General features: G+C 35.8%; 4 protein-coding genes across 7 annotated transcripts in view; 2 read left to right on the top strand and 2 right to left on the bottom strand.

Moving 5' to 3' along the window:
* Positions 1-3,249, top strand: part of LOC129274482 (uncharacterized) — a 7,035-nt gene extending 3,786 nt beyond the window's left edge. The window contains exons 2-6 of the mRNA XM_054911288.2: positions 1-13; positions 244-544; positions 1,124-1,260; positions 1,734-1,826; positions 2,930-3,249. The exon at positions 1-13 is cut by the window's left edge and continues 189 nt beyond it. Coding sequence (XP_054767263.2) covers positions 1-13; positions 244-544; positions 1,124-1,260; positions 1,734-1,826; positions 2,930-3,199 — 814 coding nt within the window. The 3' untranslated portion in view covers positions 3,200-3,249. The remainder of the gene's footprint in view (positions 14-243; positions 545-1,123; positions 1,261-1,733; positions 1,827-2,929) is intronic.
* Positions 3,250-12,704: 9,455 nt separating this feature from the next.
* LOC129254648 (P2X purinoceptor 4-like) lies at positions 12,705-27,865 on the top strand. Of its 2 annotated transcripts, none has more exons than XM_054893150.2 (12): positions 12,705-13,053; positions 14,308-14,485; positions 15,083-15,154; positions 17,000-17,075; positions 17,639-17,744; positions 18,901-18,987; positions 19,281-19,422; positions 21,292-21,422; positions 22,129-22,285; positions 23,985-24,083; positions 24,470-24,523; positions 24,952-27,865. In XM_054893150.2, the coding sequence occupies exons 1-11, from the start codon at positions 12,869-12,871 to the stop codon at positions 24,503-24,505; spliced, it is 1,269 nt and encodes a 422-aa protein (XP_054749125.2). In that variant the 5' UTR covers positions 12,705-12,868; the 3' UTR covers positions 24,506-24,523; positions 24,952-27,865. The 2 variants fall into 2 exon arrangements, with proteins under 2 accessions (XP_054749125.2, XP_054749126.2); XM_054893151.2 differs by having other exon boundaries at positions 12,735-13,053; positions 24,470-24,519; positions 24,952-27,743.
* A 775-nt stretch (positions 27,866-28,640) lies between these two features.
* Positions 28,641-38,565, bottom strand: LOC129254650 (SWI/SNF-related matrix-associated actin-dependent regulator of chromatin subfamily B member 1-like). 3 transcript variants are annotated; one of them, XM_054893152.2, is made up of 8 exons: positions 38,401-38,564; positions 35,220-35,331; positions 34,543-34,807; positions 33,316-33,443; positions 32,522-32,688; positions 31,378-31,568; positions 30,532-30,663; positions 28,641-30,068 (listed from the first exon to the last, which is right to left on the bottom strand). In XM_054893152.2, the coding sequence occupies exons 1-8, from the start codon at positions 38,485-38,487 to the stop codon at positions 30,029-30,031; spliced, it is 1,122 nt and encodes a 373-aa protein (XP_054749127.1). In that variant the 5' UTR covers positions 38,488-38,564; the 3' UTR covers positions 28,641-30,028. The 3 variants fall into 3 exon arrangements, with proteins under 3 accessions (XP_054749127.1, XP_063967913.1, XP_054749128.2); XM_064111843.1 differs by lacking the exons at positions 28,641-30,068; positions 30,532-30,663 and adding an exon at positions 30,755-30,890 and having other exon boundaries at positions 38,401-38,565; XM_054893153.2 differs by lacking the exons at positions 28,641-30,068; positions 30,532-30,663 and adding an exon at positions 30,966-31,116 and having other exon boundaries at positions 38,401-38,565.
* Positions 38,566-43,991: 5,426 nt separating this feature from the next.
* LOC129254651 (zinc finger protein 729-like) lies at positions 43,992-62,532 on the bottom strand. Its single transcript, XM_054893154.2, has 7 exons — positions 62,439-62,532; positions 62,027-62,221; positions 61,464-61,655; positions 57,617-57,724; positions 57,121-57,231; positions 52,567-52,773; positions 43,992-52,056 (listed from the first exon to the last, which is right to left on the bottom strand). Exons 1-7 carry the CDS (start codon positions 62,512-62,514, stop codon positions 47,042-47,044), a joined length of 5,904 nt encoding a protein of 1,967 aa, XP_054749129.2. The 5' UTR covers positions 62,515-62,532; the 3' UTR covers positions 43,992-47,041.
* Positions 62,533-72,089: the final 9,557 nt, after the last annotated feature.

Here is a 72,089-nt window from a genome sequence, read left to right as displayed (position 1 = left end):
AGACAAGCTTCGGGTATGTAATCAACTTTATGCATAGATTAATTTTCTCATTCATTTTGAACAACCCCCTTTCTTGAGTCTTGATGGAAAATCTAAGTCAGTAGTGAAACACTTATTTAGTAATGGCCAGCTTGAGAGCTGATCCTACCTGAATAAGAGGATCGAGCAAAGTGAGAGACAGAAAAATACAGTGTATCCATTCCTCTGTATTTATTTTTATTTACTTTGAACATTGTCACTCAGAAAGCAAAGTGTCCCATTTACCTTGGTGCTGCTCAACCACTGGCTGGTTTCCCCATTCATCGTTTTAATGTGCATGGAGAGGATGGCTTAGGTAACACCAAGCGAATGGATGACCCACAACATGAATTCCTCAAAGATGAAGCCGCCTGTTTGGCACTTGTGAAGCTAGTCAACCAATATCCTGGCCAGATAAGCATCGCTGCCATTGGACCACTAACCAACCTCGCACTGGCCACGAGGATAGATCCCAACTTTTCATCCAAGATAAAAAAACTTATCATCATGGGTGGAGACTCAGAAGGTAAAACTTGATTCTTTGCAATAAGCCTGCTTTCGTGAAACGATACTCAATATACTTTTTTGTTATAAGCTAATAAAATCCTGGCATTCAATTGGCTCAGAGCAATTTGGCAGTAAAAATTACTGACAAGAAGCGGCATTCAGGATTTACTTTATGTAGGATATAATCTTAATATTATCATAACATATAATTCTGTAACTTATCTGTGAATGTAATCATTGACACAGTGTCTTCAATTATGTTTCGTACACAGATTGTCATCACTTTCTGTTCAAGACACCTAATGAAAAGTATGCTAAATACATCTGTCACTTTGGCAGGGCGATGTGCACACACATATTTGGAAATATCAACATGTCTAAAAGATCTGTAGTACATGTATTTATGGGGGTCATTTAGATGACAACTATTTCATTTATAAGCCCAGACAAAGGAAAAAGAAAGTAGTCTTTGTGGGCATTTGGTTTCTAAGGATGTGACTGTCCATTTAGACACTTAAGGCACAAACCACAGTGTAAGACATGCTTTCATGTTAGGTGAAAAGTATACCAGTCCTATGTATTTACTTTACTGTTACAGGACGAGGGAACATTACTCCATGTGCCGAGTTCAACTTTTGTGCCGACCCTGAAGCAGCTAAAGTGGTGCTACATGAGTTCACCTGCCGAAAGATACTTGTATCTTGGGAACTCACAATGAAATATGCCTGGAATATTGTAAGTCTTCTCATTTCCATTACATCAATGCATTTCAGTACCTTCCACACAAATGCTGAGTCAGTTTCCCACGAGACATAGTGGGAAAAGTTGATGAAAAATATCAGATGTGATATTCTAATATACCATACAAGGAGCTGAAATAAGAGCACAGGTATGAGGGCAGTGTAGTCCACATACATTACCATACTTTTACACAATACGGTAATGATACAGTCACATAAACAAAAGGACTCCAGTTCGACCGAGGGTGTATAATTGGTAATAACGTAATAGCTTTTTTTGAACTGGAGTCAATTTTCCAGTGTGGATGTAGCATGAAAAATTACACTAGAACAGAAAACGCTCAATTTTCCCCTAGTCTGATGACTATTATAAAATGAAACTAGATTTCAAATAATTCAATATTTAAATGCATTAATGCTTTTATTCTATCATGACTTTAAGGGGGAAGTATCTATTTTGTTTTCAAGGATTGGATGCACAAACAACTGTTTTTAGAGGACTGTAGAGTTGGCCGATTTCTCCGAGATACCCATGAGCATATTCTAGAAGTTTGCAAAAATGTAAGTTTTATTATAAATGTTGCTTTAATAAGTGCTTTTAGTTATGCACTTTCAATAAATTAGATATCCGTTTTAATTCATGTCCTTATGTAATGATGCGCTGATACATATTATTCCATAATTTGTGCAATCTCTGATGCATTTCATAATGTGAAGATCCATGATGTGAATTTACTATATGTCAAGAGGGACACAGGAATGATTGTATGGTCAAGGGTATTCAATCTCCTTCAATGATTTTTCTAGTTTTTATAAATTGGTTGGTCGGTTGCATTAAAAAAAAATCTAGTTACTTTACCTAATTTTTTTGCCGAGTTCTCCGGAGACCTAGCACACACAAAGAGAGACCTATTGGTCTTGAAGTGAATGCATTCAAGACACAAACATTTATCAAATATGTCAGGTACAGTGATGCCATGTTAGCAACATAAAGCCATCATGAACGTACGGCAAGGGTATTCAATCTCCTTCAATTATATTTCTAGTTTTTATGAGTATTGTCATCATTACTATCAATATTCTTATCATTTATTATTATTATTATTATTATTATTATATATATATATTTTTTAATCATTATGATTATCTTTTGTTTTTCTCTTTATAAAATCTTTTGTTTTTCTCTTTGTAAATATCGTATTAATAATATCTGTTTATAATGTATGTAAGTCAATGCCCGATTTGTATTTGACTTCGTTTTCTTTTTTTGTTTATTTCGCTATTACGTTTGAGGCCGCTACCCTAGTCAAGCACTGCTTATGGTAGCGGTCTCCAGCATTTTTTTTGTCTACTCAACAAAGTACAACTTATAAAATTGCAAACTAATAATATCTATATACATTTTATGCCAATGAATTACTATTTGTATTTATTTTTGTAAAAAGAAATGTATCACTATTTTTTTTATGTTGTACACTATTTTTGTTAATAATTTCTGTTGGAAAAATGCTGAAATAAAATAAAATCAAATCAACATTGTGGCTATATGGATTGTGTAATGCAGGTGTCACTGCCAGATGCTGTCCACTTGTTATTATTATTCATTATCACTCTTTTTATCACCATTACCAGATTATTAATTATTTTGTTATCATACCATGTAGGATCCTGCCATGTGTACTGGAGGATTGGTGGATAAGTTTCCAGCCTGTGATCAGCTAGCCGTAGCACTGACCATTAACCCGGAATTGATCACCAAGTTTGACCACTTCCGCTGTTCAGTAGAGACATCGGGTGTGTCTAGCAGAGGTCACTTGGTCATAGATAGAGGCTCTATTGACAAATCATTGAACGGAGTCACACCCACAGACATTGTAACTGAAGTTGACTTTGAGAAATTCAAAGAGGTCAGTCTGCTTTCACTTGAAGCATAATGTTTTAGGTATGTATTGTATGGAGACATATGGCTGTATTTCATTCAAAACTTGGATTAAAGGTAAGGGAATATAGTTGTAGCAAACACATATTTCATGGAACGTCTGTAAAATCAAGGTTAATTGTAATCATATCATGGTGGATCTAGATCTGGTATACTGTATGCAAACCTAACTCTGTGAAATCATGAAATCTAAGCTGAAAAAAAGTTACCACACTGAAGATCACCAACACAGAAAAGCACATGTGGGGCAGTGTATTATTATTGCTTGGAAAAATATTTTGTTGATTTCTCAACACTGACACATTTTAAGCTTCACCATAATCATTTGGCAAATAGATTTTCTGTAAATATGAACACTGTGGTGGTAATTTTATTTGATTCTGTTCAAACTCAGTGTAGATATAGTTTACCAAGTATTTTGCTCGGCTAAGAGATTCACCTATTTCAGTTCAATAGTGAGCATTTTACTGAGGTAATCCAAAATATACATGAGCCAACTTTCTTATGGAGAAGCATTATGAGGTCAAAAAGTTGTTGCCAACTTGCTTGCTTGTTGTACCAATGTTCTACTAATATGAATACACAAAACTTGACCTGCCATCAAGATTACTTAAAGGTCAAGTCTACCCAAGAAAAATGTTGATTGAATAAATAACTTATTTATATGCACAACTCAGTGACATGCAAATGAGAGTACAGTCTATGATGTCAATCACTCACCATTTCTTTTGTTTTTTTATTGTTTGAATTATACAATATTTCATTTTTTACAGATTTGAAAATAAGGGCCAACTTGACTGAATCATAGAGTATGAAATTAATGCTAATTCCACATGTTCAGAGAGGAATTAAATTTTATTTTGAAAATTTGAATATTTCATATAATAAAATACAAAATGAATAGTGAGTGGATGATGTCATCAGTCTCCTCATTTGCATACTGACCAGGATATGCATATAACTGTTTTGTGAAATTAAGCAAAACTTTAAAATGTCATAACTTTCTTATGTTACATCCGATTTAGATGAAATTTTCAGTTTTATGCTCGTTAGATTTTTCTCTTTTTATTCAAATCAACTTTTTGTTATGGACTTGTCTTTCAATTATGTAGCTTCAGGGAAAATTACTTGGCCAAAGTCATGAATTGAGTACCAAAATTGGCTAAGTATTTTATCTAGGCAAAAGTCTAAATAAAATACTGATTTTCTGACTCGAGTATTGAATTGAATATTAGCCCCAATTACCCCTATAGGTGATGGGAAACTGCAATGCTGCTATATTCTGTAGCGTATATGACTGGGGGCAGTGGCGGACCGTGACCCGGAGGAGACAAAGCATTGGGGGGGGGGGCACAGCATTGTTCACAAACAATACAGTGCCCCTCCAATGCTTTGTCTCCTCCGGGTCACGGTCCGCTACTGACTGGGGGTTAGGGAAAATTATACTGATGTGCATCAGTGATATTGTGGTATTGGTGTATATTACGCCAAAATCATAACAAAATAAGTATTATTTTAGCATCTGATTCCAATGTACATTTTATCACCTTAGGAATCAAATTTGGGTCATTTATGGAGTTTTCAATTTCATTTCAGGAGAGTTTGTGACACTCATCTTAGAATTCCAAGAAAATGCAAATTATTGCACCGCATTTTGTGATGGTACACTGACCATTACCTCTTTGCTTGCCTTGTACACACTTCCACATGTGCCACATTCATTTTAGGCTGCCACATAATGAAGGGGCTCTGCATGCCATCTAATTATCCACCTCACGGTAACTTTTGATGGTTTAACAAACTAGAAAAAAACTTTGTGTAACAATGTATTGCAATCAATAACCTTGCCAATAATATAAATTTTTGAGATGTATAAAATCATTGATCCTGAGAATTTAAACTATACAACTGCTAAGTTTCTTCTAGCAGAGGGTTTTTCCTGTAGCTCATCTGTATTTAAATTTTTCTCAAAAATTTCAATTTAAAGAGTTATGGCTAAAAAAGCTGTTCCATGGATACTGGATGTGTATATAATGATATAATGCAATGCAAATGTTGCTATTTTATGTGTGTGCATAAAATAGATTTAAATACATTCCATGTGCATTATGTGTCAAATGAGATTCAGTCCAAGTTGACAGCCTGATCTGATGTATGTTATGCCAATCAAACAAAGTAGTCAAAGACAACAGGTAGCAACGCTGACAGGTAGTCCTACTGCAATGGCACAAACAGGGTTAGGATAGTTAGACAAAAATTAATTACATTTATGGAACTTGTTTTGTGTCAAATCCTACCGCACATCTGTGACAAAGACCTAGTAGGATTGGGTGGGAATTTGAAATTTCTGACCAAACTTTACCATGAATAAAATTATGAAGGAAGAATACATCCCTGCATCAATTACTTTTTTTAGTATAATGTCAGTTGAATTGAAAATACATGTATATCAATAAATCAAAATCTGTCAAATCTACCTCTGGAGAAATTACCTCTTTGCGAATGTAATTTAAGGACGTTCCACAGTTATGTTTGTGCGCATCATGATCTGCGCATATTTTACACTCTGCGCGCTGACGTCACAATGGATGAACTTGTGATTTAATCAGCTGTAGGTAATGTGAGCTGATTTTTCTCCTTATCTACATTAACTGCAGATCTGATGTGTTATTTAATGAAGCTAATAAACTAGAATTATTCCATGGACCATTTTTTTTATTCCTCTACAATTTCGAAATAGTTTCTCTGTAGTGCTGCAAAGTATGATGAATATGACCCCGAGTATGAATAAATGGAAAAGTGGTTCGGAATTTTTCCTTACATAGATACTGCTTTTGGCGTGTTTTCGGGTGTTTTAAAAAGCAAATTTGCTCTAATAAGAGTGTTGATAGTTTGAAAACAAGCACATGAACCCATATTTTTTAATGTTTGCACCTCTTGGGTATACCTTCCTCTACAAGTTTGGTGAAAATGACATGGGTTTTGAATAAAGTGCAGCATTTCTTTTACTTCTCAAGTTTGTTATTGAAAATGTGAAATTTTGGAGGTGTATTTTTCAAGAACTAAGAGTGCTGTTAGACTTAAATGAGCAAACAGTTGACAGCAATATAGATAGATTATCCATCTTACGGATACAATTATTAATCATATTGCAAAATTTGATGAAATTTCATGGATTTTGACTGTATAATATAGGGATTTAAACTTAATGTTGTGATCTCGTGAAGTCTAAAAATGCCAAATTCTTTTGGATGCGCAATTCTTAAGAACATCATCCATTTTGGGTTAACTTTTAAGCTCTATAGCAAAAAGTCATAGACCCATGTTAATTTTTTGCATATTTGGAATATTCAGGTGCTCATGTATATATGTGCAAAGTATGATGAAAACGACATGGATTTTCAATGTTTGGCATGTTTGGGAGCAAGACTACGGAACTACTCGCATTTTAGACGGTATTAACAGACTTTTGCTTGTTTTCGGCGCATTTTGGGCTGTTTCAAGCCAACTCAATACTTTGGACACTGATAATTTGAAAACGAGCACATGGACCTCATAGTTAAAATGTCTTAACTTCTTCAGAATATATTCCTCTACAAATCTAGAGAGTATGATACATGGATTTTGAATGTTTGGGAGCAGGGCTATTCGTATTTTAGACATTTTGGAAGGTATTAGACTTGACCGTTTTAGGCGCATTATAGACTGTTTCAAGCCAACTCGCAACACTTTGGATACTGATAGTTTAAAAACGAGCAAATGGACCCCATATTTTAAATTTAATGTCTTCAGAATATATTCTTCTACAAATTTGGGGAGCATGATGAAAAGGACATGGATTTTGAATGTTTGGGGGCAAAACTACGAAATTATAAATTTGCATTTTAGACGGCATTATTAGACTTTTGCACATTTTGGGTGATTTTCATGCCAACTCGTATCACTTTGGATACTCATAGTGAAAAAACAAGCACATGGACCCCATATTTTTAACTTCCCTACACCTTCGATATATGCATTCCTCTACAATTTAGCCGAATTTGATGAAAATGACATGGATTTTGAAAAAAGTGCAGCTTACAAAATACTTTTTTTATTTTTGAGTAGATTCACGTCTTTGATGATTTGGTTTTTTTTCGAGTTTTTGCACCATTCTTGCCAAATGAGGGCTCTGCTGACTCCAAATAGATATAGTTATACCAATTACAAGACTTTCTCTTACTTTGATATACACTTTGTTATATATCTTGAAAATTTGATGAAGTTTGATGCGGTATCCACAGGGTAAAGATGATTTAAACTCATTTGGTGAATTCGTGAGGTCTAAGGCATAATTCTCTTGATTGCGCAAGATTGCATATCATTCAAATACGGCGACTCTGAAGACCCGTAGAAAAAAATAAGCACATGAACCTATATGTTATTTTTTGCATTTTCGTAATGCATAGATACCAAAATAACTCTGCAAAATTTGGTGAAAATGACATGGACTTCATTTTAACTGTGGAACGTCCTTAAACTCTATTATGTTGTATGCATTATAAACACTGGTGCTGCTGGATTATTTTCAAGTGTGATGTGACCAGATCATCATAATCAGATGAAAATGACTGTTAAAGAGGTCAATGTTTAAAAAAACAGTAAGCAAAGGAGAGCTATGTGTGTGAAAGGAGATTTACTGTCACAATTCTACCTTCTCTTTAAGGCAATGTTTTCTTTATTTATGCCATTAAATTATGTTGTATCATTTTAAAGGCATTCCCAAATTGCATTCATTTGATATTTTATGTAATACATACATGTATTTACCGAATAAAATTGAATTGAATTATTAATAGCAATAAATCGAGGGCAGTATTGCATAAATTTATTTTACAGGCGTTAAAGAAAATTACAATGTTTCAACTTACCCCGCGTTCCAACTAACCCCGATCTCCCCTAGTGTAATCTAATATTCCAATCTTCCACAAGTCAAGTGACAATTATAAATAGTTTTATTAAAATTGTTCCATGTGAAAATTTGTATTTTACATTTAATATAGCAATCATTCTTAGTTTGGTTATGTTTATATGATTTTTAAAGGGTCCCTTGAATACATATTCTATAAATTTAGTGATTGTCTGTGATTATTATTATCATTATTATTATTATTATCATCATCATCATCATTATTATTATTAGTATTATTATTATTATTATTATTGTTGTTGTTGTTGTTGTTGTTGTTGTTGTTATTATTATTATTATTATTTTATTATTAGAAAATAAGTAGGCCTACTGCTGCTACTCCATGTTCTCACCTGTATTTTTGTTTTCCACATCATCCCCATTCTTTATATTTCTCACATAGGCCTAACTCTTAAGTTTTCCCTGGTCAATGATTTAGTGTTTCCCCAGCTCCAAGAAATTATGATTCAATATTTTTAGGAACATGTAGACTCAACAAGACCTGCGTTATATGAATCCTTTGTAATTCGTCTATGTTATTTAATGTCTTTCTTGAAATTGCCTATTCATTATGACTCATTTTCCTCCTGTTTAATTGAGTAATATTCTTATCTTAAGCGAATTGTAAAATATGTAAATATCAAATCAATTAAAATGTAGAATTGTGTAATACTGTGGAAACCACTGAAGCTTTATACATGTACATGTCTGTATGATATCATTTTTAATACAATAAAATTGTATTTTTTAAAAGAAATATTCTGTTCCCTGTGTTGGTGGTATTTACAATGTAGTTAGTAGTGCTAAGTGAAGCAGTTAGTGAAGTACTTAAAGTTGTTATAATGTTCCCAAGTGTTGCTTATTTGTTTTGAACTTTTTCGGGTCTGACTGGAACAGTTGAAATTACATTTTTTTTTAAATCGATATCTGCTTCATAATAAAGTTGACCTCATAATGCAATTGCCGAGTTCTTTTTAGAATGTATCTTGGTCACCCTATTCTTGCCTTTGATTTATTTCTGTTGGCTCCTGAAATCAGTGATTTATATATATATTGTTCATAATTGGTTTTTAAAAAATTCTTTCTTTTGAGTGCATTTATGTGGCCTTTTTTTTTTTTGGGGGGGGGGGCTCTTTATTTTTGTATCATTAGAAAGAATATGAAGAAACAATAGTGTTTGTTAATTAAGTATAGATTGCATCATGTACATTTATTATTTTCTGCATTTGTTTTTATATTATGAAGTAGCTTGCCATTTTAAAGGGATGGTCCGGGCTGAAAGTATGTATAGCTTAATGAATAGAGTAGAATTCACTGAGCAAAATGCCGAAAATTTCATCAAAATCGGATTACAAATAACAAAGTTATTGAATTTTAAAGTTTAGCAATATTTTGTGAAAACAGTCGTCATGAATATTCATTAGGTGGGCTGATGATGTCACATCTCCACTTGTTCTTTTGTATTTTATTATGTGAAATTAAGTTTATTCACTTTTTTTCCTCCAAGAACTAGAAAATTGGATTGACGAATGATTGAGTGCATTATATATTTATTGCTGCAACTTATATCATTATAAGGGAGACAAATTATTCACACAAGTATGAAATAATGAAAAAAATATGATTTTATGTAATAACATAAGAAAACGGAAAGTGGAGATGTGACATCATCAGCCCACCTGATGAATATTCATGACGACTGTTTTCACAATATACTGCTAAATTTTAAACTTTAATAACTTTATTATTTGTTATCCGATTTTGATGAAATTTTTGGCATTTTGCTCAGTGAATTCTACTCTATGTATTAAACTATAAATATTTTCAGCCCGGACCATCCCTTTAATATGTGGCATTTTATTTCTGTTGTTCAGTTAGACACTTAGTATTCAATATTGTAGAGTGCATATGTCCCGCAAAACTAAGTTAATTATTCTTGTGCCTCTTTGCCCCTCGATTCACGCCGTCCCTGTAATAAACAATGTTGCCACCATCTACATGCTTTGAAATTTGGTTCTATGAAGAAATGAAGTCAGACAAATGTGATGCATTATTATTTATTTGAAAAATATTATCATTATTATTATTATTATTATTGTTATTATTGTTATTATTGTCATTATTATTAGTAGTAGTAGAAGTAGTAAGATCATTTTATGAATTATTATTATTCATGAAACAAGCTGATAGAGACGCTTTGTAACTAAAATTCATTTCTTTTTGCTTGTCGAATTTCTCGGGATCAATATGACCTTCATTTTTTAGTAAAACTTTATTCTTTTTTTGCTTGTCAAATTCAAATTTACAACAGCACCTCCAGTAAATTAAAAAAAAATCGTTCTCAGGGCCTTGTGGTAGAAGTATATATTTGAGGAGCTTATCATTTCTGACCGTGAAGATATGGAAAATATTATCTTTAGAAATATGAGTATTTCAGAAAATGGAAAATGTCTCATTGAACGCCGCCAGGAATTTTTTGTATAATTGTGTATGACATTAAACATGTGTGTGAAAACAACAAAAATCAAGAGAGCTGCTCTTGCATAGGTTAATCAGAGGTGGTATAGGCCAATGGAACATAGATTTGTTCATAACAAAAATATAAGTTATTGTGCAGGCCTTTGAAAAGAAAACAAAAATTGTATTTTAAATCTGGTTATAAGGCTGGTCTATATAGAAAGGGGAATTTCGTCCACATTCAACATGTTTTCCAAAAAGATCAAATTCTAGATGAAGACGAAATTATTCATAGAATGTAACACATACCCTGTTTTCAGATTGGGCCTATACTATAGGGTCAAAATCATAATGAGAGTTTGCACTATTTGTTATTTATTACGAAGAAATAATGGTGACATTTAAGTGGATTATGATGAAGTAAAAAAAAAAAGGTCGATGTGGATATGGATGCGGGAGGTAATAATACCCCGCCCCTGTCTCCGTTTTTCTTAATATCAAAATGAAGATGATATCAGCATGATAAGGCATTGAATAGGAGCGATTAGAGACTTCCTGACCGAAGTGCAATATCCAATTATGATAACTATAAGTGTATTAATTAGATTACAAAATATAATCTTAACGGCATGAATGGCGGCTGAATTGTCATGTATACAATAGTTGAGACTCTATCATAGACAGTGCTAAGTTTGTATTTCATATGTCCATGGAAAATAACAGGTAAGCTTTTTCAATGACTGATTTATAATACTTAAAAATGGTTTTATTAGAATACTAGTATATAGTATAATGTCAGTATGTATTTGATTGACTATAGTATAATAAGGTCTATGATATAATTAAGGCCTATATCAGCAGGACCGCCTATCAAATACAAGGTATTTCCCTGAACATGCTTCAGGCCTTGGTGCACAAGGCCGCGAGGACTACATCATAAATGCATGTCTCTTCTTCTCTTTCTCCTTATTCACCCTCCTCTTCCTTCCTCCTTTTTCTTCTCCTCCTCCATCATTCCTCCTCCTTCTTCCCACTCCTCAATTCCTACTCCTCCTTCCTCCTACTTCTCCCTACTCCGGCTCCTTCTTCTTCCTCCGAGTCCTTCCTCCTCATCTTCCTCCGAGTCCTCCTTCCTACTCCTCGTTCCTCCTCCTCAGTCATATTATTATTATTCCTCCTCCTTTTTCTTCTCTTTCATCATTCCTCCTCCTTCTTCAGCCCACTCCTTCCTCCTCCTCCTTCTTCTTCTCCTTCTCCGGCTCCTTTTCCTTCTTCTTGTTGTTGTTGTTGTTGTTCTTCTTCCTCCTCCTTCCTCTTCATCTTCCTCTCCCTCCTTCTTACTCCTCGTTCCTCCTCCTCAGGCATATATTCTTATTATTATTCATCTTTCTCCCTCCTCCTCCTTCATCATCCCTCCTCTTCCTCCTCCTTCACCCTTCCTCCTCCCTCCTCATCTTCCTTTCCCTCCTTCCTACTCCTCGTTCCTCCTCCTCAGTCTTATTATTATTCATCTTTCTCCTTCTCCTCCTTCATCATCCCTCCTTCTTCATCCTAGCTCTTCTTCACCCTTCCTCCTTTTTTCTCCTTCTAATTCATCCTCCTCCTTCCTTTTCCTTCTTCTCCTTCTTCTTCTCCTCCTCCTCCTTCTTCTTCTTCTCTTTCTCCATTAAACTCTATCGACCCCCGATCGGGAGTATGAGAGTCTCAGTCCGATAGAACATTTCCAATAATGAATTCGCGTGTCAAAATGAACATATTTTATTCCCAATAATAAAAATGTACATATTTGCAATAATGAATAATTATGTGTATAAAAATGATTTACAATGATGAATACAAATGTTAACATTGTAAAAGATAATGTTCCAAAGGGCTAATACAACAACAACAACAACAAAACCCATAGATCTTCAGGGAAAATATTGGACCCGATAATGACTATAAAATCCACTAAAAATTGCCTGATCCGGGGAGCGTTTCATCAACATTTTTTTGATTGGCTGAGAAGTACCCATGGAAAATGCATTGCATTTATGTCGGATCATAACGTCTGCAAGTCCTTTCATGAAACGCACCCCCCCCCCCCCCGATCTTTGGTTCAACGGATTGTACATGATCACCTGACACTGTAGTAAATCACGTGAACGAAAGCAGGCGTGTCGCCGGTGCAGCTCATACTCATAGCTCGCTATCGATATCTCGCGTAGTATTTTTGAACGTGCAAATAATTTGTCTAATTCATCTCCCTGCAGATTTGACATGACAGAAGTGGTCGACATACAACACAAATCAACCACGACGAAGATGTCTGTTGGTTCGTTTATTTCGTCTACTGTAGCTAGTTTTTTCGAGTATGACACGCCTAAGATAGTGCACATCAAAAGCAAGAAGGTTGGACTTATTAACCGACTTCTACAGCTTGCAATTATTGGATATATCATTGGGTAGGTTTACTACTTATATTGGGGAAATCTATACTATCAGCACGACTTTATCTCCCACTCTCTCCTCCTCCTCCTCTTTCTCCTACTCTTCATATGTCATACAACTTTTTAAACATTTCTCCACTAGGCGGCCTAGGCCTATCTCATCTCAAGTTGTTCTTCCCCCCAATATTCCAGGATCAGTGCCAGTGGTTATCCGCAGGTTGGTTGACTTGGAAGTTGGACCCCCGAGTTCCTTTAGTCTAGACATACCGGTATATGGTGCATTTAAAAAATATATCTAAATTCTGAGGCAGTGAGTGGGTCGTTACGTCAGCATCAAGAGTAGTACTAGTAGACCGATAAGTAGGTTTATTTCTGTCAGTGTCAGGGATATGCTCCACTGAGACTGGCTCTGCAGCAGGCCATTGGGCTCATATTAATGGTGGAGCAAGCAACCGCCGCTTAACTACAGCGTCTATGGAGAAAGGGTGTGCTTTTGCACCCTCCTTGATTACTCCTAAATTTTGCTTTTTGACGGGGTAAAAACTAAAAGGGAAGAAATGATAAAGATAAATATATATTAAATACATTCAGCTTACCACCTTTCCGAAAAAAAACAAATTTTGATGAGAAACAGTTCAGGATCAGCCAGGTTCTTCTTTGATCGCTTGATTGCCGTCAGTGCAGCTACAGCTGAGCGTACGAACGTGCCAGCCAATCCGCTGGCGCGTCCGGATGCTCAGCTGTAGCTGACGGCGATTGAAGAAGAACTTGGTCTTGGCTGATCCCGATCTGTCAGTCATCAAAATTCGCCATTTTCCAGCATATTTTTCAGAAAGGTGGTGAGCTGATTGTATTTGATATAAATTTATCTTTATTATTTTGTCCTTTTTCCCCCGTCAAAAAGCAAAATGTAGGAGTAATTGACGAGGGAGCAAAAGATATTCTGAAGTTTGCATGTCAGGGATATCACATTTTTTAAAAATGCAGTTTTTAGATTACGCATTGGCTGAGTATTAAAAGCACATTCATTGTTGGTATTCAAGTTTCTTGCTGTACATATAGATGTTCATGTTAGAATAAAAGAAAAATGAAAGTATGTGTGTGTACATAGAAAGATTACTAAATACTAGAAAGAATAATGAAACAGTAAATTATACGAACTGGAAAAACTTTCAATGTTGAATAAATTATTCCTGATTTATATTAACATAATTTCTTACGTAGTTAAGAGGAATTATTCATAATTTTACCCTAACTCTTCTGATGTAGATGGGTACTCGTGTACAAGAAAGGTTACCAGTCGACAGATGATGTTATGAGTGCCGTAACAACCAAAATGAAAGGCGTGGCATATACAAACATAACCGATGAACCCAATCTTAATGTGAAAGATACAACACCATACAACAGAATTTGGGATGTATCGGACTACGTCATTCCGCCACAGGTAATTGAAGTTTCCATTCTTACCAAACTTTGTTCCAACATAATATAAAGAAAGATAGTGCTCAGAAAGTGGAGCTTGAATGGAAGGCATGTCAAGGACAATTCTACAGTACAAACTCATTATTGTTGTCAGAATAAGGAATCAAAAGTAGGGGAATATATTTTATTAAAGAAAATTGATTATTATTGTGCTTAAAAAAAAAAAAATATGTATGTATTCTTTTTAAAGGTACAATACCAGGTATCAGTTGATTCAAATCAATGTACAGTATGTTTTTCAACAGAAACACTTGGCATTGCTAATTGTGAGTGACCCTGGGGCGTGAAGTTATTTTAAAAAGTCAGCAAAACTGAGCACAGAATTACAGCAGCAATTGCTTGTTTAAACAGGCAGTTAAAAAAAAAATCTGAATGTTTTTTCTCTTTTTATCTTATTTACTAGGTGCAAGCATAAATTTAGACTTCCCTGGTAAGCCTTTACAAACTGAATGTTGGGATTGACTTTTTCCTTTTATGATATGCACTGCCATTAATGAGTAAGACCAACTTAGATTTATGGTCTTTTGATATTATTTGTTGTTGTTTTCTTTCTGTGCAGCAAACCAATGCCTTCTTCGTTATGACCAATATGATCATCACACCAGGCCAGAGTAAGGGAGAATGTCCAGAGGTATAACATAATATGCTTTGACAGCCATTTTGGTTTAGCCAAATTATACAGATTTTTATTTTCTGCTTGAAGGCTTTCATTTCAGATCACTGATGGAATTCTATTTCCACAAGGGATCATATTTTCCCCAAAAGTGCACAGCTCTGAGGGAGAGTATTCAGGAGAGAATAATGTGACTTTGGAGGGGAAATGAAATACTATTTATTGAAATAATAGATAGTATCAGATATATCATTTTAGCTGTACGTTGTACCTTTATCTTTAGCAGTACTATATTATGCATGATTAATGCATGATTATTTATAATACTCATTGTATCATTATGTTTTATGCTTTAGTTATGATAAAGATACTAATTTTCGAATACTTGTCACCAGTGGCGTACGTAGGATTTTTGAAAGGGGGGTTAAGCTGAAAGACTGAAAGAAATTTTCACAACCATAAAAGAAAAAAAATAGGTCGTTTCATACCCCAAAAAAAATTGACAAGCAAAAAAAAAATTCTTAGGGGAGGGGGGAGGGATTAGGGTTTCAAAAAACTTTAAAGGGGGGTTTGAACACATGTAAACACCCCCTTCTTTCCAAGTCATCATTCTTCATTTGGTTTAGGAATTCACCTTATATACAAATCTAATATAATTCACTCTCATCAGTAGCGTACCGTGAACCGCAGGAGACAAAGCATTGGGGGGGCAGTGCATTGTCTGTGAACAATGCTTTGCCCCCCCAATGCTTTGTCTCCTCCGAGTCACGGTACGCTACTGACTCTCATCCTGTTCTTTTTCGGCTTATGATCCACCAACCAACAGTCATTTTCAGGACCAACCACATAGAAAACAATAAAACTCCTCTACGTTATTATATGATTACCACCATGTAAACCTTCAAAGATATCATCTATCTGTACTTGGTATCCTTTAAATCATCTATTGTTTAAACCCATCAGCCTGTATTCTGAAACCCAGTTTAGATTAGGTCATGGTCTAACTCTATGCCAAAATTATTAGAAGCTTAAATGTTAAAATTTTAGTAGCATTGTATGTTTCTTATGTTCACTATGGCCTTTAATCAGGCTCTAATGGCGAACAAAACTTATTCATTTATTTTTGCAAGACTGATCTGAGTTACAAGTGAGCTAATACTGAACCTATACTGATAGAGATTTGTGACACAATTGGCTATCCATAGTTAAATCACAACAATAGACCAGAGTTTAAATTAAACCCTATAGTTTAGAATAAGGGCCCTAGAATGGGGATACATCCATTCTAATAGTTCAGTAGACAGGAAACAGAATAAATTATATCCTACATAAATTAAGTCCTGTATGCTGATTGGTCTAAATTGCATCATGTGATCAAACATTCTCACTATTTTGCAATGATGTTGACAATGGAATGCCCTTTGAAGAAAATTTACTATTCTGTGACGTCATGCGCGTGGCTTCAGGAAAATAGGTCAGTCAGTGCAGCGGGTTATCTATAAATTTGGTTCAGATTAAAAAAGGATGAACTACTTGTACAAGTACTAAATTATCAACATCTATTGCTCTAACTTACAAAAGTAGGATATAAAACAAATATACTATGCCTTTATTTCAAAAGTATAGAGGGAATTATTCATCCTTGGTTGTACTGGCAAAATTACTATTTTTCCCTCTTGGGCTTCGCCCCTTGGGGAAAAATAGCAATGCCAGTCCAACCTTGGACGAATAATTCTCACTATACTTACTTAAAGCCTGGTATATTTGTACAATGTAATCACAATGGTTTTCGAAATTAAATGCCACTTCATTATAGACTGCATATTCAACAAAAGTTTCTTTGTATACTGCTTATTTTGCCAGGATCCTAAAATACCTAATGCAGAATGTTCAGGGCCTGAGGATTGTGATGCTGGCATGCCCATCACCAATGGAAATGGTAAACTATAATGTTTTCAGTACAAGTAGAAAATACATAGTCCATCCAAGAATGCTTGAGACAATAGCCCATCATTTGATCTCCCTAGGTAGAGAGATGGATAAATGGTTGATTGATGAAAACATCATTGCAATATGAGGCAGATTGTGATGAATGTACATGTCAAAATATGTATATTCATTTGCATAAACATGAAAATACACAAGGAAATGTAGATTTATAAGTAAAGTACATATTGCAAATAGAAACTGTCAAAATTTAGCATTTTGTCATGATGATAATATGATGGAAAATTTTTATGGCAAAATTTATGGAAATGAACTCATGAAACAAACAAAATAAGAACAAAGACCAAAAAAAAAATGAGATAGGAGAAGAATAAGTACAAATGCTTGACGGAGAGGCTATGAGAAGCTCACATTTGCATCAGAATGCAATTTGGTGTTTGACTGTTTGTCTGGTGCTAGATCTTGCAAGTCTAGATCATTGTTTAGTGACAGTAAACATTTTTTATGATTAATGTTTTACATTTATGAAAAATGTAATCTGTGTCTATATCTCAGGTGTGATGACTGGTAAATGTGTCAACTATACATATCCTGATGGAAATGTTACACAGACTTGTGAGATCAAAGCTTGGTGCCCAGTTGAGTTTGATAAAACTCCCGTGTAAGTTGGTCACAATTATTGCTCTACCTGTATGTGGTAATGTTGAAAAGTAGTTCTAAGTTGGCGAGAAAATTTTCTTTTGATTTTATTATTATTAAAATTTTCTTTTACATTGATATACAAAAATATAATATACCAAGCAAGAGAATTATAATTTACATTTTGTACATCAATCATAAATAATCAAGTGTACAACGAATCATGATTATTCCATACAAGATTTTACTGCCAAGTAATAACATTCATGAAGGACCTTTTCCATTAAGCAAATTGCTTGTGAAAATGACAACCCCGAAAAAAAAACTCCTGAAATTGATGAATACATTTCTAAAGCAGAATGGTTATATTCTTTAAATAATAGATCAATCATAATTGAGGTAATGTTTTTGCTGAGGAAGTAGGTGCCAATGATGAAGATGGAATTGATGGAGATCATGATGAAGATGTTATTGGTGATGGCTAGATCAGAGGAGGGATGATTTTACAATACAACTGAAACAATGACACTTCAAATATTCTGATAATAAGAAAATAATATCATACATTGAGTGTTGATTTCAAGAGGAGGGAAAACGTTTTATAGACTCTGGGAGAGAGTTCTATAGCTAGTAAACCCACAATCATAGAAAACTTTCATGTTTTTATAAACTTTTGTAAGATTTTGTCATGCTGGATCAGCAAATACACAGTTTATGATAAAGGTCTTATTGAGATTGTAGCATTACAGGTAAATGCTTACCAAAATTAGATAATCTATGAATGTGACAAAAAGATAAATTTTTGTTCACATTATCACAATTAGTTCTAAGGGAAGTTTCACAAAGATTTAGTTGCACATATATGATTTAAAATTGATATAGGGGTATAATTCCATATGATGCTTTCCAAATACCCAAAGTTTTTTTTCTCCAAAATTTCAATGACTGATATTTTCTAGAATATTGGTTTTTCTTTAAATGCTTCCTTTTAATTATTTATTTATTTCATTTATGTATTACTATTGAATTTTTAAGGGGGGGAGACGTGAAGATTTTATTTCAAACGGTATGAAGATCATACCTGTACCTCAGATTTTCAATCTATATCCTGAAACATATTTTTAACATTCTTGTAACTAAATGATTTGTATTTTTTTTCATGCTCTTTTTTTTCACAGGACCAATAAATCTGTTTTGAGTGATGCTGCAAACTTCACTGTTCTAATCAAGAATAGTATCCAGTTTCCTAAATTCAATGTTTCAAAGTAAGTTTGACTGATTGATTTCATTTTGTGGTGCATTATAACTTGTATAGTTGATATATCAGTGATTTGGTCCCATGTTAAAGATGAGATCTCACTTGCACTTAGTGTCAACTTTGTGATCAAATCATATTTAATTGTTTTTGTATCTATCTCTGGTAATGATTTTTCTCTTTGTTTTTGCAGAATGTTATAACATGTCAATATTATTAGCATTACCCTACTCTTAAATGCATATGGAAAATAACTTTCATTGTTTAATTTCCTATTTTTCCACAATTCCCCTTATGATACAGACGTAACATTCTAGAAGACAGCAATAGTACATACTTGAAGCAATGTCATTATAGCAGTAGAACAGACCAGTTCTGCCCAGTATTTACGCTCGGTACCATAGCCAAGGAAATAGGAGAAGACTTCAACAGCCTTGCTTACTTGGTAACTCTCCTTGCTATCTATTGCAATTTATACTCTGCATATGAGGATAACCTTGTTGTATGATTATTCAAAGGTTTTAAATAAACCTGTGATAAAGCAGAGTTTTTCAAATAAAATCATGCTCATATAACCGAAGCAATTAATGAATATAAAATACATCATTATTTTGAGTGCACCAAAAATTTTCAAAGCGAATTTTCAACACTCTGATGATCTTAAAGTCTGTCAGCTCTATGCATTTACACGTAAAGTCAATTGCGAAGTGCTCATGAATAACGAGAACATAATAGTACATTACAAGTATACATATCCATAGTTTCATATTACATAAAAAGCACAGAATGAAAGTATCTGGCTCACCATTAGATAATAAGAATAAATGTAGGTTGACTTACCAGCTGAACTGATCAAAATACTAAAAAGAAGAAACATGATCTACATGTAGTCCAAGCTCAGTCTAGGATCTTCAATAACATGCCAATAACAATATTATATCCTCTTTGAAATTTTAGTAGATATTTGAATCCAAGATGTATGTCATTTTATAATATTCCGTTCTTGTAAAGAGCGTACCACATTGTCATCTAACGTTTATATGTTCTTCCAAAGGACTACATTTGAGATACAGATATGTGTTGTGATATCTCCATAGGAATACAAATGAAACAATACTAGAAGTTTGAGTAGTAAAAATCAATATCTCTACCTAAACCTCTCCTATCATGACTATGATGACCTTGATGAGTGTCAAACATACAGTATGGCGTGACCTGTATGACATATTTCAGAAAGAAAATGAAATACATCTGTTCATCTTTTGTAATATATTGCACCTGTTGCTATTTTTTATCCCTCTGTATGAATAAAAAGAGATCACCTTGTATTAAATAGCCACAATCTGTCCATTGAGGGCTAATATAAATATCATGTTTGTTTTAAAATGGTGTGTATTTCAAAATGCTACTAAACCTTCTAATTAGTATTCTGATCTCGGGTTTAAATTAATATCTGGTTTAAAGTTGTAACACAAATCTCTTTTAGTACATGTTCAATTTATTGACTCAATTGACATACATATATGATTCATAGCCATCTTGGAATGATTACTGAAATATTTTTCTTCACCATGGAAAGCAAGGGAGAAAGAAACATGATTTTAGAATAATCAATCATCTTATTAACAGTTAATTGCATTGACTACAATGTTATAATTAATCATGAAAATCAAACGAGCAATTAATCATAAATCTTTGTGTCATGGGACCCTGGAAGCTCCATTTATACATTATTTGAAGCAACTTTGTTTGTACAGTTTTTATTGTGACACACACAAACAATTTGAGAAGGTTGTGTGTATGAAAATAGTCATTAAAATTAAGTGCTTAACGATCATTCCACAGCTTGTACAAAGTTCTCACAATATACATGTAATGTGCAAATACATTGGCTGAACTACATGCATTTAACACACAGGGAGATCAAGTGACTTAAATGGGAATATACTTCAAGATTCAGAGGTGAAATAGTTTGGCAAACTTTGCCGTTTGTCTGAGATATTTGGCAAATAGCCATGATCTGGTTGGGGGATTTTATGAACATGGCACGTGTCTCTGGTAGGGCATGCTCATGTGACAAAGCTTTCTGTTTGAGACAAATAACAAAATAAAAAAAATCATGAGAGAAACATTTGCAAGAAATTTTGAAATGCATTGAATTCATACCAAACTAAAGACAATACCTGTGAACAAAAACCCTGTTGATTTTATGCTTTGTACTGATGAAAATTCCAACTGGCCTACATTTGAAACACTGATACACTGTATAAGAAGTCATATTGATCAACTTTTATTTATTTTATTTGCATATTAGGGAGCAGTAGTTGGAATAATAATCCACTGGGACTGCAACTTAGACTACAGCCTAGATAACTGCAGACCAATGTACACCTTCCGAAGATTAGATAACAGAAATGCCCTTATTGCACCAGGCTACAACTTCAGGTAAGAAGCAGTTAGTCTCATTTACCTCATTAAATGTAGTGTGGTGGTGTAGCATCTGTGTGTATCTTTGGGTTTGTATACCTGGGTCCAACCTTCAACTTCACCATTAAAAAAACTTACTATGGCCAGAACTTCTAACCTCGGCTTCAATTCATAACTTCCCTGTGTATCTTGGATGACAGGCGTATGCCACAACACCCAAATGCTGTCTGCAGAGAAGATTAGATGGAAAATAAACTGGATGGAAACCAAACTTTGCAAAAAGAGTAGTTTGACTTGCTTTCCAAACAAGAGATGAAGAATTTTTTTAATGCATGAATCAATCAATTGATTAACTTGAAGATGCTTGACCCTGTTACACTGCATTGATCTCTGAAACTGATAGAGGTGTGGCTCAATGTTGAATCACCAGAAATAGTTGTATCTGTGGTCACTCAACATTAAGACAAGTTCCCATTTACAGAAATTTTACAATTTTATTTTCTGCATTACCAATGGTTGTGATATTGTTTGTGGTGGTATTGGATAAGGGAATTCTTTTTAAATCAATGTAGAACATTCCTGTTATAACATGGCTTTGTTTTCAGGCTATAATTTTAACACTTAAATTTACAGCACATTACTTATTTCCATCTTTCCACATTAGTGACAGTATTAATTTTTGATTGAATGATTAATTACTTCTTGAATCTAAATTTTATTTCAGATACTCTATAAACTACAAAGAGAATGACACAGAATTTAGAACCCAGACAAAGGCATATGGAATACTCTTCCAAGTAATCGTGTCTGGGGAAGCAGGAAAGTTTGATGTTGTTCCTCTGATTCTCAACATTGCATCTGGTTTGGCGTTGCTCTCATTGGTAAGGTTATGATTTCAATATGCTTAATAGAGATTTGATTTGATAAAAATGTCCTATTGACAAATGTGTTTTCTATATTGATTTATGACACAAAGAGCTTAGTGAAACAACAATATTAGTCAACAATAGACTTCCTCTGCTAACTTTTAATTACACTCACCAACATTAACTGCTGATCCTTTTTTACCATGGTTAATGGCAAGGACAGGTCTTAACTCATTTGTGAAATAGGCCTACGATTTTATGTTTGTTGCTTGATTAGGTTGTGACACCTCAACAAATTTTATGATGATAACACCATGCAAAATATGACTGCACCTTTTTAGACCAAAATTTGAAATGTCCGGACACATGGTTACAAAATTATGCTACATGTCGGACCAATAAAAAGCTGCCGGCCTTGTCTGCATAGATGGGCAAGCTATTCTATCACTCATTGGTGAAGGGCATCTACTCATGCTCGACTAAGAATAGTATTTGATACTACTTTCACACTTGTGTTTGGATACGTTATGTGTCTCGCCTCAAATCCACTCGCATCCTAGGATGTGGATAGATGTTGCATGTAAGAAGTGGTTTGTGTAGACATTTTGATGTATGGGCACCAAGTAGTATTTTCTTCACTATATCACGCAAAGTATTCTTTCTTTCCTATGGGTGATTGTAGTACCATACTTGATTACTTTCCACTGTTATCTTTGGATGCCAAAAATAATCCTCACATGCTGAATTAAGATTGGAAACATACCTTTAAAGTGCTTTAACAGGACAGTCTAGTTTATGGGTTTGATGCATTCTTTGTTTTGACTGCTTGAGTCATTGAGTGATTCTCTATGATGGTTTTTAGTCAGTTTGTCAGTGGCAAGGTAGACATATTTCTCTTTGTTGAATCAGTCACAACTACGAAGTCTGTTTTAGACAAAATTGTGTCAGTTTTCTCTCCGTTGATTGCACAAATTAAAACGTTGTTTTGAAGTCTTATGGGAGTGTTTACATCAGTTGCTGTCGATGACTTAATTTTCAAAACTCATCTTTCGTAATGGGCTCCCTGTAATCAACAGACTCGTTTCCTTCTTAAGCTTTGAGTGAGGTACATGTCATTTGCTTCTTTAAATTCTGGGTAATTTACGGCGGTAAATCAAATTTGTCTAAATGTCTCTGCAATCCATATATCAGCGTTATCATTTAATGGTTGAGTATACCATTCACCATTTGGTCTATGGACCTCTAGATAAAATGATTGAAGAAACTTAGTTCAATTACTGTCATTGTTTCTGGAAGTAGAAACCTTTTTGTATAAACTTGTTAGCTCACTCTCGGGCTACATAGAGGATCTTTTTAGTTGCAGGAGCATCTGTTTGATCAGTTATTTTGTCCAGTTCTTCCTCTCCCAGCGATGCAAAAGTAGCCAGTTTGACAATTTTTGTCACTTTGCACTGCATCCTCTACTCACTGAACTCGATTGGCAATTGACAAATCACACATGTGATTTGTATGATGTTAAGACACTGTCATATTCCGAAGTATAATGTATTTTATGTCATGTTGGGAAACATAACAATTGTCCGAGCTACAATGGTCATGTGACAGTATGTTGGTCACATGGCACATAAGTATCTATATAAAACATGTAAATATAAATATTGTTTCTAAGAAATTTTCGTTCATGATTTTTTTCTTCTCTAATTTCTACTTTCAGGCTAGTATTATGGCAGATATATGTGTATTATATCTACTCAAAAAGCGGTACTTTTACAGACAGAAGAAATACCAGCTAGTCGATGACATTCCATATGAGGTAATGGTCAAATTCACATCTATGAATAATTGTTGATCAAATTTGAGACATTGATACTGATAATAAAAGCTGAATTTATTTAGCGTTTTTGCCAGAGGATATAAAGCGCAACTATATATTATCATCCCGGCTTTAGCTCGAGCAACCACTAGCTGTTGGTGCATTCAAGGTATTAATCCTAACATGTATTTTGTATGCATTTTAAGGTACTGCATCATGTTATTATTGATAGTTGACGTTGGTTTAGCTCACATTTTTTTTTCAGGCCATTGAACTATTTGACACTGTCATTCCTGTTACATTAATATATGAATGTAAACGCATAACAAGGCATAATTCTTAACTAAAATTCTCTACATTTCTTTTAATTTCATTAATATTATTAGGATGCAGATGCTGATACAGATACAGAGACGCAATAAAGGAAACCATTCATGTAGGTTAGTTACATTATTCATTATTTATATTTCAGATATAGATCTGTCAGTTGCTATTTATAAATGAACAAAAAAACCTTTCCCAGTTTTATAATTTTATTGAATAAGTCCCCTGTGTTGTTTCTGTACTGACCAATGGAGAATTAATTTGAAATTCAGTGTGTCTGTAATACCATAAATACAATAAATATTGTTTTCCATCCAATTTTGATTAAATTTCCTGCATAATACTTGTTTGATTTGTCTCAATTTGTTCAAATAAACTTCTTTTTCTTAGTTGAGGTGGACTTGACCTTTGAATAATATACTTTGTTTTCTCACCTTTTTTTTACTTGGGTTTCCTTAAATACATGTATTCTACATGTGTTTTCTGTATCCTTAAATATTTTATTGGTTTTCACAAATGTTTTTCTGTGGTTTCTTCCATTCAGATCTTTGATGAGCAATAGATCAATTCTTCTTCAAACAAGTTATTGTTATTACTTCAAATATGTCTTTCTCTTCTCACTTTACAAATTCATCAGTGCCTTTAGAGTATTGCTTTAGTGAATCTAATGCCAACTGTCTTTGTACAACACCATTGCATTCAAGACTTTCCTAGTAGGGCAATTCCATAAAGCACATGTGCATCCAATCCCTCTTGTTAAATGATTGATCTAAACATTGCAGATGGGTTTTTCATAAAGCTGTTTGTAAGTTAAGAGCTACTCTAAGAACGACTGATGAACCTTTCTTACGCACTAAATCACAAGTGAACATTTAATGGTAAATATCATAATACCACAAGAAAGGATCACCAGTCATTCTTAAAGTCACTTAACTTACGAACAGCTTTATGAAACAGCCGGGATTGTGCTTCATTTGATATAAGTAAATGCTTTCATATTATTGGATTGGTTATTTTCATGGAATTGCCCAGTGGTTTTCATCAGTCTTAAACATTTGGAAAACAAATGTTTTTTAAATATTTTGTATGTATGTTGCCAAACAGGAGATTAAATAATGTACATTCTAATTTGGTTGTTATGATCAAAGCCAAGTACAATTTAATGGATACATTGTGTGCATAACTTTGGACTTTATATGTTTGCATTTTGGATTTTATGAAAAGTTGTCATTCAAAGGTTACTATTTTTCCTCCTAGCTGCATGAATAATCGTGTCTCATTGTTAATTGTGAAGATTCTGAAATAAATTTTTATTCCGTATTGGGTAATTATTTGATGAGTGTACTAGAAAAAGTAACTTATTTTGTGTGGTCATATATTTAGAGACACGTGTATATTAATCATGCCATGTCTGTTTATAAAGTATTTAAAAGCAAATGAGATTCTGTTCATTCTCTGAAGACTGACTCGCTGTACAACTGGGGTATGACCTGATTTCTGGAAATGAAAACAAATTGAATTTTGTTATTGGAGATTCAGAATCACTAAGAAATTTACATGTTAATCAGAAATTTTGGTAAATGCAAGCCTTTAGTTTGGACAAATCAGTTTCAAATTGTATGTAACAGTTCATATAATTGCATATTAGATCATTATGGCTCCAAGAAAATCACTTTTATAATTTAAAGAGGATTTCAACAGTCTTGAATTTGAACTAGAGTATTCATATTATTATTCAGAACTTTGGACAGTAGGATGTTCCTTGTTCGAATTTTCACTTTTGTTCTTTATAAAAATTGATGATGACGCAAATATTTCAGGCATTTGTCTGTAGGTCTGAGACTACCTTAAGCAGCTTTTTTAAAAGGATTTCAACATTCTTGTTTAGCCACTTTAGAATGCAGCGAAAAAATTACCCTCCCCTTAATATTACTGGAAATATACAGTAAAACTTGTGCATCAAATTGATCAATCATTCTTTTTTATGGTCTAATTTATATTGTATTGTATTGTCATTATGAATCATCTGGGAACACTATATCGTCCTTTAGCTACCCTACATTCAGACAAATTATGATACTTTAATGAACTCATATTGAAATGGATAACCCCATTTCACTTTGTTAGGTGTCATTTTGTTCTGTTTTAGCTGTACAACTAACTTATATCTGAACATTGGGTAAAGTCTTCAGTTCTCTGCAATACCAAGAATAGAAATGTCAAACATAATTGAGGAAGAACTTACGATTCATAGAATTTCACGAAAAACACGTTTTTTTAGCCAAAAATTTAATTTTGAAAATATAGTGAATCCCATGAATATCAAAGTGAAGTCTATTAAAACAAAAACTGTTCATCAGTAAAAAGAAATCTGCAGATCAGACCTATTGGCAGTATTTAGCATGTGTTCTTCAAGATACTGCAGTACATGTATGTATTAACAGAAAATTACCTTTTTTAAAGATTTATTTTTTATTGACATACTGTTGCTTTATAGTATTGGTTTGCATAAGTAATTGAAGAACAGAATTTGACATTGGATTACCAAAGATTATGGAACTCCACTTTTAATAGAAAACAGAAAACTGGGGACTTTCCCATAGGGATGTCAGAAGACCATGTCAAGCTTGTTGGTGATGATTCCCCCTATTTCTCAGACCAACAAATTTAAGATTGAATTTTCTACTTCAGTGCCTTTTCAATTGTACCACTAGACCATACATAAAAATTATAATTTAAAAAAATGGCCAGGGAAGAAAATTAATATTTTGTGTACTTCTGTTCATTCCAAAGATATTTTTCATAGAACCTAATTGCTATGTACTTTTGCAACTTGCATTTTCTATGTACATATGTATTTTTTTTTTTTGTTGTTGTAAGGTTTGTCCCTCCTTTGGACCCTGGGTCTCGTATAGATCACAAAGTTATATTTTAGTCATTGTGTCTATTAAATTCTTATGTCAAATAATGTTACAAGTCACAGGCATCACAATGATACAACCAAAAAGATCTGTGTAGTAGTTACATCTTGATAATTCAGGTTAATGTTTTTTGCCACTATTTCACTTGCCTGATTTTTGTTTTTTATATGTAAGTTCGTCTCTTTATAAGTGATGAATTTGTATTCTAATTGAATAATTTATCATGCCTAAAATAGTTGCTCATCAGTGTGATTAGATGAATTTTATTATTATCTCTGATTGATTTGTAATCAATTTTTCTATAAACATAATTATTTTTATATTGTACAGTTTTTATATTGTATTTCATTTTTCAAGTATGAGAATACCTTGATAAATATTGGTAAGTTGATTTATTAAATGCTTTTTCAAATAAGTTTACTTATGTTGTTGTTTCCCCCAGTTATTTTATCATAGCCTTTTCTATGTTATAAATGATTTTGAAGTAAATTCACGTCATTAGAGGCATCATCCATTCATCACCAGAATCCATCACCTTCAACATCAAGTCCACCCCTTTATTTTCCTCTGCATTTCATAAGTCGAACATCCATAAGTCAAAAATTAACAAACTTGAAGCATTATTTCAGACCAGAATATGCAAGATATGTTTTAAGTCAAATTTTTCCTCACATATTTCTGTGGTCCCAAGAGATTCGACTTGGACAGAGTCATATGTAGTTGATGGATTTTAAAGGATGATGTCGAGGACATTATCACCATCCCTTTAAAAACACCTGTTCATTATCCCCATGAAAAATGGCCATCATCATCACCACTGTCATCATTATCACCATGGAATAAATCATCCCCACCATCACCTCAACCCTCCCCATCATCATCTCAATCCATCTCATCATCCTTCCAAATCCATCATCCCCATAATCACCACCATCATCATCACCATCCTCATCATCACCATCATCATCACCACCATCGTCATCACAAACCACCATCATCCTTCCAATTCAACTTCAAGTCTTGTAATCCCAGGTCAGCAATATTGATTTGAAAGTCATTCAGACAAGAAGTAAGAAACCTCAACAACATTTTGTGTTCAAAACCAATGGGATGCTGCCAGCAAAAAGTGTTGTTTTTTTTGTGGGGGGGGGGGGTGGTGCAAGAGTCCAAATAACGTTACAGTTAAAAGAACTCTTTCAAAAGAACAGATTTGCAGACAAACTTGTGACATCAACATCATTATGAACTCATAAAACAAAACCATTGTGATGTCACAAGTTTGTGTGTATAAAAACAAAAGTTAACCAACTAATGAGTTTAATTGATTTATTACAAAATGTTACATATATTTACATTTTACATGATACAGACAAAACAAATACACATCGCATTCCATGTAACATAAATCTAGAGGTTTGTTCAGTCATCATCTGAAGCAACATATCCAATCTTGTAGTTATAACTATAAGAAATGAACTAGTTTGGTGCCAAAATCAAGAGATCCCAAAACTGTGAAGCTAATACCACAAAATATAATCAAAGATTATTTTAAAGTAAGCTTGAGTATCGACGAGTTCGTAAGCACCCTCATATCAAACAAAATACCTGCATCTTTGATTTTTCATAAAAATGTTACTGATTGATAGGATCAAATGCCCTTGTGATATTCATTACACACTCTGAAATTTCATGAAGAGTGAATAACAATTTGCTGCTATTATCATATTACCAAACAAACTCATATACCTGCTTGATGTGGTATACTGTACATGTAACTTCTTTCCCCATTAGGCAATATGTGGAATACATATAACAGAGATAGATGTTAATCATTACAAATGTATCCCTTGCCTGACATTATTCTATGGTGGTGCATTTAAAAGGTGTTCCTTTTACCCTTGTTAGAAAATTCAAATATTTAAGGCCTTTGCTGACTCCTTCCCCTTTCCCAGAACATTCCTAGACTTCTTGGCAACACATCTGCTAACAATGATCTGGGGCCTGTTTCATATAGAGTTGAAACTATGGTAACTCATCAAGGCAACTACCGCAGTAACAGGACTCGACAGTTAATCACAATCAAGCTTTCCATGGAAGTTACAATAATGGCAAAGTAACCATAATTGTAAGTCTACAATGTGAAATGGGCCCTTGTACTTTGGTGTAAAAAAGAATTCCCTGTGTCATCGGCAAAAATCACTGTATATACCAATTACTATTATTATTATTATTAGCTAAAAATAAATCCAACATTTGAATTCCATTTATGTAATATCAAATTCATTTAGCGTTCTCTGTTCTTCATGTCATAGACGGGTATACAAAAAGCTAAAGCTGTATTTCAAAATGTCTAGTATAATTTTGAAAAATGCAATTGCTATTTGAAAATTTATTTATGAGCTTTCACAATATTATATTTTAATAAGGGGAATATTATATCATACTGGTAAAATGCAAGGGATTGCTTATTAATCAACCTCTAATAGGAACTTTTTTATTTTGTGCATTGCAACAACAATGTTTGCAAAAAAATGGAGAATGTCTTATCTATCCAATGATCACAGGTCCTCACATGTGTAATGTTAAACTCCATTTTACTGTGTTCCAAATTGCCTTTGATATGAATACGGTATGCAGATCTGGACCCCACTTGTTGGTAAGAGTTGGTTGGTGCTTTATTGTGATGCTTTCGGGTCTTTCCTACCAAGCTGGAGCAGTATTGGCAAGACGACGAATTCTCCTGTAAGGTATAAAAGATGAAAGGGATATAAAAGCTTGAATAATCTAACTAGGGAGCTTTAAATTTGTGACACAACTTGTAAGACATGCTTATTTAGCAAGAGATGTTGCTATATGCATGAGTATGACAACTGAAAATATAAGAACATTGACCACATGTTATTAAGATGATAAGGCTTTGTTTCCATATCCAGTAACAATGGCAATGTGCGATAGTACAATTTCAGTGATGTGGGACTAAGAAAAATTTAAAAACTCATTGAATAAAAAGGAAACATCAATAACTGAAGAAAAAACTTAAAGGAATAAATGAACAAGTAAATTAATATATAATAACAATAGCAAGTCCATTTATATAGGGTACCAAATCTTCATATCATTGAACACGTTGGAAAAAATAGCCCAAATTTGGTTCGACGAGCAACAAGATATGAAAAAAAAGAAAGTCAAAATGATCAACTGACCTGGTGTTTCTATCTTGATCCCTTATCTTCTTCTCCATCTCTGCATCAGTGAGGGTTTCTAGGAAAGGACACCAACTGTCTGCTTCTCCTTGATTACGTACAGATATCTCTACTGTAGGCAAAGGTGATTCACTGACAGAAACAAAAACACAAACATAAATCAGTGAGGGTTTCTGGGAATGGACACAAGCTATCAACTATGCCTTGATTACGTAGATATCTCTACTGTTGGCAACGGTGATTAAATAAGAGACAAAAAGTCAAATATAAATCAAATAAGAGTTTCTAGGAAAGGACACCAACTGTCTGCTTCTCCTTGATTACGTACAGATATCTCTACTGTAGGCAACGGTGATTCACTGACAAAAACAAAAACACAAACATAAATCAGTGAGGGTTTCTGGGAATGGACACAAGCTATCAACTACGCCTTGATTACGTAGATATCTCTACTGTTGGCAACGGTGATTCAGTAAGAGACAAAAACTCCAATATAAATCAAATAAGGTTTCTAGGAAAGGACACCAACTGTCTGCTTCTTCTTGGTTACGTACAGATATCTCTACTGTAGGCAGTGGTGATTCACTGACAGAAACAAAAACACAAACATAAATCAGTGAGGGTTTCAAGGAAAGAAAACCAGATATCAAGTCAGGTTAATGTAAAAATGAACAAGATCTATGATGATATGGTGATCAATTGACCTTTATTCTTTCTCATAAAATCATTGTTTATGCAATTAATTGAGTGAGGTTTTAAGCAGAAAAGCTATCTCTCAGCCATTTTTTTCCAAATAGGAGGGGAGGGGAGAATATGTTCCCTGAAAGTATGACTCTGTACAAATACCTGAAAGCATAGGTTCGTTGATGCCAGCTTAGTTGTCCTCTGATACTGTATGCAATGGAGGTCACAAACTCCCCACCTAAACCAAGATCAGCACACAATTTGAGAGCAAACTCCTCCGGACTGTTGTCTTTTTCTGCCATGTCCCATTCAAACTGGTCCACCAAGGAGATGTTTCCAACATGTATGTTCAGCTGTTATAAGAAATGAGAAACAACATATGCTAATGCAGGTACCTCTACCAAAATCTAAATCTCTTTGGACCTCTGAAATCTGTTAAACCTAGGAGAATTGGACTTAGAAGAAGCTTTGGACAATCTCGTCTGAAAATTTTCTTTGACTTTATTGGTCACTATTATAGCCTATTATTTGAAGGTTGACTAATGCTGGAATTTATCAATAGAAAAAATTATTTCACATCTTCACTCAAAAGAAATTCACTACGAAGAAGATGATCAGAAGGAATGTTTGTGATTTTAACATTGATGTTCTTGATTTCCCCCCTAAACATAGTTCTCCTGGGATACAAAGTAGTATTGAATACCTTTCAAAATGTTCTAGTACTTGATATAATAACTTATGTTATTGAAACAAAAGAGTTGTCTGTTTTAGAAAGAGAAACCATTTATGTCAAATAGCAAATGTATTCATTATGTCCCCCCTTTCCCCATTATATTCATTTTTATGAGTTCAACATTTTAATCAATCCTCTTTTACAGTATGCATTTGGTTAGAAAATTCAGAATAGAAAATAGAGATTAGTGATAGGTTTCAGGCTAATTTTCATATTTGACTTCAATGGGAGCGATTAATGACAGAGTGGTGTTTAATAAAGCTGTGAGTAACTTTCACAACTCAACAAATCAGATTCTAAATCATTTTGATTCCCAAGAGCTAAGGTTGAAATCCCATCTTTGCAGATTAAAATTCTTGTTAGCAAGCATCCAGAAAGGAAAATTTGTTTTGTTTTCCAAATATGATTATGGTAATAAAAACTGCACTCCCTTTATGATTAAACAGGTAAACCTTGGGATATCTTATATTCTTATTAGCACAAGAAAGGGTCATCAGTGACATGGCCCCCAGAGAAAATATTAGTGTCAGATTGTAAAGTATTAAGAAAGTGGCTATCTGACCATGCACCAACCTTTAGAATGACTCTCTGATCATGTGCATCTAGTATACTTGTATCTGTAGGATAAGCCTCTATCTGGGTCTTGATTGCCTGAGAGATGGGTTGTATGAAGGTCGTAGGTGGCAAGTCAAGGTCATCGCAGAGTATTTCAGCAAACATCTCAGGGGTTATGAGTTGTTCTATAAAAAAAAAAGCACAAAGTTACATAGATACCATAAAGTTAATTTTTGTATGCTTAACTTTTGGGGGCAGGACATGGCTTTGGAAAAATGTCTAATTCAAAACATTATTTTTTCCATACTCTTATTCATGTACAACAGTGTAAATACATTGTGCTTGATCAAGATTTTTTGATAATAATTCCAATCTACATTATCGTTAAACCAGTTTGGTAATCAGAAAATACCAATCTTGATACCAATTTAGATTGTTGGGTGGTATATTTCAATACATGATATGATCAACAAGCAGCTCATAGGTTCCTGAGGAAGAGAAATCCATTGTTTGAAAAAGGCAGTAAGTCAGTCTACTTTGTGGCACTTTAGAAATCATTATTTATGGAGCATTTTGTGCAAGGTATAGTTTATAACTATTGCTTTGATTAATTGATTTGATTTGATTGATTCATATCCTATTCACAAAGGCATAAACATATTTGTAAGTATAAAACACTGCAAGATAGATAATACTAGATTAACGTATAAAATGAAGACAAAGACAATATTAAGTGGAGGGATACACTGAAAAGCAACACTTGCATGATAAAAGAAATGATTGTGAATGGACAGTTTCTCTTGCATACTGACCATTTTTATTCCATGTGAATGTGTCTCTAAGCTTCTGTCCATCTATCTCCATATCAAGTCTTATAGGAACAAGGACATCAGGTTGAGTAGCATTGTCATGGATAATAGCAGGATCATGATCATCATAACTAAGAAAACAATGATAAAATACATTCATGAGAATTCATCAATTCATTCCATTATGAATAAATAAAAACATATCGTGAACGTTCATTTGCTCAAACCTCCCCAGTTTAATGGGACACCCTTTCTAATTCCCTTTAAACAATTGATACATAAGACATATTTAAAACTTACATGTAATCAAAGAGTACCTATTTCAACTAAGTGAATTTACCAATTTTTTTTTCTTTTGCTATTAAGCACCTTTTGATTTGCACTATATAAAAACTGTTTATTATTATCTCATTGTCCTTATCATCACCTGGGGTAAATTTCACAAGGCTGTAAAGTTATGCATGATTCTACACATACTTGTAACAGATGACTCCTTCTTGTGCTAAATCAAATCACCAATACTTTCCGTGGAATGAGAATAGATTTTTGTATAATTCTTATAAAAACTTTAGAAATAACAAATTGCGCTATAATACTTGTTAAAGATGAGCATTTTATCTTTTGGGCTGGATTTCACCTTTATCTCATGGGAACGCAAAGCATTATGAATATAATTCAGCACACTAAAAAGGTTAGGGTCACCAGGGGAGCGTTTCATGAAAGGACTTGTCGGACGTTTTATCCGACAAGTCCTGTTTTATCCGACAGTTACCATAGTAACAGTACCTTTCAGCCAATCAACATCAGAGAAAGATGTCAGATCTGACAACTTGTCGGATGAAAATGTTGATGAAACACTCCCCAGGGGAGCGTTTCATCAAGATTTTTGTCCGACAAGTTGTCAGATCTGACATCTTTCTCTGATGTTGATTGGCTGAAAGGTACTGTTACTATGGTAACTGTCGGATAAAACAGGACTTGTCGGATAAAACGTCCGACAAGTCCTATCATGAAATGCTCCCCAGGCCTCTGTAAAGTTGTAACTTACAAACAGCCTTATGAAACACAACCCTGATCAGATCTGATCAAATATGAAATAAATTTCAATTTGTTTTTTTAACCTTATTAGTATATCAAATGAGATGCATATGAGATGGGCAAAATTATGACAGACAAACAAGATATTCCTTTTTTAACAATTTTTTTTATAAAAAGTGGACAAGGCCTTACCACATTGGGAATGTCCTCTGTTTCTTTGGTCCTATCTTGGTCCTTGATATGGGAGTGGAGCACGGTACTGCATCTAGATGGTGTGAGCTGTTAGGAATGGCAGGTACCCAATCACGACTGCGTTTGGGTTTAGGATCCCTTGCCACTGCACTGTCTGTGGTGATGGATACGGACCTGTATTTCTCTTCGTTGCCTTCAAGGATTTCTTCAACTTCCCTTGCTCTCAGCAGGGTCACATTTGTAGCAAGTCCATGTTGGCCAAATCCTACAAGAAAGCAACATTCATTGGGGTGTCAATCATCAGTCATCTTCAGCTAGCACAATAAAACATTCTTTAAAATGATCATCAAAATTTTTTGAATCTGCTTGATCTTGTATTTCTAGAGACTTTCATATGACTGCAGGTATCCAATGAACAGTGTAGTCACTAAAACACACTTTATACTGAGGTCAAGTTCCTACATAAATAAGAACTTTGGGAATATCATTATCATTTTACGTGTCTGATTATTTTTTATCACAGCTCTCACTACATGTAAGTGTTTCAAGGAGTCATTGCATATTTTGGAAATAAAATATTTTTATTTGCTTTCATTTTTAAATACAGAATACTGACGATTGGTAGATTTCAAATAAGAAACAAACTACATGTAACAAAGAAATAATATTATACTCACTTTCTCCCTGTTCGACAATCATTTTTCTCTCCTCCATGCTTGCCATTTTCCTCCATAGTGATGGGTATTTTTTGTACAATGATCCTCTGAAAAGCCTTAGGTAATTACCAACCTGAAATAGATAGTATGTCAATGTCAGACAGATAGTTTTAAGTCAACTTTTCACTAAAGCCTTTGACCAACCATGACTGAAGATATGGACCAGATCTCACAAACCTTGACATGGATACTGTAGTGAATTTGCAGGGGTGTGATGAGTTCAGCTTTAAAGCTAATTTCTCTTTTTTCTGTATTTTTTATTTGCAGAGCAGCTCATTTCAAATAAAAAAGAAATGTCCTGTATATGAGCTTTCGCATTCTCAGTTTTGTTCAAAATTTATTAAAATTATGTGTACTAGTATGGTGTCCAGTGTCCACAAGTCCCATCCCCCCCTCACGAGACCCGACACAATTTCTTTTAAAGCAAAGACATGCCTACACCCCTAAAATAGTTGCCATGGCATGCACACATTAAAATTCTACTGTTCAGTTAGTTTCAGGAGAAACAGTACCAACAGCGGCTGGCCTTGTATTACTCAACATGCATACATATATTGAGACATCAGAAAATAATTTCAAAAAACTTTGCAACATCATTCCAAAGCCAAAAGTGATGAAAATAGAGGGGTTTTTTTTTTCTCTCTGAACTACATATGCTCAAAATAGCTGATCAGTGATTTTGAGAATTATCATACTTAGCTTTTCCCACAGAAAACACACCTTGGGTAATGAATTATGATACCATTTTCAAGTGAATTTCACATGCGGAGAGGGGTGCGATCGAAAGTTGATCGTAAAAAGAAAACTTATCTCGGTAATTTATTTTTTGTAGGTAGATCTATTTGTGTAGATCTATGGTGGAAGTTTGATAAATTTCAAGAAATATGATTGAATGTACTGTAGATCTATAATAGTATGACTATAAACAGTGATTGGTAGTAAATATATGATCCACTAATATACTCTAGCCTAGCCTAGGCCTACTTGATCATGCACGAAAATTTGACAGAATTCAGAATATAATTAGAGGTCTAGACTCCGACTATAGATCTAGATCTAAAGCCACATACAACTTTTCCATCCTAAATCTGGCAATCCCTGGCATAATTTCGTGAAATAGGGAACACAGCAGTGTCTTTATTCGGTCACACGCATCGGTTCTCTAACGTCACTCACACGTATTGCGAGGTTAATATACTAACCTCCCACCATGAACCGCGTTTGGCAGTGGATTTCTAACTAGTAGTGGGTCGCGCGTGCTGCGATCCCACTTCTGGCAGTAGAGGCGCACGGCCAATATGGGAGACTCTCTCCAATAGGGGAGACAATCTCCCACATTGGAGACATAAGGGCCGTCTGCACCATCCCGAGTTTTCAAATTAGCGCGCTATTTCTGATCCGGCAAATTATCCCGATCTGAAAAATCTCGAGATAGTTGGCGGTGGAGACGCAATTATCGCGCTAGTTCGTAGGATTAATCTCGAGATTGCAATCCCAAGTCAACTCGGGTTTATTTGCAAAATAGCGCGCTATTTTACGAATTATCCCGCTAATTCGTCGGTGCAGACGCACTCGAGATTGGACTCAGGGTAATTTATTCATGACGTCAGTCCATAATGCAATTCGCGTTCCACTTCCGCCTTGGTCAAAACATAAACACGTGCGAAAGTCAACTTTATACATGCGAATAGCGTTCATCAATTGCCTAATAAGCAACGATGGTGTCCCACCAGTGAATGGATTTTGGGAGAGACCAGACCGAAGGGGGAGGCGCTCATCGACGATGGTCATATTCAATAACAACACTGACAGCAGTGTTGTCTTATTCCTTCGCAAAATGTGAGCAAATAGCATTTCTTTCCTCCTTCTCTCCCTCTCTCTCTCTCTCTGTCGTTGTCTCCTACTCATATTTAACGAAGAATACATCACTTCTTCACTCGCTGGGCTGAGAGGATTGTTGCATAACACCGGTCGAATTCGGCGAAAGTGCTAGTGAAAGGAGTACATTGCTTGCATATCGCGGGAAGTTATTCAAAAGCGCGGGCCGTTGAAACTCCAAGATCCGAAAGTGCGCATGCTCGAAATATCGGGTTTGTTGCCTCGCTCGAGCAGGAATCGCTGTCTTGCGATGGTGCAGACGGGGTTTCTTGAATCTCGAGATTAATCGCGAAGTGGGCCGATCGGGCTAAAATCTCGAGATTGAGCAAACTCGGGATGGTGCAGCACCACCTTTGCTTTGCAAAAGGACAAAAGAAACAACACCAACAATAGCATGATTTTTTCCATCCAAAATTTTGTCTCACTGAGGTCAGAAGCCCATTTGTTTTGTGTGTGATTGACAACGAAAATCCTTATCAAAACAAAAGTAGACGGTGAATTTTTAAAGTAGACGGTGAAAAGGGGCAATTTTTCATGAGGAATCTCCTTAGCACATTTTTATTTGCCGCCAAGGTAATCCTTTTGCAGCAAATGTAAACAAAGGAAATTGGTCTCCAAAACTGGAGACTGTCTCTGAAATTGGATAGGGGGGGCCTACCCAAATTCTTTACAAAAGTCTCTGATATTGGAGATAATCTCCCACATTGGAGACAGTCTCCAATATTGGCTGTGCGCCTCTACTGTCTGGTGTCCACAACACACGACTTCTTATCATCTATGGCTTGATTTTTCTGTGTGCGGTGGCATGTAATAAACCCTAACGTAATCCACCTCGACTCTGCTGACTAACGTTTAACTTTAACTTTAAATAATTAATGTTAATGTTAGAACTTAAAGTGCACGCGAACAAATAAAATAATCGACGAGTGGTTCCCGAAACCACAATTTGGCCCTAATTTTTAATTTTTAATATCTTCTAGTTCAAGATCACATAATTTATTTTTTTTTGCTTTTGGTAGAGTGGGCATGTATATGAAAGTCCCCTCCCCCCCCCCCCCCCCCCCACAAAAAAAGGCAGCGCAGCCGCAGGAATTCAGCGCACAGCGAACAAAGGATTTGGCCTTTGGCTTTGGGCTGACGCCGGGCAGGGGATGCGTTCCGCGACGTGCCACACACTGCACAGACTGACTGTGTCATGTCAGCGAGTGTGTCTTTTCCTACCACTAATTTGAGGCAAAATATCAATAAAACGAATTTTACTTACTTCAGAACCAATCATATATTGCTCTCCTCCTTCTTCAAAATGGAAGACATCGGGCTTCTTCCCGTATGTTTTTAGAGGTGTCCCCATTTTGTATCCTTTTCTTTCGTACTTTCCTTTAATATCAGCGCAGCCGAATCGAAATCACGAATGTTATCGTGAATGGTATTGGCGAATTTACTTCAGCGCCGCGCCAGCAATTAAAAAGAAAAAAATTGAAGGGGGTCAGTGAAGGCCCCACACCGCGGGGCACCGAATTAATTATTTACTAGATGATAGTACCGTTTTTCCACCCTACTTGATTTTTTTCGATTCAATCAATCCAATTCAATTTCAATTTAATAGTCTACGATTTAATTATAAATGAAAAAAATATATCTTCCACTGGCTTTCTCTTTTTTTTGCGGGGGGCAGATTTTACCAGAATGAGCCACAACAAGGGCATCATTTTAGTGAAATAACGGGGCATGTGTATAACTTAGATGTGAATATTAAATCAATGAGGCTTTGGGGAGGACTGGCACTGCCATTTCAATGTGGACACTGTGAAAGTACACAAAAGCATGTATATAAAAGAGGGTTATCACAGCGAGGAATGTAACGTCATATAGTGACAAGGCCAAAATCAAGAAAAACAGTTTTCTACCCTATCATGACAGTGATATATTTCAGGCATTTTAGGATTAAAAAAAGACATGACAAAATATTTGGTTAGATATCTGATTGAGGATTATGACTTGTTCAGGGTCCATTTTGGAAGTCCATGTGTAAAAGCATATGGCATCCACTTTGATATGTCACGAGACGTATATGGTCTTCATGAGTTTACTCCAGTTTGTAAACTCACGTTTTGCTTTGTTGGTATTTGTTTGCTCTCTCCCTCTCGCTCTCCCTACCTCCCTCCCTCACCTAGGAGCGGCCTCATCTCTCTATCCCCTCTCTCTACCCTCCCCTGTTTCTCCACCTTCTATGCATGCTTCTATCATGATAGTTGAAGAAACAATGTTTGTGAGTCAATTGGACACAAGGACCTATAACACAATCAGTTTTGCGGGGCACACAACTCGAGATGTATTAAAGGACAAGTCCACCCCAACAAATAGTCCACCTGAACAAATCAAGAAAAATCCAACCAGCATAACACTGAAAATTTCATCAAAATTGGATGTAAAATAAGTTATGACATTTTAAAGTTTCACTTAATTTCACAAAACAGTTATATGCACATCATGGTTGGTATGCAAATGAGGAAACTGATGACATCATCCACTCACTGTTTCTTTTGTATTTTATTATATGAAGTATGAAATATTCTAATTTTCTCCTCATTGTCAGGCTATTGAAACAATGATTAATTCCTCTTGAACATGTGGAATTAGCATTATTTAATACTATATGGTTCAGTCAACTTGGTTCTTATTGTCAAATCTGTAAAAAATGAAATAATGTATAAATCAAACAATAAAGAACAAAAGAAATAGTGAGTGATGGACATAGACTCATCATTTGCATGACACCGACTTGTGCATATCTCTGTTTTGTGAAAAATAAGAGAAACTTTCAAATGCAATAACTTTCTTATTTTACATCCGATTTTGATGAAATTTTAAGCGTTATGCTAGTTTGATTTTTCTCTATTTATTCAAATGAACATTTTCTTTGGTGGACTTGACCTTTAAAGAGTCAAGTCTGGTTCACGAAGTAAAAAACAGAGCCTCCTACTTGTAATTGGGAGTGTAGAGTCGTCATCGACTTATTCCCATGCAAATCAACTGTGAATATTAATTTCTATTTTTCAAGTCTTGACAAATCAGATTTTATGGAGCTTTTAAAAACACGTTTTATTACTTCAGGATGCCATCTTTCAATCCGAGGCAGTTTTTAGCCCTGCAACACATAGGTTTGCAATCTGAATGCAAATATAAAAAAAAGGCTCTAATTGGTTTCTGCTCAATATCTGAAACAAAATACACATGCAACAATGTTCTTGACTGGCCAATGCCATTTAGCAGTTGATGGCAAACCTTTGTGTCACAGAGTCCTGGGGAGCATTTCACGTTTGTTTCATCCAACAAACCCCATTTTATCTGATGGTTACCATAATAACAGTGCCTCTAAGCCAATCAAAATCTAGGAAAGATGTCAGATCTGTCAACTTGATAAAACACTCCCCTGTTCTTGAACATACTGCAATAACAAATTATACATATAAAAATCATATCTGCAGACAAGATTATAGCATGGCAAGGAATTTATTAGAGTCCAATAAATGTATACAAAGTGAAGCTGAAAAATAATTACACATTCTGGAGTCTTTGTTTCTCTCTCTCTCTTTCTGTTTTACATTGCTATCTAATCTGCTACTTATTTTAAGATTTTAAATGACAAAAAAATTTGAGTTCATGTACTGCATTCTGGGTGAATTAATCAACATCATAAAACATCGTACGGACACTATGATACATATGGTATATAGTCCACATAAATCATTTATAATACTAATGTGCAATACACAAGTAATTATTTCATTGATTTTTAAGCTTTGCATCATTATCAAACAAACATACACACTTAAATAAAATGAAACATTAAGGATTAAGATGATCAATGTGTGAAACAAATAAAATAAGACTATTTTGATTCTTTACATGGCGAGGATAACATAAAGCATGAGCAATAACGTTACTTAAGATGTATATAGAAGATAAACATAAAAAAGGGAAAAAGGGTATTCCATTCCACCTTACTAATGGGTGCTTGCACAAAATGAAAATGAGACGAGAGTCCTGAAAGAGAACAGAATAAAAATATCAACATAAATGGCCTTTACAGGCTCATTCACATCTTCCACACACAAAAAAAAAATTGATTCTTTATATTTTCAATAAACACAATCCAAAATGCAAAAAAAAATGTCCTGTGCTTACATGCTGTTTTCATTCCCATTTTCCTTTTTATATTCACATAGACATTAAAAAAGATAAAGAAAATTATTAATAAAAAAAATGGCATCACATATGTTAAATGTTTGAAATCACTGGCTATATACTGTCTTGACTGGTACAAGTAGTATAGACACATATCTTTTTACACGTGTATATTTGGCCTCCAACTTATGATTGTCTGTGGAACCATAGACATATGGACAAAAGTACACTATTCTTCATTTTCCATTGGTAACAAATATAAACTTAGTGAGAGGTGGGAAACATACACATACCAAAGTAGATTCAATTGGCATCCCATATACAGTCAAACCTTCTTTAGCAAAAGCATGTGTAGAAATACAACCTATCTATAATGACCACAAATTTGATTTCCCTTGAATATTTTTCCCCACTGAACATGCAATCAAGGAATCTTCCATATCTATAGATAAATTCAGTTTGGGTGCTGTTCTTTTTTTAAATTTCTAATTTGGATCTTCAACATGATTTATGCACTACATGCATTTACATAGCAACACACCTTGCTTATTGCATAATTTATTGAAAATGCTTTCATTCTTCTTTGGAATCCCCCCCCCCCCAAAAAAAAAAAAATAATAATAATAAATAAATAAATGTATAAATAAAATAAAAATAAATACAGTTATGGCTGCTATAAGTAAATGTGCTCTGTAGTTGAATTCATCTTAGACCATGTGTTCATAAAATACAAATTTCTTGTCTCCTTTAAGTATTCTTTATATACAGGTTTCAATGAATAAAAAAAAAATCAACTGTGTATACAACCTCTATAAAGCAAGCATAATCTGTTTCACCATTAAGACTTCATGAGAAAATTGGACAACCAATAAAAAGTATTACTTTCTCCTCAATTTAACTTAAAAATTCAGTATGTCCAACTAAATTAATTGATTTATGAAATGGAATAAAAAAAGTTATTTTCAAATAAATCATGATGTTGAGATTTCAAATGATACTCATCTTTTTCTTCAAAATAATTTGATGACCTGTTGTATTCACCACACTTTACAAGTACAAAAATGAAACATATTTGAATTATTAAAAGAAATATTAACAAAGGAAAAAACAGAGGTAATGCGACAGCGATTCCAAAGAAAATGATTTATGAAGATAAAAAAAAAATTAAATAAAACCTGCCATAAAAAGAAAAAAAAAATGGCTAACCTGCCATTAAGGCAACAAAAGTATCTACCCAACATGTCTTTCAGTAGCTTTGGTTACAATACATATCACACTCATACATGTAATAACATTGACATTTTTATAAATGTAAATCAGTTCATATCACTCAAAATACCCATCTAATGGTATCACTTGAAAAGAATGGAAAACCCAAGAAAATATTGAAGATACAAAAGAAATCTTCTGAGCATGATTGATTTTATGTGTAATGAATTCAAAACACTCCCTAAATTGTACCTAAAAATTTTCATATTTTGGTGACTCAACATGAACACACTGCTTATCATATACCATACTCTATTCTTTCAAAGTTTCCAGCCACACGTTTTTGCACAAGTGTATGAGCGCTTGTATACATAATACATATATATCTATATATAATTTGAGTGAGTGAGAGAGAAAGAGAGAGATAGACCTACCTAAATATATGTGTAAATATATATCTATATATATATATTTCTATGAAAATGATTGTTTTCTGCTAAACTAACAATGAAATTACAAGCACACTAAATCAAGTGAACATTGAAATCTGTAACACCAATAATCAATCTAATAGTAATAAAAAGCACTTTGCATATTTCAAACAAAATTGCAAATTAGATAGGGAGATCTGCAAGATTCTAAATGATATGTTGACTAACCATTTGCAAATGTTTTTACAAAAAATTCTTAAGACATGATTTACACCCAACATTTTAAACATTTCAAAAATACATACCATGCCTACAACAACAGCTATCTTAAAATAAAAAAAGAAAAGAAAATATCTTCAATATGTAATCATATCCTTAGTTGGTAAATTCTATAAACATATATGATTAAAATGTTTACATGTTCAGTACAGAGTAATCTTCAAAACCAATTATCAAGATAGAAAATAAACATCTTAAAATCCTTCTTTTTCTGGTTAAGGAAGTTTTTGGTTTAAACATATATTTTGTTACCTACCTCTGTTTTACAAGAGGGTGTACAGTAGGGACCTCAACTATGGTTGGGTCTATACATCATAACATTATAAGAACAAAGTAATACATGCAGTCAACATATATGTAAGTCCTTTGTAAATTGTCAGTTAAAATGGTCAGGGATTTTAAATAATTAAGATTTAATAATTGAGATATTTTGGGGTATATAATTCCTGGAATTCCAGAGTATTCTATGATTGATTTTATATATACTCAAGATCAGAAAGAAACTAAATGATTATAGTAACAACCTCAAGAACAAAAGAAATTTGTAATTTGAAGATACATCAGACCTAAAACTGGAGTGGCATAACATAAAGTAAAATAATCATTCAGATTATATCACAGCCAATTATTAATGAATTTCAAGGAAAAATATGAATATATACAGGTATTTACCACCTCTAACTAAAATCTTATGAAATCTATGATGTTGGCATTATATTTCTTTTTTTTTTTTACTTTCTTTGCCTAACATCAAGAAAGAGTAAAGACATTGTTCACTAGATTTGTCTTGATTTTAAATTGACTTCAATTACCATTCACATGATTTTTAAGACTTAAAATTAAAGGTACAAGGGAATAAACCAACATGGAAATCTTAATAAGAACATTGCTCTGCCATTTTTCAACTAAAAGTTTAGATCATTACCATCTTTTAACTGCCACAAGAAAATGGCCAATTGGGCTTTTGAACCCTACATTGTTTAATGTTTTTCAATCAACATATTTAACACTTAAATAGTAAATACATGATTGTGCTCTACATAGGACATTGCATGTGGTACGCAGTTACATACAAATAAACAATAAATGATGCTTACACAATCACACATTAATATAACATACAGGTAGCAAAGGGCCAAAATACAATTACTGTATTAACAAGTAGATACAATAAGGCTCATAAACAAATCAAGGACTACGACATAATATCAAGTCAGTCCTGGACCTTCGACCATAATTGTAGTGAATATATTAGGCTAGTGCATATTTTCTACATAAAATAGTAATAGCACTATTTTCTTGGTATACACAATTTCTTTTAGAAGGAAATGCATTGAATAAAATAAGCTAATGTATATTTCTGTTACTTGAAGTAGTAATAACTATTTCTTGATATATATAATATTTTTCAATGGAAACATACTACAACTCTTACAGGAATCCAAAGACAGTCTTCCAATAAGGCTTGGGAATGATTGTCTTCTTATTCAATAGTAATTGATTGAATTGCAAATCAGAAAATGTATTTTAAAAATAAACTAAACTACTTCTATAGCGTGGAATACTCATCACGTTACAATGCTTCAAGCATCAAAGAGTTTCAAAATTTGAAGAGTCTGGCACAACTAATGCGAAAATTAATGTTCCAGTGCGATTTACACAACATTGTTCAATATCTAACCAAGGAAAATAGTGCCTGACTGTATTTACCATTCTTTATTAAAGAGTCAAGCAAAATGAGCACTTATACCTCATTAAACAACTTCATAAATGTCATTAATGAAATTGCGATCTGGGGAAATAAAAATCAAATAAAAATAAAATAAAATCTTATTCAGGTCCATTTTCTTCCAAATCATCAGTAATTAAGTTGTAGAAATATAAAATATAGAATAAATTTATCATATAGTAGTACATATAGGTGCAAACTTTTTGACATCATTACTGCAACCATGACAGAAAAATGCAAAATAAATTTAATTTGATATTAGCACTACCCACCTATTTTAGCCTAATCCAGAAGAAGCGATTTACAAGAATAATAGTACCTTTAAACAGCAAGGCAAATTGTCACATATAATATCACACAATTAAGTTACTAATTTATCAAAATAGGAAAATAAAAAAATTAGTACCCCCTATTTCATAACACTTTACCATACAATTGATTCTGCCATAATAAATACATATAAACACATAGAATCAACATACAAAAACAAATATGTAACATAAAATTCAGTGTAGTAATACATGCATATACATCATGCATGCATTTTCACTATTATATCATATTTGTTTTCTGTCAAGAACCTGTCCCAAAATAAAATATGATTGAAACTATGGCCCTTTAATCACAATAACAGAATCTTGTGGTAAATAGGCAAGAGTGCAGAGGATACAAAGTGTTTTTTTTTGCCCATTAAATTAATGAAATCAATAAGTATTTTTTTCTGGCGCAACTCACTGAATAGCCTTTTCGGTGAGAGTGCTTTGTACTAGTCAGAACTCTTTACCCTCATAATATCAAAATTAACGCCTGAGGTTTATTCATAATTATAAACTAATACGGTCTCATTATTAAGAATGTCCTGAATTTTAAACTTCATACAGCGTAAGTCTGATGAGAATAAACTTTGTAGGGACAGGCTTCTTGACAGTACATCAAAACACACAACAGTGACAAATATCTTCATCAGTATCAAACATCAAACATGACATAAAATTGTACTCTATAGCATACTTCACCTGTGAATATATATATATATATATCATAAAGTTATCAATACATTACACTATATATTTAATGATAGAAAGGTCAAAAAGTTCATATAATAAAGTATAACTCTTTTCTATTTCATTCAGAAAATCAAAGACACCTCTCTCCTCTTGAGTAAATTACATGGTAACATCATGTGCACATTATTTCCAACTGCACAAGCAAGATATTTACAAGTATTATAATACTTTCTGACTACATGAGTGTCTACACATTGTAATAATGTAATACATTCAATAACACACTTGTAATAGGAGCATCAGTACAGAGTTTTCCTGCAGTTTACATAATGTGGGAGCATTCATATTTCATGTGATTTGAGACACACACTTCATGTATATACACATTGTGTGAAGGGCATGAAGTATATATAAATGCAGAAAATAACTCCACAACTACATCTAACATCACGATTATACAGATAATTTGCATTTGCCAGTACAATTACAATGAATTTATCTTGAAGAGATGTCGAATATCATTTTGGCAAGATCATCTCTCAGAAGGACTGGTATCCATGTAAAAAAAAATAATAATAAAGTCACTAATTTCCAAAGTCCTCCCCAATAAAATAACAGAGCCCTTCACACCAGTCAGAATAATACATTTCATATAGAATTAGCAAAAATTAGAAAAGTGGAAAAGTTTAAATAAAAAGTAAATCCCAAACCAGATGAAAAAGGGAATAATGATTCAATAGTACAATAGCTTTTCATGTGTATATATAATGTGAAGTCTACTATCAATATCTTGAAGGAAACAGACTGCTTGGAAAATATTTCAGTCTGTCTTTCTATAAGATCTATGAGATAAACAGTCAAAGTAACATCCATGAGTATATATTTGTATTGAATTAAAGGGAGATGTGAGCACCACAATCATTCTATATGAAATTTTGATTACTGAGAAACAAATTGTACGACTATCAATGTACAAGAATACTGATGTAATCTGGTGCACCTTCATCAATCCCTTTTCAGTATATACAGAAGATAGAGAAGATAATTTCAGAGACCTTAGGTCTAGAGCATCTGGTAAGATGGCACTTCTCCATGTGTACCGTGAGCTCTAGGATTGGGAAGAGAGTGGGCGACTGAGTAAGCAAGCTGATTAGACTGGGATATCATGTAAGGTGTTTGGTGAGGTACAGTGTATGCCAGTGGTCCTGGGTGATCAGGATGTACAGCCATCTGGTACCTCTGCTGAATAGCCTGAGGTTCCTCAAAATTCTCCTGGATGGCACTGATGGCACATATGACAGAGGGATCTTCTTTGTGTGTAAGCAAATGCATCCTCAACTGATGAGAGTCCTGGAATGTTCGGTTACAGCGATTGCAGGTGTGGGAACTATGAGATGTGTGGGAACTATGAGATGTATGGGACACATGAGACATGTGATATAGTGCTGGGCATTGATGAGTGTGAAGTAGGTCAACATTCGGAAAAGCCAGGTGACACCTCTCACATGCTAAAGGATTCTTCTTAAAATGTGATGGAGGGATGGGTGATGGACTCTCTGTCGCCTGGTGAGGTGTAACAGACGGTCCTGCTTCTGAAACTGGAGAGTTTATCACAGGCTTTTGTTCAACAGGCTGGTTAGGGTTGATTATCAGATTACTGGCACTTGCTGCAGCCGCAGCAGCAGCTGCAGCAGCACTGGCAGCACTTGCAGCAGCAGCAGCTGAAGCAGATGCAGTTGCACTTGTAGTTGAAGTACTTGATTTTCTTCCTCCACCACGGGGTTTCCTGACTCTGTCTGGATCATGGCATCGAGAGATGTGCAACCTCAGATGGTAAGTGTCTCTGAATGGCTTTTGACAATGTTCACAGTTAAAGGGTTTTTGAAGGCCATGTACATACTGGTGAGACCGCATATTGTGTGGATGCTTGAAGGCACGTCCACAGATCTCACACACGTATGGTTGTTCATCAGAGTGAGTACGCATGTGACCTCTTAAAGCAGTGTGATGTGAGAACTGCTTGCCACATTCCTTGCAGGTATGTGGTTTTTCCCCAGTATGTACTCGATTATGCATCCTCAAATTATCCATTCGCTTGAAGGTTTTACCACAGATGTCACACATATAGCGACGTTCTACCGTATGGCGAGTTTTGTGTCTTTCCAAAGCAGGCTCTGTTCGAAATTTCTTATTGCAGACATCACAACCATATGGCCTTTCAGACGGTTCTCTCTTTTCTCTGGCCTTTTTTTCATGTGTTTTTCTATGAATCCGCATGTGGTCGATTCTTCTAAATTTCTTGTCACAGAGGTCACAGCTGTATGGTTTTTCATCAGAATGTGAAATCTGGTGGCGACGCAAATGTCCACTACGTGTGAACTTTTTGCCACACTTATCACACTCATATGGGCGCAATCCAGTGTGGCAAAAGAGATGGCGAGTGAGAGCATACACGGTCTTGAAACCTTTGCCACAATCTAAGCATGTGTGAACCTTTTCTTCGTCTTGCTGACACTCATGAGACTCTAAATTAGTCTCATCTGGAAATGCATCCCCGCATTTTTTGCACTGATGCTGACCTTCCACATTGTGGCTCAGTTTGTGCTTGATGAGAGTAGTGTGCTTCGGAAACGACATATCACACATCGTGCAGGAATAAGCTTTTTCAACTGGAGCCTCTTTGTGAGTTTCCATGTGGAGACGGTATTCCTTGACATCTTTGAACCTGTCACCGCATCTCTTGCAATGGAATTTCTTCTCAGTGTGAGTACGTCTGTGCCGAGCAAGATGATCTGACCGGCCAAACGTCTTTTGGCAAAACTCACACTCGTATTTCTTGTCTGCTGTGTGAATCTTCACATGTCTCATCAGCTTCTCCATTCTGTTGAAAGACTTCCCGCAAACACCACATGTGACATCCTCATCGGTACCCTTTGTTACTTGTCCTGCAAGGACAACTGCAGTGTTCATGGGTATATCTGGTTCAGGAACCTGTATATGCTCTTCCTCATGTTCACTCTCTATCTCCTCTGGCCCTGGATCTAGCTCTGGTTCAGGTTCATCATAGAACATGGACGAAGTCTTGTATGCACAGATCATTTGATGCTGTTGGAAAAGCTGGAAATGGTGAAATACATTCCCACATATGTCACAGGTATGCAGCTTGTTCTCTCTACAAGAACGCAGTTGGGTTTCTCTTGGCTCAAGGTTACCTATCTTTCTACTTGGGTATGGAGTATCATGGTCCCACGCTATTGTTCCTTTAGCCCCTTCATCATCACTAACATCACTCGTCAGGACTGCACTAAACCGTCTCATTGAATTTTTCCTTGGTCTGGTGCTTTTCCTGCGCGAAGGTCCTGCTTCTTCATTTATTCCCATATCATGTTCATCTTCTTTGACTGTAGGGCCTTTACTTATCTTCCTTCTGGTCAAATGCAACCTGGATTTACGCTTTCTTTGGGAAATCCTCTGCAGCGGTTTAGGAACTGTCATAACAGCTTGGCTTGGGGAAGTGCTGGTACATTGATGCTGCTCCAGTTCAGCCATGTTGCTGAATCTCATTCCACATACATGGCAGAAGAAAGCATTGTCTGGTTTGACCTGAGCCAGTTTACCCCTCCCTCTTCCTACACCTCTTGGTCTCCCTCTGCCTCTTGGTCTGCCTCTTGGTCTTCCTCTGCCTCTTCCTATTTCTCTATCTGCTCCTTCTACTCCTCCGCCTCTGCCCTTGCTCGCTGCCTCACTAACCAGGTGACAACGCATGTGATGCTGTAAATGGTCATTGCGTACAAAGCGCTTTCCACACTGAGTACAACCATATGGTCTGATGCCCGAGTGGGTGAGCTGGTGCCTTTTTAAATGATCCCGCCTATTAAAGACCTTGGCACAGACATCACATTTGAAACTATTCGGCCGAGAGTGAATCAGCATGTGTCTGGTCAACCTGCTCCCTGATCGAAACACCTTGCCGCACACTTCACACGACTTTTCTTCATTTTCACCAATGTAGTACTTTTTCACTTTTGGTTGGAGATGTACTGGCAGTTTGGCTGCTGTTGCTGGATCAATGCATTTATGCTTTCCAAAGATTTCAACATTTGGGTATTTTCTTCCACAGGTTCCACAGGGGATCGGTTCACATTCCTCATTCTTGAAATGAGTACTTCGATGGAAATTCAAGTTATCGGGACGGGTGAACGTCTTCTCACAAATATCACATGAAAATGGTTTGACACCAGAATGAATAAGGCGATGACGTTCCATGTGACTTTGTCTTCGAAAACGTTTGCCACATGTCTCGCACTTGAACGGGCGTTCAAGAGTATGAACTTGTACATGCAGCTGGAGACCTGACAGGGAACCACAAAAAATACCACATACTTTACAAGTAAACAGTCTTTTCTGAACTTCTTCTTCAGTGAGCATCTGGTCCCTGATTTCAGTAGGTATCGACTGATTCTTCTCATTTTCAATGATTTCTTCACTGGTATCAATTTCACTTAAATTTTTGTGGTCTTGCACAGGTTCACTGCCTTTCTCTCCAGGTCCAGGTTTCAGAGACTCTGGATGAGGTTCTTTCTCAGCAATCAGATGTTGTGCAGTCTCTACTAAATCTTTATATCCTTGAGATGGCAAAGGCATCCCAATCTTCGGTGATAATCCAACGGCTTCAAGAGGCTGTGGTAGAGTAGATAATGGAGGTGTTGCCTCGGGCTGAGCTGGCAAGGATGCAGTTGTAGTTGGAGTTGTCATGGCTGAGTTGTAATGATTGCTGCTTGAAGCAGGTGGCGATGTAAAAGATTCTTGCACAGAAGAACCTTGGTCATGGCTTTCATCAGCAGGAAAGCACTGATGCTGATTTAGGCTGATTGGATTATTGAAGTATCTCTTACACAAGTGACAGCAATACATATCTGTGTTGTGCTCCCGATCATCAGGATCTTCATATTGGTGAGAAGGAAAATGGCTTCGTCTTGAATCTTCATTCGGAGGATCCTTGTTGATTATAAGAGGAAAGTGGCTATTGGTGCTGATGGGAGGAAGTGGCTGTTGGACTTGTTTGATGCTGCCAGTGTGAGTCATCATATGTCTATTAAGATGACTGGTTGTACCAAAGGCCTTTCCACAGAGAGAACATGAGAATGGCTTGACTCCAAGATGACCCATCCTGTGGCGCTTTAAATGACTTATGCAAGAAAATGATTTGTCACACTGGTTGCACTGGTGGGGCTTTGTCTGGTTGTGCTGCCGCTTGTGGCGCTTCAATTTCTGATGGGTGGGAAACTTCTTGTCACACATGTCACAAGGATGAACTTCTCCAGTGTCTTCAAAGGTGAGAGGCCTCCGCTTCTGTCTGGGACGAGGTTCACCCAGATTGCACTTGTGAGTATTGAGATTGTCACTGCGACTGAATGTCTTCCCGCATTTGTCACACATGTAAGGCTTGTTGGCTGCATGGGTTTGCCTGTGCCGCTTAAGGTGCTCCATCCGTCCAAATCGCTTGCCGCACTGGTCACACTGGTGAGCCTTGAAGGGATTATGGACCACCTTGTGTCGGGAAAGATGTTTGGCAAGGCTAAATACCTTTCCGCACACCTCACACATAAAACTCTCCCCCTGCCCATCACACTGGTGGGTTATAAGGCTTTCATCTGTTGTAAGCTTCTTACCACATTCTTTACACCTCGGCAAGGTACTGGTGAAGCGTTGCAAACAATCCGGGCACAGAGGGAAAACTCCTGGTTCAACTTCACCATCGGTTGGTACGAACATGGTGAGGCAGCTGGCACACTTGGCACTCTGTGTCACTCCAGATTCTGCAACCCCAGACTCTGCAGCAGTCTTACCTGTACTTTTAATGGAATCACCATTTTGGTGGCTCTCACCCTTCCCTTCACCTTCATTTTGGGGAAACTGCTGTACTGGTTCTGCCACAGTTTCCGGAAGCCTCTGCTTTATGTTATCAATGTTTTCAGCTGGAGCTTGATATTCTATCTCCTGTTTATCTTGCCGGGAGTCTACTTCTGGGTGTTGAGGCTTAATGTTTTCTGAGCTGGTTAGTATCTTTATGTGGTCTGTAAAAAAAAAAAAAAAGAAGTAACATGAAATATTTTTATTTGCAATGTATTCAAATGACATGGTCACATTCCACCTTTTTCTAATTTTGGTGAATGCTCCTAAATTCCAGTTTAATACTAGATTATATGAATACGTATGTCCTAAAACATTTATGATATCGATATGAAATAAATGTGTTTCACTCATCAAACTTGGTGATTTTACATGAAAATGTATTTCGATCAGGTGTTCAATCAAAGTAAAATATCTTTGTAGGTTTTCATTTTTTTTTAAATTAACTACTTCTCAAGCAATGAATGCTCATTTTCTAAGGATATAATCTATGTCTGTATCACTATCTATGTCAGATAAGTAAAGTTGACCCGTCAAATGGTTCAAGATATCATGAGAACAAATACGGAACAGACGGACAACCTGAAAACATCACACCTCCGGACCACCAACGGTGGGCGGAGGCATGAAATTAAACATACAAGTATGATGTTATCATTGTCATTTATCTTTACCAGTGCCCTGATGAGAAGAATGAGGAGGCAGATGATGTTGTTGCTGTTGGTGTTGACGACGACTGAGTATCTCTAGCTGAGATACAGTAATAGTAGCTGTATTGGGTTGAGGAAGATGAGGTGCAGACCGAGCAGGAGCAGGAGGAGGAGGAGGAGGAGGAGATGGTGACTCTGGTGATTCTTCAGTTCCCATCACCTGCTCGTAAGCTGAAAGACAGAGCAGAAAGAATAATCATGTAAAAAGTACCTCGTCAGGTCAATATATGAAGAAACTTACACAAGAAAAAAAAACAGGGTTTTCCTATGATTTCTAGTGGTGTTTGACCATGGGTCGGCAGATTAAAAATCTATGAAAATCAGGACTATGGAAAAGCTATTCCTTTCCAAGATGATGTCAAAACTAGCTGCTGTAACCTTGAAATGCATACAGATCAAAATCATTTTTACCAAAGAGGCAACGAACTTGGCTCTTTCTCATGGTTGGTGAGTCAAGGAATGCATTTAAAACAAGTTATTACACATGCAGACTTCTTGAACCAGTGACATTCCAAGATGGCTTCTGACATATTCAAAATGGCTACCAATACATTAAAATTACCATAAATTGCATATTATTCATCTTATTGACTGGGTATTACTATATATCCCATGGTAAAGGGGATCGAGGTCCCCATTAAATCTGGGCGGAACTCCTACTGATGGTTGGATTACCAGAATATCCAAAATTATCTCAAAGATGGCTACTGCCCCTAGATGAATTTATCATAAATATATTACTCCTTCATTATCCTCGAAATAAAAAGCTAGCAAATACAGGCTATTTATAACGATATATTTAAAATGCATATTCTGATATAACTTGCTGTTCAATTCACATTTACCACACTCACAACTTAGAATGCCTGCTTAAGGGGAGGGGGTAGGTTTCCATTTTTTACATACATATTTGTGATTGTTTTGATGTTTTTTATATCCATCTTTTTTACCATATGGCTAAGGGAGGAACCTCGATAGGTATTTGACCTTTGTTGCTCGCTCCCCAACATTCTAGATATATTATTTTTTTCTGTATTGTATTTTTGTGTATTTTGTACTATGCTTTGTATTCTGATAATTTGTGATTTTCTTCTGTAATGATGTCTTGGACATCTTTTATGTACGAATGTGGAAATAAACTTATGAACTTATGAACAATATGGTCGCATAAACAAATTTCTATCAAGAGCACAAGTGGTCTGTCATCTGGAGGCAGTATGACAGAAGAACAGAGATCCCTATGAACCAACCTATTCCCATCAAATCTGAAATCATCTTTATGATGCAAGAATTCACAAATCTCTCCTACATAATGAGTGAACAGCAAAAAAATAGGATAAAGACAGATAAATCTGAGTTGCAAACAATTAGCTCACAATTTTGTGTATTTGTTATCATTTTTTTGTCAGCTCAATCACTGAGAAATGAAGGACATGTAGCCTTGCCAGGTGTTAAAGGTCCTATGAAATACAGCAAAGATGCTGGTTTATTCGTTAGCTTAGAGGTTACTAATAACGATTCCATCAAAATTTTACCCGAAAAACATCCCACATCAGGTTCAAAGGCAGTTTTATATTGAAAATTAAGCCAAATTCGCCAGGCCCACAAAAAATTCAGCCCGATTTGGTTTCGTATATCACGTGACAATTATGACGTCAGGGGAAGAATCTGCCGAGTGTTGCTGACGTTTGGAGCGTGAAGTGCCTATTGTGGTTGCACGTGTGGATTCAAAGTAAATAAATTGAATTGCTGGAATAATATTCAGAACCTGAATCTTCAAAGTCTGAAGAATATCAGACGCAGCTGATGACGATGCTGCAGCAATGATCAAAACCTCATAAAAATCTAAAAAATCTGTTAAGGATGAGCTCGGTTGAAACAGCAACTACACGAGAAACATGTGCAATAATTAGGGGTCCAGCTGCACAGCTGAGAAAGCTTTCTTTCGATGACGTCACGATGATTGACAGGTCGATCGACCAACTTTTTCGAAAATTTTAGTGGGCATTCCCGTTGAAGTTCATTTCCATGGAATAACTCAACACCGGTTCGTCATACACAGAAACCGATGGCAAAATTCGTATTTTTCAAGTAAAACTACCCAAGAATAGATATATATCCAAAATAAGATGGTTTTTGTGTCATAGGACCTTTAATGTCCATGAGTAGGAGTCAATCAGGAAGAACATTATCTATAGCACATTTGGGCAACCAAAACTAACATTCTCATTCAAGAGAAAGGATAGGGCCATAATTCTTGGCTACACCGTTCCAGTGTTTCATGGTCAGTTACGAGACAGGAAATCTTTCGCTTGCATGGTTACAAGTCATGAACTCAGTTTTTTTTCCCCCATCAGCCTTTTTTTTTTAAAGGCTAAGAACTTTTCAACTGAAATCCTGACAGATATCATATGACCAATGCCATCTCAGATCACTCAAGCAAATCATGTAAAACAGCTCCCAAAACTCAACACTATGCTTTTGATGGTGGTTCCCTCATTCACCGACTCCCATGGAATATAGGAAACAACTATGGCGAGATACTAAATTTGCATGTCGACTTCACAATTCAGCACTAAGGTTTGGCAACTATAGTCTGATAGCTATGGGAGTGGGTCATTGATGACAGACAGCACATAAATTCAGACAAGAAGGAATTTCCCTGCCATTGTCAACTTCACAGCAACGGCCAAATTCTGAGGCAAAAATCATGAATTCTTAGTCCAGGAATTGTAACAAGTAATAATCTATCGATATCAAACCCGAGAAATTGAGAAAAGGTGACTACATCGTAATCAGGACACAAGGAGATGTCATCATCATTGCTAAATCTACAGCTGCATCGTAGCCATACGTCTACAACTCAGAAAAGTGAAGACAAAGATCTCATGGGTATTTGGCATAGAAACTAGTCAGTTCTCAAAGAGTTTTACGGTGATCCCACCATTCAGACATATGCAGGAGCATTCATTTAAGCGAACCAGCCAAATTGCTAGATGTAGGAACTTTGCACCGGGCAAAGGCCACTTGTTTGGCAATAGTCATTGAGGTTCACTTCCCCCACTAGACTACAACTTGTATGTGAAGAAAGTAACAAATGCCAAGTCATTTATGACAGAACATCTTCAACCACTGCAGCTTCCTCGAAATCCAATGCAGTTAGAACTTACTATCAGGTCATGGTTTGGATAGAGAGAAAAAAAGAGGGATGTCACCCACTTTCACTTGTTGGGCCTAAAATAAAGCCACAACATGTTGAACTTCATATGTACTTTAAATTTAAAAGCCTAAAAGTGAATGAGATGGGAAGTTGCCAGGTTCTGAAAATTGGCAGAAACCTGAAGACTGGGATCTAAAATGGTGTGAATTGGAAGACAGTCACTTAGCTCCTATGATCTACTGTTACTGATAATTATAATATTTAGTCTTCAAATAAATATATCTGAATAATTATTAAACACATTACTCAATTTGTTCCTCTCAAGCTAGATAGTATCCACTAATATTCTACCTCTTGGAGGGGAATAAAGTAAACTATGACAATTTTACGTGTTAGCAGCAACCTTCCAATAGGTCCACATACGTTATGTCTAATATGATGACATTTTGAAAACTTGACCTTGGTGAAGATTTTGAAGATTTCAAGTTTGATTCCCCCCCCCCCCCCAACATGGTCAAAATTCATTGGCCTTATATGACTTTTGACCTTAATCATGTGACCCAACACATGTTAGATGAGCAGTGATATTTGATTACCCTCGTGTTCAAGCTTTATGAAATAGGTTTATAAACTTTAAAAGTTATGATGACATTTCAACATCTTAACCTTGGTTAAGATTTCAAAGACGCAACCACCAACACCATTTGAAAAGGGGCACCTATAGTCTCACTCTGCTCAGAAGTCGTACATTTGATTGTCAAAAATTATTAATTTATATCTATTTTTAATCAATTATCCTATTTTATGCAAAATAGCTTTTGTTGTAAATCTGTAAATAAAGCCCTTGAATTTTTTTTTTTAGACTCTTGGGATTCTAATCAAATGAACATTAGAAACTATTCAGTACCAAAATGATTTCTTATGTATTTCAGTTTTTTATTTTTATTTTCATTTCTTTTTTGTTTACTCAATGGAAAAAGTTGACGACACTTTTCCAATTATAAACAATATGATAATAATTGATTTTAAAGCATAAAAGTAGAAATAATGACACATTTGTGAATCTTGGCTAGAACCAGAACTTGCATTGGATATGTATATGAAATCCCATTTTTGAGCCATTTTGGGTCTGAGATACAATTCGCTCATGTTGCAAAATTTCGGAACCATATAAAAAAGTGTCACAAATTTGGTCTCAAAAGTAGTATATGACATGAAAGAGAAAAGGCATTAAAGGACTTGGTATGAACCTCTCACATTGTGGATCCATCACAAAATGTTGAGGAGGGGCCTTTGAGACCACCCCAGTGTTTGTAGGGTCAAGTCTATGTAATACATGCTCCTCAATAACAGCTAACCTTTTTGAATGACAGATGTACTATCAGTATGCTGGGTAGAAGGCTGTCCTCCAGAAGGTTGTAAATAATCTGATTGATCATCTTCTTCTCCTGCCATCGATCGTACAAATGCTGAGGAAAAGATCAAAGATAGTCAATTAGATATCTCTTAACCCTGTTAATGATGATGGTTTTTCAATTAATATCAACAATTTTTCTGGTATCCATACCATTAAACTAAACAGTTGCAGAGCTGAGACATAAGACTTTAGATAAAAATGCAGTGTCTTGACAATTTCCCAATCACACAGAAGTCAATCTAACTTCCTAGACTTAATCATCAGTCCTATAATTATTTGCTGGTCTGCTTCTGGTAGAAGTTGATTTGCTGTTGTTATAATTGATCTATTCATCACAAATTTGTGATCAAAATTTGCAAATGATTGCAAACTTAGTGTTTTGCAAAACCCAAGCTCTATGAAAATGCAGGAAAAACCCCAAGACAAAACTTGCTTACCTTCTCTAACTATGGAGTCAGCAGAAGGAGGGGCATTGTTGGTGAGCATCTCTTGAGGCATTGGATGTCGATGGACCAATGGTCCTGCAGAAGCAGGTCTTTGGTATACTACAGATCAAATCAAATACATAAGGTAACATCAATCAAATAGAACAATAAAACAATGCTGGAAAATCAATAGTAAATACCAGGGCCCTGTTGAACAAAAGTTGCAATTATGATAACTTTGCCATGCAATGGTAACTTACATGGAAGCCTTGATTTAATTGCCTGTTGATCAGCATTACAATGGTAGTTAATACCATTGGATGACAAAGTTATCATTATTTCAACTTTTATGCAATGGGCCCCAGGGCAACTAATATGGCTGCGCGATATTGCATATATTGGTATTTGATTTTTCTCAGCTGTAAAAACAAGAAAAGGCAAAATATCATCTCCAATGAATAAATGTCAAACATTGTCAAGTAATAGTCACAGGGTACCACTTTTTCCAGCCAAGACTAAAAGAATTGAGAAACAATAGGGATGAAATGGAATAATGTCCCTGTTTTATATTGTTTCAAGGCAAATATTTTATCTGGATCAAATTAAAACCTCAATTATGTACAATATTGTGATAGGCCACATATATTAGATCTATTGTCTATTCATTAAAGTTTCTCTGTCACAATATTTAAATATCAATGTCATATTCATTTATATATGTAATGTTTTTATATTATTGTGGAAATAAATGATTTAAATTTTAATTTGAATAGACTACGGACTTTGAAACAGAGGGTCGTGGGTTCAAATCCCAGCCATGGCGTAGTTTCTTTCAGCAAGAAATTGATTCACATTGTGCTGCACTTAACTCAGGTGAGGTTAATGGGTACCTAGTAGGAATTAATTCCTTAATTCCTAAAATGCATGTGCGCTGTAAATAATTACAGCCACCAACTTAAGTTTACAGGCCTCAAATTTCACCAGTTTTAGGGAAAGGCAATTTTGGGCTGGGGGTACTCTTTCTCAATAATTTTTTAAGGGCAGCAAGGCAAGTCAGAGGGGCATCAAGGCAAAAACAAAGAAATATGAAAGCACATTAAGTAATCTTTTTTTGATACTGGATTTTTAATCGGGTATTATTATTATTTCTGAGATGATTGTTTACGAGCTGCAGAGGGGCACAAGCGGCAGATCTTTCATTTTCTACTGCTTTACCGTTCACAAATAATTTCCCATAACAATCACTTCTTACTTCTTGGTATTGAAATATAAAGATCACAACAAGAAGTGAAAATGATTTTAAAACAATACAGTTATGCTACTCACAGAATCTTTTCAAAATATTCACCACGATAAAATTTCTTTCTTTGGCAATGACTGCTCCGCGATCATGCTACGAGTCTGGCTCGCAATAGCAAGTAGATCTATCCGCGCCAAGCTCCAAGCAATTGACTTGGGCAAGATTTGGGCCCTGTAATGCAAAGGCATGTGATACATATTTGAAACCACATTTCCACGTGTACATGTAAATGGTAATCAGATCGCTGAACAAAATTTGAAGAGAAAAACATTCAATTGACTGATGCAAGTTTACAAATCATTGCTGCTTTACTGTGTTTTCCGACGCCCGCCCAACCTTGCTTTCTACAAGCTTCAGCAATGTGCGGTAAGCTTGCAAAAATCACTGGTCGCAAGGCGAATTTCTAGTGTGTTGTGGTATGGTGTAAAACATGGTGCAAGATTTGAAAATTAAACACTCGCGCAAAGCTAATCATAAAGCCATAGATTTTTGTTTCTTGTGTAAGTTCCGAGTGAAAGGGCATCAAGGCAAACCGAAAAAGAGGGGATGGCATTAAGTTGCCGTAAGCATCGTAATTTTGAGAGGCATTACAGCAAGTCAGGTGGGCCTTGCGGCAAATTGCCTCTTGCTGGCCGGATAATCCGAACCCTGTAAAGCAGGGGTACTACATGTAATATCAGTGTCCTTTGGAAGCGCATAGAGACGTTCTAGGGACAGTGATTTTCCGTTTAAAAAAATTGCCTTTTCCGTTTCAGAAAATCTCAAATTCCGTTTCAGCATGTCAGAAAACGGAAATTTCGTTTCCCCATAGACTTTGTACACACGGAAAAGTGACAATTCCGTTTACACATTGCACTCGCACTGGTCAAAATTTGTATCTGCTACTGTACCAACAACACAATAGAATCCGTTCTAATCGGATCTATGCGGGTGCATAACATATTTTTCCAACCCCATTTAGCATGCATACATCCTCACCTTTCACATTATTAGCATTATTTCACGGTGAAATGATATTTCATCGATAATTTTGGGGTTTTTTGGACATCGTTATCATCAGTCAACGGCTTTTGCCAATCCGCCATCTTGGATTTTAAGACCACGATATCGTGATGTTACATCTTCAAACGTAGAGGGCAGCAACACACGACCGTGCAGTGAACGATATGTGTGTGCATGTGAAGCCCAACCCGGCGCCGGCGGCAGGGTACGGGTACGGTGTGGGGTACAATCAAGTGTGCTGATGTCGAGTGCAGTCACGATGTGTGAATTGTCATGAAAGTAGCGAAGTGAGATCGTGTTTTCTGGGGTTTTGTGGCCATTTAATATTATCATTTTGTTGTGATTTTGGAGTAATTTCTGTTGCTATTCTGTGTATTTTGAGGGAAAATACGTTTTCCGTGATTTTCCGTTTGAAATGACACTTTCCGTTTCAAAACACCCTTTCCGTGAATTCCGTCCGTTTTCCGCGATCGCGGAAAATCACTGTCCCTACATGTATACAAGAACTGTTTGTTATTAGTTATCATCATCATCATCAGCCCATGTCTTTCATCTATAAACTCAATGTCTTTCACAGTAGTATTCCTGATTATCCATGGTACTGTCTATAGTGAGATGAGAGGATAAGAGAAGAGGCAGTATTGAGATTCCCAATGAAAGACACGGCTAAAAGTGACTCAGTCTTTTGTCAAGGTGCCTCTATGTGAGATAAAGGCAACTACAAACTTGAAAGTTTTATGTACAATTAACTATATATACCTCCAAATTTTTCAGAATAAAGCAAGAGGGATAACTTTGCTCAGATATAGGAAAGACACAGCATTTCCCAAGGGAGTGCATTGTAACTTACGGTACCAAGAAATTTAAGAAAATAATATTTGAATGCTTGGAATGGTAAACTTAAAGATTTTGTCTATTAAATCTAGAATGGCTACATCAGGGGCCCATTTCACAAAACGTGTAATGATAACAAATTTGCAATAACAGTTTACAGCTACTGAAATCCCTCCATTTGATTGGCTGGTCATAAACTTGTTATATAAACTGTGCATTTGTCATTATAACAAGTCTTTATGAAACAGGCCCCTGATAACTGTTACAGAAAGTGTTGCAATCAATCACAACTTGATTTTAAGCCAATCAGAAGCAAGCATGCAATATAGAACTTGAGTATGATTTTCTGAGTAGTGTTTAAATCGCAACTCTTTCTGCAACAGGCCCTTATATTAAGATAGTAAGTTTTCGCAATTGCAAAGGGGACAGACTCTACAACATAGCTAATCTTTTGAATATGTCCGTCAAATTACAATGGACAGCTTAGAGGTCTTTGTCGAAAATTGGTGAACAGGAACAGCAGATCGTACTAAAATTCAGAGCTGACAAAAAATAACAGATACATTGTTTGTCCAGAGTCATAGACAGCACTGCTGTTTTGATTCACTCATTTTTGACAAAGACTGTTTTGTCGTGAAGGGCATTTGACAACAGATTCTCCATGTTCCAGAAAGCGTTGAGTAGTGGTTGTGAAAACTCCCTAATACACAAGTAATGACTTACTATGCTGAGGATGACCAGGGACATCTGAATGATAGTTCAAGATTTCTTGATGATGGCTTCCCGCAGACAGCCTCCTCTCAATACCTACAGAATGAGCCCTCTCAACCATCTCTTGATTGGGTAGGTGGATGTGATGGGGTGCAACAGACAGAGACCTCTGTTCATGCTGGCTTGGAACTTCTCTTGTGTATGCTGTGGTAAAAATTAAAGGTGAACAGCACTTTGATTTCTGGATGCCAAAACAAGGGTGGTCTTTCAAAAAGTTGTTCACTAGTTATGCACTAGTCATTTTATACATTGGTCACTTTATGCACTACTGCTAAAAATGATCACCTTTTGCGGGACATGGCAATTAACAAAACGTATATAATTGGAAAGCAACGTGTGGCGTCACTTAATGAAACTCCAAAATTCTTAACTGTACTGCTCTTTGATGGACTTTCACCAAACCTTTAATAATACCAAACTCCCTGTTTTTTTTTTTTTTTATCAAAGCTTTCTTGATGTCAGAGACTCAGAGTGGACTAATTGTTGAATGCAGTGAAGTGAAAGATTTAACCTACGTTCTTGAAGAGGGAGGCCATGGTATCTCTGTGCTGCTGCTACTAAGTAATTGAATGCCTGATGTCTGTGTCCATCCCCTTGGTCAGGTCCTCTCCTAGCCCTCTCTACTAGCTCATGGTGGCTTAGATGACTAGCATGGGCAGCAGCCGCTGCTCCAAGGAAACCTCGTTGGGCTCCTTGCTCTCCAGAGTATGCTATTATACAATTGATAAATAAATGGGTCATTGTCAAAAAGATGTTTTAATAAATAGGTGGGTGATTATGGTAGCTAATTAACACACAAATTTCATTTTAACTAGCACATCAATGATATGGTGCTTACCCAGCATCTGGCAACGTAATTAAAGCAATTCTTTATTTGACATATCAGCTACATGGATATTTACATGAGTATCCATAATGGATACATACCTCCAATTAAGCCAATAAGGTCCCGTATTGTTTCATCAGGATCCTTAAAGGAAGAATTAGGGCCAGGCTGTTCCATTCTGTTTCACCATGCTCTGAAATGAATCAAGTAAGAAAAGAAATATTAGGTACCAATACGCATTCAGTGAAATTTTAAATTATGTGTATACATACACAGCTCTGGTAGACCAATAATTCACCAGTAGAAGGGGCCCGTTTTTTCTTTCATAATTATTTTACCAGCAGCAGAAACCAAATTAAAAATGAGGGCAAAGATCACTACCGTACTTTTTTTATTGTCCCATACATAGGGCCATCTATCCTCACTTACATGTACCCCCTGCCCCCCATGTCATGTCATTTAAAAAAATATCCCCTCCCACTGGAACCACTTCTGTAACCTCTCAGTCCAGTGTTCTCTCTGTCCTCCAAATGTCCACAGCATTTTCACTCAAACAACATGTCCCACTTGTATCACAAATCTGCCACAATACTTGTATACACCATTTATTTCATCTTAAAAGAAAATTTCATTCTGCAACAGCTTCCCACATTCCCTTATAATTCAGGGCTCCACACTAACCCATTTTTTCTACTGGTCCAACCTTTTCATGTCGGACCAGTAGATACCCAGTTTTTCAAATTTTTACTGGTCCGAACCTAAAATCTACTGGTCCCCAAAAATAAAGAAAACATTTTAAAAAAGGCGCAAGTTTATTTTTCTAGCCTTTCGTTACCCCCCCCCCCCCCAATAAAATGAAGGAATGAAGGACAAAAAGAAAGCAAGACAGAAATGAAGAAAGAAAGAAAGAAAGAAAGAAAGAAAGAAAGAAAGAAAGAAAGAAAGAAAGAAAGAAAGAAAGAAAGAAAGAAAGAAAGAAAGAAAGAAAGAAAGAAAGAAAGAAAGAAAGAAAGAAAGAAAGAAAGAAAGAAAGAAAGAAAGAAAGAAAGAAAGAAAGAAAGAAAGAAAGAAAGAAAGAAAGAAAGAAAGAAAGAAAGAAAAAAGAAAAGAAAGAAAGAATAAAAGAAAGGAAGGAAGGAAGGAAGAAAAAAAAAAAGGTAAAGAAAGGATAAATGCAAAGGAAGGGAAAAACAAGAAAGAACTAAAGAAGGAAAGAAATGAAGCAAGCAATACAGAAAGAAAGAACAAATCCAGAAAGTAGTAAAGGAAAGAAAGAAGCAATAAAAAAGAAAGGGTAAAAGGAGAGATGGAAAGAAGGACAAAAGAAAGAAAGAGAGGAAGGAAGGATTGAAAGAAGGAAGAAAGGAATTAAGGAAGAAATAAAGGAAAGGTAAAATGATAGACAAAAGGAAAGAAATAAAGGAAGGAAGGGAAGGAAAGAATCAAGCAATATAAAAAAAAGAAAAGATGAAAGGTTGAAAAAAAGAAAGACTGAGAGACAAAGAAATGAAGGAATGAAAGAATAAAGGAGAGAAAGGAAGCAAGCAGTCAAAAAAAGGAAAGGTAAAAGGATAGATTTAACAAAGGGAAAAAGGAAAGAACAAGACAGATAGAAGAAAGGAAGGAATGAATGTAAGAGAGAGAGGGCTGAAAGAAGGAAGAAATAAAAAAAAAAACAAGAAAGGGTAAATAAATGATGGAAGGATGGAAGGAAGAAAGAAACAAAGAATGAAGGAAAGAAAAGGGTAAAAAGAAGGAAGGAAAGAAAGGAAGAAGAGAAGAGATGAATATAAGATGGATGGACTCAAGAATTAAAGGAAAATATCACACAAAAAAGAAAGAAAGAAAGAAAGAAAGAAAGAAAGAAAGAAAGAAAGAAAGAAAGACTTTTTTTTTGACTTTTCAAATGAAAACTTTATTTACAAATTATAATCACAAAAGTCAGGTATATAATAAAAGAATAGTTTGACATAAACATTCAAATGAGATCAGGTTGATTACAAGCACAGAGTTATAAAATCAAATGTTTAAATGAGCCATGCAATGCTGCCCTCGTTAATTGTAAAAAGTAATCTATTCATACACCATTTACGTGAAAAAGCATCAATATTAGAACATAATTTGTAATAAGTAAATTCATAGAGTATTCTGTTTTTGAGACGATGTAACCAAATTATAAGTGGATCGGTGAAATTTGAGGTACGGTACATAAAATAAATTGTACTTTTTAAACTAATAATAAGGAAATTAGCAAGGCGGATAATCTTTCTGTCACGCCCTCTGGCATGCGGAATGAGTGCCCAGTACAGGTCAAAATTAAGTTTGAGAGAGGGGAGGAGATTGTTCAACAGTCTATGAAGAAGATTGAGAGGGGGTTGAATTCCTTTACATTCGATGAACAGATGTTGAATGGTTCCTGCTTCTCCGCACCATCCGCAAAAAGAAGAAATGTCTGTATTAAGATGATGGAGTACAGTGAGCGACGGTAAAATATTGTGAAGGAGTTTGTATTGAATATCAGCCTCTTTTTTAGGTGTTGGTAGTTGATAGATAGATAGCCAGTTCACTTTTGTAGATGGATCGAGAAATCCAGTATCATGCCAATGTGAGCTTGATGAGATTGTCGTGTTATCTAGTTCTTTCCTGTAGATTGTGTAGATGGCTTTAGAAGAAGCAGTAAGTCCATTTTCGGAAGAAGCCAGAGTGAAGTTGATCGGAGTTACTGGAACAGACAATAAATCAGAGTATTCGTGTTGACAGCCTGAGTCATTAAAATATGTAGGAAAAACTTTAGAGAGTGCAGTTCGAATGAGTAATGTTTCACGTTCGATGAGACGCGATGATGGTTGTCGAAGTCCTCTTGGAAAGTTCTTTTGGAGACAGCTACTCTCAATCCAAAGACCGGTTGAGTGGTTTATCAAATGGCGAACTAGTTTCACTCCGCATGCCATCAGGCGCGTCGGAAAAAAATTATCAACATCAATTGCATCAATAATATGAAAACTACTTAAGGGCATGTTAATTGCATGGCTGAAAGAGAGGGATTGTGTCACAATTCGAGCTCCAGATGTCAACCAAGCTCGCAGAACTTCACTATAGTAAACTGGAAGACTTGTGTAAAACTTAGGATCAATTCTTGTAAAGAACAAATGGTAATCAAATCCTAATTTACAATACTGTCTCAGAAAATGAGCCATAAAGTCATTTACTGGATGAGAATTTAACGAAAGAAACCGTTGAATAATCGAAAATCTGTAAGTTAGAACACGAGCTTGGAGACAAGCTAGCCCCAGCCCTCCTTCGTCAGGTTTTTCATACAACACTTCTTTCTTTAACCAGTGCCGCTTATTTGACCAGATAAAATTCACAATTAAATTCTGAAGTTCGTTTAATACATTTTCAGGAGGAGAAAGAACTGCAAGAACATGAAATATTTTTGATGCAGCGAGCTGGTTTGCAATCAATACCTTGCCTTTAAATGAGAGTGAGTTCGATAAACGAGACCACGAAATGAAAGTCTTAAGTAAGTCTTTCTTTACATTTAATCCAGTTTTGTTTAGAATAATTAAAGGTGTTCCCTAAATGAACTCCTAAAAAAGGGAGACCTTCACTATTCCAAGAAAAGTTGAGGGGTTTATCATTCCGCCCTTTCCAACGGCCGACCCAAAGGCCTTGTGATTTTTTTATATTTAAACATGCAGCAGAGGCCAGACTAAACATATTGTAAGTTTGTTCAACTAATTCAAAGCCAGCATCGGCTGTAACAAATATCGATACATCGTCTGCATATGCAGATACTACACAACGTTTGTTAATAGCAGGGATATTTAATGCATGATTTGACACGTTCTCTCTTAGTGAGTTCAGGAGAGGCTCAATGGCGAGAGTATATAGCAACCCTGATAGAGGGCATCCCTGTCGTATTCCTTTCTCAAAGGGGAAGGGAGCTGTCAGGGATCCACACACTTTAATAAGGCTTTCAGCCCCTTCATACAGAATTTGTATATAAGATATAAAATGACTTCCAAAGCCCATGCGTTTCATAACATTGAATAAATAAACATGATCTACATTATCAAATGCCTTTTTCTGGTCCAAGTTCAATACAGCCAAAGAAATATTATCAGTGTTTGCATAGAACAAAATATCTCTAATGAGATTAATGTTGTCATAAATAGAACGACCGGGGATACAATAACTTTGGTCTCTTCCAATAACATGGTCAATGCATGATTTTAGCCTACTGGCAAGCAGCCTAGCAAAAATTTTATAGTCTGTGTTGAGGAGGGAGACGGGACGCCAATTTGAAATATCAGCGAGGTCTCCTTTTTTGGGGAGTAAAGTAATGACCGCCCTCCTAAAAGAGTATGGTAAAAATCCAGATTCAAGAGAGGAGGTAAGAACTTCGAGAAAATCATCTTTGAGCATGGGCCAAAAGACATGATAAAATTCAGAGGTAAGTCCATCGATACCAGGAGACTTATTTTTGCCTAGCTGCTTGACAGCATTATCAAGTTCTTCTACAGATATTGGATTCTCAAGGTCCTTTGATAAGGACGGATCAAGCGTCTTGATATTTACAAGTAAACTATTGATGGCGCTCTTGTCAGTTGGCTTTCGAGTGTAAAGAGATTCATAAAATTCCCGAACATGATTTTTTATCTCAGAAGGGTTCTCCGAAATACGTCCCGAAGCGAGCCGAATGCGGGATATACTTTTTGATAAGGAATTCTTTTTTTCTAAGTTGAAGAAAAAATTGGAGCATGAGTCTGTTTCATTTGTGTATTTAAAGCGAGACCTCACAAGAGCTCCGCGTGCTTCATTTTTCAGTAACGAGTTTAATGCATTTCTATGCTCGTCGAGAGTATATTTATCTTGTTGGCTAGATTCTTTTGCGCTCTGAAGTTTATCAATCTCTTTGTTAATTTCTATTAGAGCTTGCCTTTTCCTTTGTACTATTTTTTTGCTATACATTTGAGTAATTGATTTTATATGAACCTTGCCGAAATCCCACCAAGATGCAAGATTCGGGAAGTCATTTTTTTCTTTTTGCCAATCTGACCAAAAAAGACGAATAATATCAATGTAACTTTCGTCTTCCAAAAGAGTGTTATTAAAAATCCAACATGCACTTTTTCCTTTAGCTCGTATTGGAAATTTCAAGGTTAGAGAAACTGCAGAGTGGTCAGATAAGGAACAAGGTATAATTTCACACTTATGAATAGAAGAAACTAGACACGATGGTACATAAAATCGATCTAATCTAGACTTTGAAAAGCCCTGTGCACTGGCTGGATTGTGCCGTTGCCAGGTGAATTTCTTTTCATTTGGATTTAGAAAACGCCATGCATCACAAAGAGAAGATTTATTCAGAACATTTTGCAAAGCCGTAACAAGTTTAGGTCTGCGTTCTGTGAGCGTGCACAAACGATCAATCGCAGGATTTTCAGTGCAATTAAAATCACCCACAATCACAATATTATCTTCGCAACAGGTGGATATATGACAATTAAGGGCATTAATAGCTTTAATTGCCATTTCATCAGATTGAGGAATGAGTGTGTTGTATACATGATAATTACAGTTATTATGGGAGAGCTTGTTATACAATATATAGCCATCAAAAACAATACAAGTAGATAAAATATCGACGTGAGAATTATTAACCAAAGTTGTCACTCCTGACCCTCGAGTAATACCGGGTGAGCAAAAAGGTTTATGCGACCAGTTGCTCCAGCAAGGATTGCTATCTTTAAGGTGGTAAGTTTCCTGTAAAAATACAACGAGCGGGTTGCATGCAATTTGCTCAACATAAACTCGGAAGGAGGCATTTTGAGTTTGGGAGGAGCATCCTCCGGTGTTGAGGGTCAGCATTGACAGTGCCATTATGGCTATAGCAACTTGAGCGTACGTAATGAATGGAGAGAAGGTAAAAAGGAATTAGCTCTCCAGAGTGCTGATCAATTTGTATATCCTCTGCTGCATGTTACGTTTTACTAGGGGGCTGTTTTTCAGGGGCTTTAATTGTTTAACTAGCCCTGGAATATTTGATGTATATTTCCGTGCAATCTGGGCAGGCTTTTTCCGCCCTTTTACGTTTGACAGAAATTTCACAATTTGGCCTTGGGAGAGGGGGCCTTGAGTCAATGGGAGTGCATCTTCCTTCGGGACATCTTCATCCGTTTGGGCATCTTCCCAAGTCATGGAGTCAGTGTCGGTAGATGAATCTCCAACTGTGGAGGATGGGGTAGGAGGGATATTGGGGGTTTGGGAGTCAAGGACTTGCGTTAAGGTTGGAGAGTCTACGGTTTCGGTTTGGGAGGAGGGAGCTTTCCTGGCCACTTTCCGAAGAGGAGAGGGGGCCTTCAGTGTAGTAAGAGTAGTATTGTTTTCGTTTGATTCGGGTGTTAGTTGCTTACGTTTTGAAACAACTTCAGAGAAAGTTCGGACAGGTGATGGGGGAGTTTTCCACACAGGCGAAGGGCACGCAGAAATAGATTTGGGGGGAGGGGACTTGGAGGACACGACTATGGGCGTGGTAGTTGAATTGCTGGACGGCTGAGCAGGTGATGTCAGAGGTATGTGCAGTGGGGAGGATTGAGGCTTCCTGATGCGCGAGGGGGTGGCTGAGGTAGAGAGGGGCCCACAATCACGAGGTGGTAAACTAGGGAAATCAGAGGAGGTGGGTACAGGTGGGGGCATTGTAGTTGCCGCCAAGGGGGGAGGTGATGGTGGCATGGGGTCCGAAACCGTAGTGAGGGGCGGGGAGGATCCGCGCTGGCGCACTCTCGTGTCATTTGAAACTGGGGCAGCGTTTGTCTTTGACTGATTAGTATTTGTGCTTGTTTGAGGTTTCTTACAATTGCGGGAAATATGACCAAATTCACCACAGTTAAAACATCTGACTGACTCAGTTGAAATAAAAACACGATAGTTCATACCTGAAAACACGAAATTAATGTTATCTGGAAGTGTTGTGTTAGGTTTCACTAACACTTGAACGTGCCTTCTAAAACTCATAATATGGTTTAGACGTTTGTCTTTAAATCCTAGAGGTATTGGTTTGCAGTCGGACACAACTTTGCAAAAAGGTGCTAGATTTTCAGTCAAGACAGAATTCGGTAGTTCTGGGTATACATTAGATAAAATGACTCGAGTAGTGGGCCGTACAAGGGGGGTTAGTTCAAGAAAGGCCCCCTCATACTCAAGGCCTTTTTGTACAGCATTGATAACAGCTTCTTTTGATTTTAGATACACAGCTATGCGACCATTAGAGATGCGAGAGGCAGATATTACGTCATTAGCGGGTATAGTTGTAGTAAAGACATTGATATAAGATTGTATCGTTACATTTTCAATAGCTTGAAAGCTTACACCATTGTGACGGGTGACATTTTTAAAATGTCCTACATTGTTTAACAAAGGGCCAGCTGCACTTGTGGTACGCTGGCCCTGTACACTACGTTGGTTTGCTTGACTGGCCATGTACGAACCAGTCTAGAAACCTTACAAAAAATAACAGAAAATGTGTTTAAAAACACTAAAATTGGTAAACCTGACGAAGGAGGATCGAGACTATATCAATCTATAACCCAACACAATTGTAATGGTACAAAAATCAAGGACCAAATGGTCATATAAATCAGTGAAAAACCAGAAAAACCGGAGCTCGAAAAAAACACAACTACCTCACGAAAGAAAGAAAAGAAAGAAAGAAAGAAAGAAAGAAAGAAAGAAAGAAAGAAAGAAAGAAAGAAAGAAAGAAAGAAAGAAAGAAAGAAAGAAAGAAAGAGAAAAAAAAAAGAAATAGTGAAAAATATTTTTTTAAAGGATAGAAAGAATGAAAGAACGAATTAAAGAAAAAAAAAGGGAAATTAAAAAAGAAAGACAGTAACAAAAAAAAGAAAGAAGAGAGGGAAGAAACAAAGAAAGATGGTTCAAAAGAAAGAAGGAAAGAAAGATAGGAAGAAAACAGAGGAAGAAAGCTAAAACTATCAAATAATTTATCAGTTTCTTTTGGCTCAATTAAAATAGCTACGAAAGAAAGAAACCAAGTGTATCAACACACACATAAATGCATATGTGGGGCTATTATGTATTCAGACGATATCACCCGAAACCCGATCTGTTTGAACCAAAACAGAAGTGAAAATTTCTCCTTTTACTGCTCACAAATGACAGAGTTACTCCAATTTTTAGGAAATATGGACATTATAAGAGCCTTTCATGAGTATGAATCGTGAATTTTGACAGTTCTGTGAGAGATTTCTGCCAGAGTTTAGCCAAGCTTCGTTCGCGCAGCCAGTAGAGAATTTACCACGTGGGTTGTGTGGCTGGCTACATGTACACTGTTAATGTTAGTAACACTTACGTGCGATTCATTCTGTGTGTATTCTGTGTGTGAATGACAGAATTTAACAGGGGGAAATGGTTTGCAGTGAAGTTGACCATTTCTGGAAAAGTTATTGGCCCAACAATGGTTTTTATTACTGGTCATGTCGGACCCTTAAAGTTGAATTAAGAAGGGTGTGAGTTTCCATAAATATAGGTTCTACATACAATATATAGTATATATAAGTTGTTCAAACACATAGCATGTCACAATAATCCTCTGCCTTCTCGATATTTTGCTTTGAAAGTCTATGAAATTAGCCACCTGTCAGAGCCCGAGAGACGAGTGTACAGAAAAGTCACTCGGAGTGTGACGTCACCGGGGGGAATTTAGTATAAGAGGTGCCTGAATGTCATACAGAAATGCTATGCAGAGAGAGAAAGATATTTTACAATTTTTTTTCAAAGCAACTCAAATCAAACAAATAGGACTGATATGTACAAATCTTTACTTTCCCTGTATAAAAAACAGTATGAATAACCACCATGAACTCTTCAATCATGATGTAAGATAGCAAACAGTGAGTTATTGAATGATATTTTCACTATTTCTCATTTATTTTATCACGATGTTCAATCAAGTGAGTAGCTGGAAAGTAATTCCGGCGGCTAGCTCAGCGCGCGCTGAACGCATAATACTAGTACACACAACACCCAGGCATTGAGTGTACTGTTATGTCGACTTAGTTCATGGCCGTGCAGCGATCCCCTGGCGTTTTTTCTTCTTTTCTTTTGTCTTTGACTCCACTTTTATATCCTCTGGATCATTTCCACTCATAGCTCATTCCACAGAACAATCTTGAACCAAACGTATAGTATTCTTTCTCGGCCTTCTGAGTTGTTTTCTATATTTAATTACGCTAGGGGTCACCGTCACACATACAAACGCAATTCGGAAGTGAGTTGAAGACAGAAAGATATATAGTAATTAGTATACATCTCTATGGTTGAAGACAACAAGAACGGTACGGTAGCTCGACAGCTAGCTGCGCCGGAGCGGGCGGCCGGTCGGCACAAAGCAATTCCGCAACCAACTGTGTTTTTTTGCAAGAGCCGCGTCACACGCGGATAAATATGTCATAATAACACGTCTGCTACGTTATCGACTGGTGAGAAGATCTCGATCAAATTTCATATTATTCACCTTGAAATTATTCCTTTAGGGTCTATGGTATCATTCTGAGGGAATTAACATATTTGGAATAATAGTACGGCCACAAATATTTTAATCATTTCCTCTTTGCAAGTTCTACGGCTCGCAGATACAACTTCAACTGCAGTTATTCCATATGAAGGAGTACGTGCATAGTACACAAAACGGCACTGCCACCGGGACCGAATACCCCCCGGTGACGTCACAC

The sequence above is a fragment of the Lytechinus pictus genome, chromosome 2 (assembly GCF_037042905.1).
Source record: "Lytechinus pictus isolate F3 Inbred chromosome 2, Lp3.0, whole genome shotgun sequence".
Taxonomy (NCBI): domain Eukaryota; kingdom Metazoa; phylum Echinodermata; class Echinoidea; order Temnopleuroida; family Toxopneustidae; genus Lytechinus; species Lytechinus pictus.
The sequence above is the reverse complement of the archived record's forward strand: the minus strand, read 5'-3'. Positions and strand labels throughout refer to the sequence as shown.

Bases quoted from the DNA above. Each gene is read 5' to 3' on its own strand.
- LOC129254648 (XM_054893150.2), top strand. From the start codon at position 12,869: ATGACAGAAGTGGTCGACATACAACACAAATCAACCACGACGAAGATG. The intron at 13,054-14,307 runs GTAGGTTTACTA...CTTCTGATGTAG, and splicing joins ATTATTGGATATATCATTGG to ATGGGTACTCGTGTACAAGA. The intron at 18,988-19,280 runs GTAAGTTTGACT...CTTATGATACAG, and splicing joins CCTAAATTCAATGTTTCAAA to ACGTAACATTCTAGAAGACA.
- LOC129254650 (XM_054893152.2), bottom strand. From the start codon at position 38,487: ATGGGGACACCTCTAAAAACATACGGGAAGAAGCCCGATGTCTTCCAT. The intron at 35,332-38,400 runs GTAAGTAAAATT...TATCTATTTCAG, and splicing joins AATATATGATTGGTTCTGAA to GTTGGTAATTACCTAAGGCT. The intron at 32,689-33,315 runs GTCAGTATGCAA...TTTTTTTTATAG, and splicing joins ATTCACATGGAATAAAAATG to AACAACTCATAACCCCTGAG.
- LOC129254651 (XM_054893154.2), bottom strand. From the start codon at position 62,514: ATGGAACAGCCTGGCCCTAATTCTTCCTTTAAGGATCCTGATGAAACA. The intron at 61,656-62,026 runs GTAGGTTAAATC...TTTTTACCACAG, and splicing joins TGGCCTCCCTCTTCAAGAAC to CATACACAAGAGAAGTTCCA. The intron at 52,774-57,120 runs GTTAGCTGTTAT...TCTGTCTTTCAG, and splicing joins TACATCTGTCATTCAAAAAG to CTTACGAGCAGGTGATGGGA.